Source organism: Magnolia sinica, chromosome 8 (assembly GCF_029962835.1).
Source record: "Magnolia sinica isolate HGM2019 chromosome 8, MsV1, whole genome shotgun sequence".
Classification (NCBI taxonomy): domain Eukaryota; kingdom Viridiplantae; phylum Streptophyta; class Magnoliopsida; order Magnoliales; family Magnoliaceae; genus Magnolia; species Magnolia sinica.
In genome coordinates this window covers 15,566,587-15,638,675 of record NC_080580.1, presented here as the reverse complement: position 1 = coordinate 15,638,675, position 72,089 = coordinate 15,566,587, and the positions used below count along the sequence as shown (strand labels likewise).

At 40.1% G+C, this 72,089-nt stretch overlaps 1 protein-coding gene across 3 annotated transcripts; it reads right to left on the bottom strand.

The window, feature by feature from the left end:
• Positions 1-30,460: 30,460 nt before the first annotated feature.
• On the bottom strand, positions 30,461-60,357 carry LOC131252970 (uncharacterized). 3 transcript variants are annotated; one of them, XM_058253778.1, is made up of 10 exons: positions 60,020-60,357; positions 58,052-58,157; positions 48,017-49,218; positions 45,049-45,258; positions 43,555-44,518; positions 39,027-39,557; positions 38,625-38,953; positions 35,107-35,205; positions 34,828-34,953; positions 30,461-32,924 (listed from the first exon to the last, which is right to left on the bottom strand). In XM_058253778.1, exons 1-10 carry the CDS (start codon positions 60,236-60,238, stop codon positions 31,146-31,148), a joined length of 5,565 nt encoding a protein of 1,854 aa, XP_058109761.1. In that variant the 5' UTR covers positions 60,239-60,357; the 3' UTR covers positions 30,461-31,145. The 3 variants fall into 3 exon arrangements, with proteins under 3 accessions (XP_058109761.1, XP_058109762.1, XP_058109763.1); XM_058253779.1 differs by having other exon boundaries at positions 43,555-44,476; XM_058253780.1 differs by lacking the exon at positions 58,052-58,157 and having other exon boundaries at positions 60,020-60,156.
• Between the last annotated feature and the right edge of the window lie 11,732 nt (positions 60,358-72,089).

Genomic DNA, 72,089 nt, shown 5'->3' with positions numbered 1-72,089 from the left:
TATACATACATTAATTGCTATGAGTTTACTACTCCCAAAAGTTTTAATATCATTATTAATATTCGAGTGGAGCCGACATGTCCCCATCTCACGTTCCATTGTGTAACGTGTGCAGGCAATCAAAGCCGTCCAATATAGGTGGGTCAAACCATTAAGGGAGCACCCCACCATGACGATCATACAATCTGAAATCAGGCTCATCCAATCATTAGGTGGGAGACAACATAGAAACAATCTTTGCTACCCAAAAACCTCCTAATTCATGTGTGGCCCACCAGTGATTGGGTCAGCTTCAAGTTTGATTCGTCTGCTCGCTGTGATATGTTGCACCTGTTGAATGGGTTGGATGTCACATATATGACACGTGATCTCTACAATGCTCAACTTCACCACCTTTTGGAAAAAAGATAGGCATTTTTGTCATTTTTCTCTAAGAAACTGCTAGTTCAATTATCAGAGGAATTGTTTAATAAAATTTAAAATTCTTAGGATTTGTTTGGGTTCATGAAAAGGAAAGAGAATAAAATAAAACACTATTTTCTATGAAACTAATTTCTTATTGTTTGTAAAGGTTGACTTGCAAAAATTAGCAGAAAAAGTTATTTCTTACTTTTTAGTTTTATTGGAAAATGAACAAACTTACTTTCTCACCTCCCCCAAAGGAAAACATTTTCTTATTATGGAAGAAAAATGAATTTTTCAAGGGTTAAAGCCGTATGTGCCACCGCCTATCTCCCAACGCCTCATATTTAACACGAGTAAATGTTTTATTATCCATGATCTTGTATCATACCATACACATGCCACTTTGTCATCATGTGTGCTACTATCCATCTTTACTTAAGTTTGTATATAAAAAGCGCCTCACATTTACCACATTTGCTAACTTTTACTTTTCCTCTACATACGCAACTCTCCATCTGCAATCATTCTTTAAGTGACACACATATAACAACATGCCACATGTGCCAATGTGCTTATGCATACATATGTCACCGTCTAACTTCCAGCTTCCACATGCCACACAAAGGTGTTTCTATGTTGCTTGTGTCACATTTATTACTGCACACCTTCAAGCATCTTTTATGTGTCGCATGTGACACCATTAAGCTTAAGCACCAACTCGTGTCATCGTCTATCTTCAAGCATCTATATGCACGTGTTAGTTTAGCACATGTTAATAACAGTCATGAAAATTTTCTCAAAAAAAATTTATTTTACAAAAAACAAAATTTGAAATTAGGACCAAAATTTATAGGAAAATCATATTTGAGAACAAATATTCAAGACCAAGTTTTCTTTTACACAATTTCTTGAAAATAAAGTTTCCCGAAAACCATGGACTGACCATTCAAGACCTAACCCCACCAAAAGGACATGCCAATTTCTAATCTCATCCAAGTGGCAATTCAGGAAGGGGAGCGGATTTGGTGCAACACACATTGTGGGTGTTTCTGTGAGGGTGGGGCCCACCTTGTTGTATGTGTTATATATCCACACCATTCATCAGCTTTTTCAGCTCATTTTAGTGCATGATGCAGAAAATGGAGTAGACCCAAATCTCAAGTGGACCACACAATAGGGATTGAATGCCCACCATTATAAACTTCTTGGAGGCCACAAAAGTTTTGGATCAATCTAATATTTTTGTTTTCCCTTCATCCAAGTCCGTGTGATCTTATCAATAGGTTGGATGGCTAATAAACTTTATGATGGGCCTTAGGAAGTTTTTAGTGGTGGGTGTTCAATGACCACTGTTTCCTATGGTGTGGTCCACTTGAGATTTGGATTTTCTTAATTTTTGAAACCATGCCCTAAAATGAGTTGGTGTGTATATATAGATTTTCTTAATTTTTGAAGCCATGCCCTAAAATGAGCTGGTGTGTGTGTGTGTGTGTGTGTCTATATATATATATATATATATGCGTTGGAGATCAGCTGGGCATCAATTCTCAGGAAACTCGTGTTAACTTGTGTGAGAACTCATCATATCTCGATGATGTCTTGAAAATCTAACAGTCCATTTGAAGGAGAACCTCATTGAAACCCTTACTGGATATCCCAAAATTTCTACTATTGAACCAAAACTTCGATGGGCCATAAAAATGCAAAATAGTTTCATCCTTGATTTGCATTTCTCTTACATATGGCCCACCAGAATCTTAGATCGGGTGAAAATTCCCACCGAGGTTTCATGGGATTCCACATTATGGAACGTTCGGATTCGACACCCATGACACGTGTGCAGGTGAGCATATGTAGTGGGACACACATAATGGATGTGTTGGATTTGTGAACCAGGTTCTATGCGGTCGAGCTCATGACAACTTCCCATGAGGTAGTATGGGCCCCACCATGATGTGTGACAAACATTAACATGTGATGGGTAGCCCCTATCAATTATATATGTGGATATGCCCAAAATCAGTATATGGAACTCTGGGCCATACCATCTAAAATCATGTGAAGACATTAGGCCTAAAACATATAAAAGCACTTGGTGGGGCCCACCTGAAATTTGGATGCATCTGAAACTTGGTCTGACCCTTCATCCAAGTGGGACACACATAATGGATGGGCTGGATTTGTGAACCACGTCTCGGTGGGCCCAACAAATGATTATGAATGTTTTAATGGAGGGTAGCCCCTATCAACTTCTGTATGTGGTGTGGCCCAACATGTTACAGATTGACTTGATTTTTAAGCCCTAGGCCTACCATAGAATGGTGCATCTAACTGATGGGGTAGATGTTCGACACGCATCATGGTTGGGCCCACACAACTCAACCTCATGGGAAGTTCCACGTGTGTGTGTGTGTGTATAGGGAAGGGGTTCTATGCGGGCGAGAGCTCATGGGAACTTCCCATGAGGTCATGCTATGTGGGCCCCACCGTGATGCGTATCAAAAATCAACACTGGGCATTTGATGGGTCCCCTTTAAATTATGGGATATCCCAAAAATCAGCCATATACGGAACTCAGGTGGGCCATACCATCTAAAATCATGTGAAGACATGCTTAAAACATATAAAAGCACTTGATGGGGCCCACCTAAAATTTGGATGCGTCTGAAACTTGGTCTGACCCTTCATCCAAGTGGGACACACATAATGGATGGGTTGGATTTGTGAACCACATCTTGGTGGGCCCAACAAATGATTATGAATGTTTTAATGGAGGGTAACCCCTCCTCAATTTTTGTATGTGGTGTGGCCCACACAAGTAACGGATTGACTTGATTTTTAAGCCCTAGGCCCACCATGGAATAGTGCATCTGATTGATGGGGTAGATGTTCGACACGCATCATGATGGGGCCCACACAGCTTGACCGCATGGAACCTTTTCATATATATATATATATATATATAGAAAGTTGGTCCCACGGTCACATTAAACATCCACGAACCTGTTACCCGGGTAACACCTATGCCGTTCCCTTCAGGAAGAAATGGCATGGACATCATGGATATGCAACACATGTATCAAGCTGGGACCCATGGTGACATAAACATCCACCAAAGTGTTATTCGGACCTAAGCATCTCCCTTCAAGAAGAAATGACATGAACATGGTGCAATGACTTTATAGACATGTTTGGATGCACCACAAAATCAAATTGTATTTGTTGAAGCAGGCTAGGATCCACTACAAAACTTTTTTTTTCCTTTTTTTTTGGGTTAGCTTGTTAGTACATAACCATGTCAGTACACACACTCCATGTTAGCTACTATAAAGCTTTATAAAGCTTTATAAGTTATTGACAGTTATGGAATAATTGCACAAATCAAGCTATTAACAGTTATGGAATAATTACACAAATCAAGCCCCATATCAAGCACAACAATGTACAGCTCATAGTACATTCCATATGTAGCACCATTTTAGTTGTACAAATATAGCACCGTGATTGTTCTGTATATACACACTCTCAATAGAAAATACAAAGCATTTCTACGTTTCTTATCATGGTATCAAAGCGTCTCGTTCTTCGGACTCTCTAATATTTCTGTTTCCATGGCTGAACCCAGCCAAACCCCATCCCAACTCATCAGTGATCTCACTTCACCATATTTCCTAACTACTACCGACAACCCTGGAGCAACCTTGGTTCCAGAACTTCTCCCTGGCGACAATTACCCCTCATGGCGACATTCCATACATATGGCTCTCAACGCCAAAAATAAACTTCTTTTCGTTGATGACATTCTTGTTAACCTCCCGATCTGCTCTCAAGAACCACTTGGCTACTACATTCAAGATCAAAGACATAGGGAATCTGAAGTATTTTCTTGGCATTGAAATAGCACGGTCACCTGCTGGAATTTTTTTCAACCAATGCAAATATATTCTGGACATTCTCTCTAATGCTGGTCAACTTGGTTCTCGCCCTACTTACTTTCCTATGGAGTAGCATCTTAAACTCAATGACACTGATGGTACCCCTCTTGTTAATTCAATCTCTTACTGCCGCTTGGTTGGTCGTCTCATCTACCTGATCATTTCACGTCCAGATATTACTTACACAGTCAATCTTTTAAGTCAGTTTATGCATGCTCCTCGTGAGCCCCATCAATAAGCTGTCCTCCGGTTACTTCGGTATTTGAAGACCACTCCCGGTTATGGCTTATTTTTCTCTTCAGCCTGCGGTTTCCAATTATCTGCCTATTGTGACTCTAACTGGGCCAGTTGCCCTAGACTCGCCAATCCACCACTAGCTTTATTGTCAAACTTGGCGATAGCCCCATCTCTTGGCGTACCAAGAAGCAATTCACTATCTCTCGCACTTCTGCTGAAGCTGAATATCATGCCATGGCCAACACCTCTTGTAAGATTAAATGGCTACACTTTATTCTTTGTGAACTCACAATCTCTCATTCTCACCCTGCACTATTTCACTGCGACAATCAAGCTGTCATTCACATTGCACGTAACCCAGTTTTCCATGAACGCACCAAACGCATAGAGATTGATTGTCACTTGATGCGTGAGCATATTCGTGCTGGTCTTCTTATTCCGGCTTATTCACCCACTTCCCAACAACAAGATAATCTCTTCACAAAACCTTTGGGTCGCGAATTATTTATCTTCTTCAGATCCAAGTTGGGCATTACAGATCTTCATGCTCCAACTTGAGGGGGAGTATTGACATTTATGGAATAATTGCACAAATCAAGCTATTGACAATTATGGAATAATTGCATAAATCAAGCCTCATATCAAACACAGCCGTGTACAGTACATAGTACATTCCATATGTAGCACCATTTTAGTTGTACAAATATAGCACCGTGATTGTTCTATATATACACACTATCAATAGAAAATACAAAGCGTTTCTACAGTTCTTATCATAGGTAAAGCTTAACCTACAAGCCATATGATGTGTGCACAACATCCAATCCATCAACAATTAATGTGCGCTCTTTCATGTTTTTATTCACACCCAAAATCAAGCTTATCTAAAACTCAAGTGAGCTACACCATAGGGAATGGTTGGAATGGGACAGTACTCACCATTAAAAACCTTCCAGACTTTGCAGAGGGGAGCACCGTGTTTTGCAATGCCATCCAATCCCTTCATAATATGAACTCAGGTGGCACACACCACATGATCTTAGAGGTTTTTGTGATGATTTTACTTGGTGTGGCCCACCTGAGTTTTGTATTAGCTTGATTTTTGTTCGCCAAGGAGAACATGAGAAGGTATACATCAAGGACAGATTGAATGTCATCAAACATCATGGTGGCCCCCACACACTGCATTGTACAGGATAAGCCTAATCTATTGTAAGTTTGCAATCCAATGAGTTCATAAAACATCATGTTTGGAAGCACTACATAATCAAATTGTAATAATTATCTTTTTAAGGATAGAGTGAAAATGACCCAATGGTCTTGCATGGATTGCTAAAAGAAGGTTGTTACACATGTTCCATTTCCTCTCTATTGAACTAAATTGCAATTTATTTCCCCATCGCATCCAAACGCAACCTTAGCTAGGTTCTAATTTCTATAAGCTTAATTAGAAAATCTTCTTATTCTTTTAATCATTTAAATTAAATTAATGGCGCGTCAATGATGGTAATCAACTCCCATATATGACTCAGAACACCCAATCACCAGCTGATATGTCAAAAGGAGCCAATGACAAACGTCCAACATAGACCGTTTATCATAGTCATGGTGAATTAAAAGGACCCCTTGTGTCTATCGACAATCGACAAGGAAAACCATACCATAACAATAGTTGTAGCTTAGCAACCACATTAAATAAAGAAAAATAGAAAACAAAAACGCGCCATACATGCATTTTATTTGTATGAGGAGAAGGCCACCTTGGCGCTAGCCATTGGCCGTTTTCCACACCATGTCATCCTTCGCCTTCCTCTCTTCCTCATCACACGATGCAGGTTAGCTTAAGTATTTTGATATGGATTAATCTTGATTTTGTCATGAAACAAACCTTTGGATCATCGCTTGTTATGGTTGATAACGACTTATATTAGTTGAATTAATTATTAGACTGACAAAATGTGGCATTCTCAGACAAATCATCGATTGGACCGCATTTAAAATATTATTTGGGAGAGCAATGATCACAATATCCAACCATATAGCCTGCTAAGCTTACCATGATTCGCAATTTTCCCACCACCATGTCAGATGTGATGGACATCTAAGTCATGCCAAAGGTGGGCCCCATCATGAAGATCACATGGTACAAAATTCGGGCCAATCCGCTCATCAGGTGGGGCACACCTTTCAAATCAATGGATTATCTAGTGTGTGTGTGGCCAATTCGATTATCAGATTGATGCATTACACATATTACATATGGGGAGAAAGATGATGTATGATGGTAACCTTAGCATATTGGATTCCCTAATTCGGTTTTATACGTACACACACAGACGCTGACACACAACTAGTTGGATTAGCTAATTCGGTTTTATATGCATAAAAACACAAGTTCACACACAACTAGAAGTGCCTACAATTAGTTGGCCTGTGGGAGTCACCATTATTTATATGACATCTTGCCCATCTAGTAAGTTTGTCCCACCATGAAACTGTGTCCCAAAAATCAGGCCCATCTAACTATTAGCTGAGGCACACCATGGGAAACAATAAACAACCACCCAAAAAAACCTCCACAATCACATGGAGTACATCTAATGGTTGGATTGACTTGATTTTAGAGCACCCTATTTTCATATTGAGACCACCTGTTTGAACATTTCTCATACATATGTATGTGTGGGTGCGTGGAAAGGGAGCGGATAAGGTATGACCCTTGACTGTGGGACCCACCTTGATGTATATATTGCATATGCATGTTGTCTATCCGTTTTGCCAGCTCATTCTAGGACATGGGCTAAAAAATGAAGTGCATACGAATCTCAAGTGCACCACATCACATGAAATAATGGTGATTGGCTATTAAAAACTTCTTCTAGACCACAGGTTTTGAATCAAGTTGATCTTTTGTTTTCCTTCATTCACATCTGTGTGACCTTATCAACAGATTAGATAGCAAATAAACATTGCAATAAGCCTTAGGAAGTTTTTAATAGCAAGCGTTTAATCACAATAGTTTCCTAGCTATGTTGTGATACACGTGATATTTTGCTTTATTTTTTGAGCTCATGTCTTAAAAATAAGTTGTAAAATAGTTAAATAGCATGGATATACACTAAATACATCAAGGTGAGCCCCACAATCAAAGTTGCACCATATTGGGTGAGCCGGGGCCATGCATAATCCACTCCCACGTGAGAAACGCCATGGTGGGTCCCACATGCAACTTATTTGGACCTACAACAAGTCATGTGTGAGCATTTTTCTATATTATATTATATTATATTATATTATATGATATGGTTAGATTTAATTTCATCGATGTGGTTGAGATGCAGGGGCACAAAGATTCAAGGAGATTCTATTCTATATATCCATGTTGGATTGCATGATGTTTTTTCCCTGTGAAAGCTTAATTTTAATTATATAATGTTTTTTTATTTCATTCATAAAAATAAAGTTTAAAAACATATTTTAAAAGCCAGATTGGTTGTAAAAGAATTTTAAATATTATATGTTAAAAAATACTTAAATTCGAGAAAATTTGCCTGAGTACGACCCTCCACGTGGGGCCATATGTTCATATAACATTTTATCCTAAAGGAGACCCTGGCTTGAGCAGGGGACCCTCCGATGCCAAAGTCAGGCCTGGATTCTGGGTCTAAGTATATTGATGAGTTTTTAGAGAGAATTCTTTTCGTACCTCCCAAGGTGACCGGGGGGCCCTCTTTTATAGCTGCTGGGGCATTTAATCGCACGAGGATTCTCTTCCTGATATTGTGCGCGGGATCTTCTTCAGGTATCACGGAGATAGGATCGTGCTCATCTCGAGCCTTCATCCGATCCCGTGAGCTTCGGCGTCGGCTTCGGGGTCGGAGATCTTATCCCAAGATATCCGGGATGAGGCTTGATCTTGCGATGATCGATCTGGTAAGGAGGTCCGCCCGACGCATGCCCGGAATGCTGTTGAGTCGTCCGAACCGACTCAACCTTTGTCTCGGTTTAGCGAATCACGCCTCGGATTTGGCACATCCTTTGGTGATCCGAGGCATTAAGTCCGAGTCTGCGGACTTGTACTTTTTGTCCCCAACAGTAAGCCCCCCCTACTCCGTGTGTTTCATATGACACTTAGGAGTAGTGAGTTTTGAGTCGGTTCACAACCCAGTCCGAGACAGTAGGTAGTCATTTAATGCGTTCCGCGTCGCCTTTGACGGGAGGCGGTTCGGTTCCTGACACCGCATGCGCCGTCAGCCGTCAAATCGCTCATTCTGCTAATGAGGGTTGGACACGTAGCAAGGGCATTATTGTCGTCAGTCGACGAGCGCCACGTGTCGAGCGGGGGAATCGATGCAGGCGTCGAATCATTTCCCCATTAATTACTTCCGCCGTATGGCAATCTTATAAATTGGTGGGGGTCCCGCATTTTGAACTTCTATTGCCATTCCTACTTTTCATTCCCTTTGGAGCCTTCTCAGTCTTTCATCTTCTTCCTTTCCTCTCTCTTAACCGTCAGCGCTTCCTTCCGCCATTTTCGTTTTCCTTTCTCCCTCCGGTGAGTTTCTCCTTCCTCTTTATTAGGTAATAATGGCGGATAGGGGTTCTCGAAGTCCCCAAGGGGGAGCTTCCGGAGACGAAGGCGAAGCGCAACGTTTTTGGAATGTTGCGGAATCGCCTTCCTTACTGACGGAGATAGCAGTGGATGCCAACGCTGCTTTTCTATCTGAGAGAGTCACTGAAGCTCCGGCGGAGCGCCCTGCTTCCGTTGTTCCTTCTCGTGGTGGGTCGTCTTTATTAACCCGCCCGGGAAGGCCTAACTTTCCAAGGGGCATGGAGGAAGATGAGGAAGAGAAAGATGAAACGTTGATTGCCGAGGGAACCTCTGATCCGGCTCCTGTCGATGAATCGGCGCACGCCGAGTCTGAAGGAGAAGGATCGGGGGAAGATTTAAGCGGTCCGGTTCCCTCGGTTTTAACTGAGGCGGACTTAGACAGAATCTGAATCGGGTATCACATCCTCGAGTCGGTCATCACCTATCTCCCCCGTCCGAATGACTTGCCGGATCACCCTCCTGCTGGGGCGGTCGCGATTTACCAAGCGTCAATGCAATGCGGCTTGCGTCTACCCCTTCAGGCCATCGTCCGGGGAGTTTTGTCTCGCATTCAGATTGTCCCGGGGCAGATAGTCCCAAATGGGTGGAGGAACTTGTTCGGGTGTGCGGTGTTGTGGGTGAAATGGAGCGACCACAGCTTACGATCGGCAATTTCTCCACTGTCAAGTGCGAGTGAATCCAGAACTACCACAGCTTCTACGTCTTGTTGCTTGGCGAGGCGGAGGCGGTTCCCTGATTACTGACCCTCCCACTTCCAACAAACATTGGAGAGAGCGTTGGTTTTGGGCATGTGGTCGCTGGAAGATGGATGAGTCCGGGTCTTGCGAGGCTCGTGTTCCTCGGACATTCCAGAGAGCAGGTGACTTGGGTCTTCTTTCTCTCTCCCTTTTTCATTTTTTGTAATATTCTGAGTCTGACGGGCTTGTGTCTGGCAGATATTCCGAAGAAGCGGCCGAAGCTCGGCTCCAGTGCCTCGACTCGGATCAAAGAGTTGAGGACGTTGGATCCGGCGGATAGGTCTTGGAAGGTGCTTTTACAGCCTGAACGCCTTCATCTTGCAGGTCTAGACTCGGAAGTCACAGGTAATTGAAAATATATCTCCTGAATTTTTCGAATTTCCCCTTTTTTTTTTTTTTTTTTTTTTTTTAGATCTGCCTGAAGCTCGACCCAGTCTCAGGATCGTTCCCGAACCTACTTCCTCGGAAATGACTGGAGCTCGTCCTCCCCTTAAGGCAGTCACAAAGTTGAAGGCTCCGCCGCGGTCAGTTCTTCTGTCGGAGCCTCGGCCGCCGAAGAGGCAAAGGGGGGTGCGGAAGGAGAAAGAGCCAGCGAGTTCTTCTGCCCCTTCCGTCGTCGTAATTCCCGACCCGGAAGAAAGGGCGGAAGGGACGGCGGTCGCTGCCTCGGAACCTCAGGCGGCACCCGACTCGGTACACGTTGAGACGGATGTTCCGAGACCGGAGGAAGAGACCAGGGCCGCGTCTTCCAGAGGGGAAGGTGAGACGAGGACCGCATCCTCCAGAGGGGAGGAGACGAACCAGGAAGGGCCGTCTGTCCTGCAGCAGGTGGTATCGGGGATGGTTCCCTGGGCCTTGGCCCACGGGGGCGAAAGAGAGTTCGCGAGGCTCTACAACGCTCCGTCATCGCAAACCGTGAGCCATGCAGCAAGGGTGCTTTTTGAACTCGCTCCCTGCTTGATTAAGGCCAGCAAGGAGCTATCTTCGACTCATCGGCTATAGACTCTCTTGTCGGAAGCCGAAGGGCGACGCGAGGAGGCCGAAATCCGAGTCGGTGTCCTGACAGGCGAGGCGGCCCTCGCCCGGAAGGCTGCCGAAGATGCTAGAGCGAAGGCGGCTTCCTCCAGAGGAGCCTTGGATGAAGCGCAAGCAGAGGTTGCTCGGGTACTGGCTCTTCTCTCCGAAGCTGAAGAAGAGAACCGGCGAGTTCTCGCAGTTCATGCTTCGTGCGCGGATGACTTAGCTCGGGCTAAGCTTGAGGCGGCGGAGCATATTCAGCTGGCCGACGAGAAGACTTGGGAGGCTGAGAAGGCCAGGGACCAAGCCGTCCAAGCTTTCCTTGAGTCGGCGGAGTTCGAGGACGAGAGGGACCGCTTGTTCCAAAGTGGATATCTGGAATGCGTCAAGGATATAAAGAAATCTTTTCCTGCCCTTGACCTTTCAGAAATCGAGGGCGGAGCAGCCTCGGAATCCGAGAACCCGGACGCCGCTGCTGAAGACACTGCTGCTGGGGACGAGGCCGGTGCATGAGGACAGTTACTAGGGCCATTCGATTTTTATTTTTTTTTTGCTTTGATGTATTCACACGTTGTATTTGTATGTATTTTGACAAATGAAAGAAAAATGCTTAGCTTTATTCATTTGACTTGGCTTTAATCCTTCTTAGTTCAGAATCTTTAAACATTGAGTACCGAGCTAAGGATAGTAGACCTTGAGGTGTTCAGCGTTCCAAGGGTGAGGCAATGGTTGTCCGTTTAGGTCTTCTAGCCGATACGTTCCTGGTCGGATGGTGCCCGAGACGATATAGGGTCCTTCCCAATTGGGTCCCAGCGTACCCGACCCAAATTCCTTGGTGTTGGAAAATACTTTCCGGAGAACCATATCTCCCATTCGAAACCTTCTAATCTTAATTCGGGTATTGTAGAACCGAGCCACTTGTCGTTGCCGTGCCTCCGTGCGCAGCCGCGCCACTTCCCTTTGTTCGTCCAGAAGGTCGAGTCCGAGTGCAAGGAGTTCTTCATTCTCTTCTGCATTGAATGAGGTGATTCGAGCCGAAGGTAATCCGATTTCAACGGGAGTGACGGCTTCCGAGCCATAAGCTAGTGAAAACGGAGTCTCTCCTGTGGCTGTTCGAGCTGTAGTTCGGTAAGCCCAAAGAATTTTCGGGAGCTCTTCGGCCCATGCTCCTTTGGCTCGGCCAAGCTTGGTCCGAAGATTTTGCTTGATAACCTTGTTAACCGCCTCAACTTGTCCGTTGGTTTGAGGATGATGAGGTGAAGAATAAACGTTTCTGATTCCGAGGTTGTCGCACATATCGCGAAAGCTCCTATTATCAAATTGCCTTCCATTGTCTGTAACAATGGTACGGGGTACTCCGAATCGGCAGATAATGTTTTTCCATACAAACTCGGTGATCTTCTGCTCGGTTATTTTAGCTAATGGTTCTGCCTCGGCCCACTTCGTGAAATAGTCCACTGCTACCACAGCAAACTTGGTCTGACCTTTTCCCATAGGGAGCGGTCCTATAATGTCGACGCCCCACTGTGCGAAAGGCTAGGGACCAGTCATCGGTGTCAGTGCCTCGGGTGCTTGCCTCGGAATTGACGCGAACCATTGACATTTATCGCATTTTTGAACGAGCTTGCGAGTGTCATGTTGGATAGTGGGCCAGTAGTATCCCTGTCGTAGGACCTTATGGGCGAGAGATCGCCCTCCAGAGTGGTTTCCGCAGATTCCTTCATGGATTTCCCGTAATACATAGTTTGCCTCGCTGGGTTTGAGGCACCGCAGCAACGGGGCGTAGTAACCTTTCTTATAGAGGGTTCCGTTGTGTATGGTGTAACGGGAGGCTCGGATCTTAATTCGTCGAGCCTCGGCGCGATCCTCAGGCAACTTTCCTTCGTCAAGGTATTGGCGGATTGGATCGATCCAGGATGGTCCCGAGTCGATTGTGTTGACGGCCTCGCCAATTGGTTCATTTACACTCGGCTTGTCAACGTATTCGATAGGGACGGACCTGGGTATATCATCTTCATCGGCGGAGGCGAGCTTTGCTAATAAGTCGGCTTTGCTGTTTTCTGTACGAGGGATCCGAGTGACACGACAGAGTTGAAATCCATTGACAAATTCTTTCGCTTTCTCCATGTATGCTCTTAATTGGTCTTTCCGTGTTTGGTATACACCGGTAACTTGATTAACAACCAACTGAGAGTCGCTGAAAACGCTTAGGTGGGTAACTCCCATACTAGCGGCGAGTCGGAGGCCGAGTAACAATGCTTCGTATTCTGCCGTATTGTTCGACGCCTGGAATCCGAGTCGTAAGGCATACCTGTATATAAGTATTATCGGGAGTTTCCAGCACAACCAGCCCCACCTGCCTTCGAGTTGGAAGAACCGTCGACATACAGAGTTTCCATGGAATAGGGCAAGGGGGAGCGATTGATGTCGGAGCCTGCACCGTCCTTCGGCGTATCATTTACTGAGAGTTCGGTTGAAGTCCTTCGGCGATAAAATCAACTACGGCTTGCCCTTTGATTGCTTGCCTTTGGTCGTATTGAATGTCAAATTCACTCAATTCAATGGCCCATTTCGTGAGTCGGCCGGAAGCTTCTGGTTTCTGCAATACCTGACGAAGCGGGAGATCGGTCATCACGATGATGGTATGGGCATGGAAATACGGCCTGAGTCGGCGAGAGGAAGTTATTAAAGCCAAGGCGACTTTTTCCAAGCTTGGGTATCTCGTTTCTGCTGGCAGTAACGCTTTGCTGACGTAATACACCGGCAGTTGCTTTCCTCCGAATTCTCGTATCAAAGCCGAGCTGACCGCTGCCTCGGATACTGCTAGGTAAAGGAGTAGGGACTCCCCTGACTCGGGTTTTGTTAAGAGAGGTGGAGAACCGAGATATGATTTTAACTGTTGGAACGCCGCTTCACATTCTTCCGTCCAACCCATCGTTTGCCTTCCTTTCAATTGTTTGAAGAAAGGGAGACATTTATCCGTGGCTCTGGACAGGAACCGATTAAGTGCTGCGACTCGCCCGGTCAACCTTTGGATGTCCTTAATGGTTTTGGGGGATTCCATATCAATCAAAGCCTTTATCTTCTCAGGGTTTGCCTCTATTCCTCGCTGACTGACCAAGAAACCGAGGAATTTTTCGGAGCCTACTCCAAAAGCACATTTACTCGGATTTAGCTTCATCCGGAACTTCCATAGGATTAGAAACATTTCTTCCAAATCATTCACATGATCTGTCGCGTGTATGCTTTTGACAAGCATGTCGTCGATGTATACTTCCATGGTTTGGCCTATAAGCCGAGCAAAGATTTTATTAACTAACCTTTGATAAGTTGCGCCAGCATTCTTCAAACCAAATGGCATCACTCGGTAACAATAAAGGCCTTTGTCGGTGACAAAGGTAGTTTTTGATTTATCTGTTTGATGCATTACAATTTGATTATACCCTGAATATGCATCCATGAAGCTAAGGAGCTCATGTCCGGCGGTACTGTCTACTAGCTGGTCTATCCTCGGAAGCGGAAAGCTATCCTTGGGGCAGGCTTTATTTAAGTCGGTATAGTCAATACAGACTCGCCACTTCCCGTTGGATTTCTTTACAAGCACGACATTCGCGACCCACTCTGGATAGTGTATTTCTTCTATGAAATTAGCCTGGAGGAGTTTGTTGACTTCTTTTTCGATGATGGGGTATCGTTCAGGGCCGAGCGATCGTCGCTTCTGTCGGATCGGTCGATACGACGGATCGACGTTGAGTCGGTGAGTCACCACAAAGGGGTCGATCCCGGGCATATCTTCATGACTCCAGGCAAATACGTCGGCGTACCTACGGAGTAGGGCTATTAGCTTTTCTTTCAAAAGGGAATGTAGAAACGAGCCAATTCGTACCGTCTTGGATCCATCCGTCTCGACTAAGGGGACCGAGACAAGATCTTCGACCGGCTGTCCTCGTTCATAATTCTCGCCCCGAGGGTCCAATGATTCGATCGTTAATATGTTGGTCGTACTCTTGTCGGCGGCTCCTTTTACAGCCATCATGTAGCATCGCCTCGCATCTTGCTGGTCTCCTTTGACAATACCGACTCCCGACTCGGTCGGGAATTTCATTGAAAGGTGGTATGTGGATACCACGGCCTGGAGGAGACTCAATGAAGGTCGGCCGAGTATTGCGTTGTATACTGAAGGTTGATCGACGACCAGGAAGTCAATCATCATCGTCGTCTGATGTGGGGCACTACCAGCAGTGAGTGGTAATGAGACAATCCCTTCGGGCAGTACTTGTCCTCCGGAAAAACCGATCAACGGGGTCTGGACTGGTCGTAACGTGGATCGTTCGATCCCCATTTTGTCGAACGCCCGAGTAAACAACACGTCTACAGATGACCCCGTATCGACGAGTATCCGAAACACCTTTCGGTTAGCGATGGTCAGGGTGACAATTAACGCATCATCGTGGGGGTGATGGATACCTCGGGCGTCTTCCTCAGTGAACGATATGCAATATCTTTCCCTTTTCTTCTCTTTTGGTGGCCGATCTATAATCATGAGCTCGGACTGAGGCTGACTAAGTTTTCTTGCATGATTCCTTCGTGCATTGTTTGAGTCGCCCCCACCTTGTGGACCGCCGATAATCGTCCGGATTTCTTCCATAGGCTGATTCTCGGTCGGGCGTGCCTCAGCTGCCCCAGCTTTAACCATATGTTCTCTGAGTCAGCCGTCTTTGATGAGTCGTTCGATCTCTTCTTTTAGGTGACGGCAATCACTTGTGCTATGCCCGTGATCACGGTGATAATGGCAGTATTTATCCTTGTCCCGCCGATTAGGATTACTCCTGAGCTTACTGGGCGGTTAACAAAGCCTTCGATTTTTATTTCCATCAATACCTCTTCCCGAGTCTTGTTCGGGAGTATATGTGGAAAATCTTCGATCCGGCCGTTTCCCGACCTTCGCTCATCACGCGCTTGATCATCCTTGCGTTTCCTTCCTCCCCGAGTCGGCTTCCTTTTTGGCCGACTCTTTGGCCAAAGTTTTAGTTTCACGCAGGATTCGCGCTTCCTCAGCATTCGCATACTTGTCCGACCGTGCCATAAATTCTGCCAGAGTATCGGGGGGAGTTTTGTCTAGAGATGCCAAGAATGGCTTATCTCTAACTCCTTGCATGAGCGCATTGAGGGCCGTTTCTTCTGAATGTTTTCGAACCTGAAGGGATTCGAAATTAAAACGCTTGATATAATCTTTCAGTAGCTCTCCCTGCTTTTGAACTACGTTGTTCAGATGTGCAGGGGGCTTCAATTTCTTCTTTCCGCCGATGAAGGTGGTGAGGAAGGCGTCGCTCAGCTCCGCATGAGCTGATGGACTTTGGTTTCAATTGTTTGAACCATAGTCGAGCTACATCGGTCAATGTAAGAGAAAAGGCCCAACACATTCTGCATCCGAGGCATCGTGGAGCTCCATGTAGGTTCGAAGCATTCAATATGCTCGGTCGGGTCGGTCTTAGGTGAAAGGAGTGATTTGAGGTAATCGAAACCTCTCGGGCAACCGGGCCTTCAATACCGAGTCCACAAAGGGGGACGCTTTCGCTTCGGACCCGGTTGAATATCCATTCCGGCCGTGCTTCATGTCCGCCATTTCTTTCGCCATCTCTTCTCGCACTTCTCTTTTAAAATTTTGAATATCGGCTTTCCAAGGTTCATTGCTCTCTGCCGTGCCTTCCATGAAAGGGCGGTTGCGCCTTCTTCGCTCTATCTCGTGTCAAAGATCGGTCGGGAGTAGGGAAGCGTTGGCCGACTGCGGAGATGGTTCTGATCCGCCTTGGGGTTGACTCGGCCGGAGAGACGTGGCGCGGAAGGTTGAGGATCAACCGCCGTAGGGTACGTGCGCTTGTGTGTCTCCCCTTGAGGATGCGGGAGCGGTTGCATTTGTTGCTGATACATTCGTTCCCATCTGCTTCATCACATTCATATCAGATCGGATTTCTTGAACCTCCTTATCCAACCGCCCATCGTCGCGACCTCGCTGATTGTGCTTGTTCTGGTGGCTCCTCGTTGGCGGTTGTTAGGTGGGTTATGGGCTGCGGTGGCCCTGTACTCGCAATCTCATTCAAATCTTCCTCTGGGACCGTCCTTCTAGTCATTACCATTGAAATCAATATAGAGATATGAGATGGCTTTTTTGTACGGTTCCCACAGACGGCGCCAAGCTGTTGATGTAAATATCTGGTTCATACTCTTTGACCTTCGTATACCTGCACAGAGAGAGAGGACAAAGGAGACCCTGGCTTGAGCAGGGGACTCTCCGATGCCAAAGTCAGGCCTGGATTCTGGGTCTAAGTATATTGATGAGTTTTTAGAGAGAATTCTTTTCGTACCTCCCAAGGTGACCGGGGGGCCCTCTTTTATAGCTGCTGGTGCATTTAATCGCACGAGGATTCTCTTCCTGATATTGTGCCCGGGATCTTCTCCAGGTATCACGGAGATAGGATCGTGCTCATCTCGAGCCTTCATCCGATCCCGTGAGCTTCGGAGTCGGCTTCGGGGTCGGAGATCTTATCCCAAGATATCCGGGATGAGGCTTGATCTTGCGATGATCGATCTGGTAAGGAGGTCCGCCCGACGCATGCCCGGAATGCTGTTGAGTCGTCCGAACCGACTCAACCTTTGTCTCGGTTTAGCGAATCACGCCTCGGATTTGGCACATCCTTTGGTGATCCGAGGCATTAAGTCCGAGTCTGCGGACTTGTACTTTTTGTCCCCAACAGTAAACATTTGCGGGCAAGCAGTGGGCCGTAGAGCGGTTTTTACACCCTGACGTGTTTCTACATCCATGGTTTCAAGATTCGGCAATTTTCAATTTTTAATCGTTAGTGCGGGTTTGACGGAGTCTGACTCGATTCTCCTTCCCTACTTCATTTCGAAATCGGATTGTGTACTGAACTACTCAGTACGCTCTTATCGTACTGAGTAAACTCAGTTGGGCCCACGGAAAATGCATGTAGTTTATCTACGCCGTCCATTAGTTTTTCTAGATCATTTTATGGGTTCAACCCAAAATTTATGCATATTCAAATCTCAAGTGGGCCATACCACTGGAAAAAGTGGAACTATTGATTTCAACCGTTGAAATTTTTCTCAGGCCCCAGTGAAGTTTATTTGTCATCCAACCTGTTCACAAGATCAGAAGGACATGGATGAAGGGAAAACACAAATATCAGCTTGATCTAAAACTTCTGTTGTCCCCAAGAATTTTTCAATGGTAGATGCTCAATTCACACAGTTTCTGGTGGTGTGGTCCATTTGAGGTTTGGGTATAATCCATTTTTGGCATAAAGACCTAAAAGTATGTGTTAAAAGAGATGGACGGAGTGTATATAATTCATGAATGACACAGGGGCCCACGGAGTTTACTCAGTACGCAATCCGCTTCCCTTCATTTCGGAGTGGAGCTGTTTCCTTACTGCGGGGACTATCTTTATGTATATGTTATATATCCATGCCGTCCATCCGTTTTGCCAGATAATTTTACGATACTGTGCTAAGGATGATGCATATCAAAATTTCAGGTGGACCACACCACAGAATACTATGGTGATTGAACACCCACCGTTAAAAACTTCCTAGGTCCCACCGTAAATGTTTATTTTTCATATATCCTGTTGATAAGGTCACGTAGGCCTTGTTTAGCGAAAAATAAAAATATCAGCTTGATCCAAAACTTCGGTGGCCCCAAAGAATTTTTTAATGATGGCTTCAATTCAATCCATACTGTGTAGTCCACTTGAGATTTGGGTATCCTTTATTTTTAAGACCATAATCTAAAATGTGCTGAAAAAACGGATTAACGGTGTGGATATACAACACATACATACAGTTGGGCCCCACGGTCAGGAAAACACCCACTTACTTGTTACCGGGTAACACCTAATCCACTCCCGCGTCATTCTCGGTGACATAGAGATGTAATGGAACGTTTGGAGCTGGTATCAGGGAATCCTATCCAGTGATCAGATCAGATGGGCCACGGTACAAGAATCCCCCGAGGATCCACGGCTCCTTAAAGTTATTAAAAGATGGCCCACAACCCATATTCGATGGATAATAGCAGATTAACCAAATGATTATGATCGTCCGATTGGTATATTTATCCCATGCCTCTGCATAGTGGGCCCCAGTTCTAGAATAGTTCATCTTCATTCCCTTGTCTTTAACTAAGCATGGGAGAGATATGCAGCTGCTAGCGCAAGTGAGCAAGATCGGATTCATTGGTGCACGCGCAAGATCAAGGACGGCTCATGAGGTAGTGTCCACCTTGAATTACCAGTGGCTCATGATCATCGGGTGGACCACACATGTAAGCCTAATATAGGCCGCTCATCTTTTTTATAGCTGTCCATTTTCTTGGACGGACCGGATTGCCCGCTAAAGCCTTTTGCAGAAACTCCATGTGTCGGGAAGTTAGGGGCCACCGTGATGTTTATGAGAAATTCATGCCATACATTAGTTTTAATGGATTATGTCATGACATGGGCTAAAAAATGAGGCATATCCAAAAACTCAAGTGAGCTGCACAACATGAAAATGTGGGTAGATAAATGTCGATTTTTTTAAATTTTCCTAGGCTCCACTGTGATATTTATATGTCATCCATACTATTCATAAGATCATTAATTCCTACTGGACGAATCCAAAACTTATGTGGCCCCACGAATCTTTCAACGATGGACATCAATCTTCACTGTTTCCTATTGTGCAGCTCACTTGAGTTTTGGATCCGTCTCATTTTTAGGACAATATGTTAACGTGGTATGCTAAAATGGATTGGCGGATAAATTTCTTACAAACATCATAGTAGCGTGAATTTCTTACAAACATCACAGTGGCCCCACTTAGCTTCCAGTGGCAGGAAGTTCCTGAAAAGGGTCATCCCATTTTCTCCTATGAATGGTGTCCACCCGATGAGAGGACTGACCTCATTTTTAGACCAAGCCTCATTCACGGTGGGGTCCACCAAATCAACGACCTGGATCTTGGCCCCTAACGCACTCTGCAGATGCGCAGGTCCCATTGGCTTGATTTTTGGACCATGACCCAGCGGACCAGGTAAGGGAGTGGTAGGGCTGTCAACGGATGGGCATGGGTTAGCTTCGGCCCGAAAGCCTGACGGTCAGGTCTACTCTAAATTTTGATTTTGCCATGCCCGAACCCGGCACATTGACAGCCCCGATCCTACAGGCCATTCCACTCATGTGAGTCACACCTGCCCTGAATGAAGTCAGTGGTTGGTACAATCCAACGGCCTATTTCAAACTGCGGGGTGGCCCACCTGATGAATGGACTGGGCAGATTTTTATACTAAGGAACAGTCGGACTGAGCGCCAATTGCGTACTGAGTAATGCAATAGGCTGTAGCAGCATACTGAATAAACTCTGTGGGGTCCAGCATACTGTACGTGTCCTATCCATGCCGTCCGTCCATTTTTTCAAATCATTTTAGGGAACGAACCCAAAATTGAAGCATATCGAAAACTCAAGTGGACCACACCATGGGAAACAGTGGAAATTGAACGCTCACCGTTGAAAACTTCTTAGTAGCCATAGAAGTTTTAGATAAAGCCAATATTTATGTTTTCCCTTCATTCATGTCTGTATGACTTTATGAACAGGTTGGATGAGAAATAAACATTACTGTGGAACCTAGAAAGGTTTCAACAGTGAAGGTCACTATCCCCACTGTTTCCTATGATGTGGTCCACTTGAACTTTGGATTTCCTTCAATTTTGGGATCACGCCTTAAAATGAGCTGATAAAATGGATAGACAGCGTGGATAAGACACATACATCACATGTGGGCCCCACTGAGTTTACTTAATATGCTGCTATGCTCAGAAACTTTCCCTAAGATTATACTATAATCTTTGCACATGAACCCCACTGGAGTGTGTGTATGACATTCAACCTGTACATCAAGATTACCCCATTATTAAAGTTGGACGTGATCTAACCATCTTGGGTCACGTGAATTTAAAAGTTTTTGGATGATTGTGCATTGTTTTCTATGGCAGGCCCTTCTTATCATGTACATGCCATCCAAACAGTGAATTACATGAACCCAACCACAATGATTAGAAGAGGATTCTCTGGTCTACACAATCACTAGGTGGGCCACACTATAGAAAACAATAGACAATAATCCAATAACTTCCAAATCCATAGGTGGCTCTTGTAATGGTTCCATAGGCCTGATTTTTGGAGCATCCAACTTTCATACGCTAGTTAGATGTAATATGCACCACTAATGGTCCCCAGGTGCAGCAGTTGCATAATTTTGTAGGGGAATATGAATTGCATACTAACACTGCTAGTAATGTTGACCTATAGACCCCACACGAAGTATGCATTTTATCCACACCAATCCCTCGATTTTGCCAACTCATTTTAGGGCATGAGCTCAAAAATAAGTCAGATCCAAATCTCAGGTGGACCACACAACAGGAAACAAGCTAATTGAAATCCCACAATTGCTTCTTAAGGGCACAAAAGTTTTGGATCAAGTTGATATTTATGTTTTCCCTTCATCCAGGTATGAATGACCTAATCAACAAGTTGGATGGCAAAACATTATAGTGGGCCTTGGGAATTTTTTAATTACCATGTTTCTAAGACCTTGATTGTTTGATTGATATGCTTTGTTTGAAATTTTGATGATGAAATTTTTATAAGTTGGGTGGGCTGTAGCAGATGAAATTTTTACAAGTAGGGTAGACTGCAGCAAGCAAAAAATTTCCAAAGCCCGCTCTGGCTTCTCATGTGTGCGCTCCACCTGCTCATCCGTGAGAGACCGCATTCTTCATGCATATGTCCAGGCTTTCCCCTTGATGTAGAGTGGGTCATGGACACTTTAATATCCAAGATGGATCAAGAAAGGCCTGATCGGAAGCAGAAGTTATCAAGACTGTCATAACCTTAAAACAGGCATATCTCGCAAACCAAAATGAGTTACTCGGCATACCATATATGATTTTGGAGTAGGATGAGTTACTTTAGCCAACCGGGTTATCCATGCCAAATTTGCGAGATTCCATAAGATCGAACGGTCGAAAATCAATTTTATTTCCATTTTTACTATTTATAGTAAGTTTTAGTGTGATTATTACTCTTCATCGGTTGGGATTTAGGAGTTGTGTCCAATATCAAAAGTGTTTAGAAGAATTAGGAGAACAACTTGGTTAAGCCATATAGTACCCTTACTATAAATAATAAATTTACATGAATTTTAGGGAGTTTTAGTTGTAGTTTAATTCCAAAGCGTGTATTCTTATCTAAAGGGTTGTAAATTCGTTTTTATTAATCAATTTATAAATTTTCATAAACATTATTTCTATTTTCTTACTTTTTGCTCGTGGATTCGAGAAGTCTTTGTAAGGAGTTCAGAAAAGCTCTATAGATTCAAAGTTCTTATATTTGAGGAAGACGGCGATCGACCTCATCATGCACGTTCATCCCTGCGTCACCCCGCATATGCAGCCATATTCCCATGAGTGTGTGTCTGCGCCCCGTGCATGTGTCCGTACCTCCGAGAGTATGTGAGCTACTACCTTATGTGTGTGACTCTACCCCTGCACCCACACAACCCAATAACCACTATTTTCCTGTGTGGTGGTCCACTTGATAAATTTGGATCTACCTCATTTTGGGCTAATACCCTAAAATAATTATCCAAAATGGATGCACGGTGAACATAAAATACACACATCATTTTGGGGCCACATAGCACCGTCCAGTAACGAGTTGCTACTGGCGATGTAAGTATGTAATCCGCATACTTTGTAGAGGAGCCTGGTCTCAACATCCTTTGGAGAATAATGTGAAATGTGTAGAGGAATCTAAAAGATCATCTGGTGGGTCTTGTTGTACACAGCCCAAAAATCAGGTGGGTCTAAAAAAAAAAGGATGGGTCTAACAAGCCTAAGAGATTGCTTAAAAGATAACCTGAAAATGGATGGTGATTATTCTTTTTCCTTGAATCTGGCTTTTACCATCACCCATATAGCGTAATTTTGGGTTATAGATCACACCTCGTGGGGGTGCCTGATGAACTTTCTGGATCTTGTCCATGCATACCAGCTTCCCATGGGAGAGCTCGTGGAAATGAGAGAGGTTTGCTACCGTTGGATCTAGGGTTGAACTTCAAAGATCTAAACTGTTTGTAACATGGGTCTTGCCCCAGATCAGGTTTGCCTTAAAATTAATGGGATGGAAATATTTCAAACCCTTTGATCATTTAACTCTTGTTTTTCACAGGATATTAGGCAACCAAATCTTACCTGGCTAGCTGATTCTTAATCATGGTCGCAAAATGTTGAATTTCATACTTGGGCAATGCCTACATTCATTGTACATTATACTCTTTCATTTGTATTTATGCACCATTGATGTAAGAGAACTTTTGTTGAAGAACCAATAAGAAATTATTTCTAAATTTTTTTCATTCTATCATGATATCAGAGCGACATTTGACCAAGACCATTGATTAAAGCGACCCTAGCTGTTGATCATAGCCGTCGCATGCATATCATCAGCATCGAGATTGCAAATAGTGTTAAATCCTAGCACCTCATCTGGCACAGCATCTCCTCTAATCGGATCCACCAACTCCGTCGCACACACCAGCATCTCTGTGTCCATCCGCCATCAACATCTCCCTGCAGCAAATGACCCAGTTCCAATGGATGACTCCACATTTGATTATAACTCTGACATAAGAGGCGACATAGATACATTCCTAGTATGTTGGACTAAAAAAGAAGGCTAAACGAAAGTGGAAGTTATCCCTCATATTCAGGCCCGGTCCTATGTAGGGCGCGATGTAATTTGGGTCTAGGCACATCTGATTTGAAGAAATTCAATCCGTATAGGGAGAAATTATCATTTGAAGTGTGAATCGTAAATCGACCGTAAATTTTAATCCGGGTGTCATTGTGGAACGCACGACCTATCAATTTTTACCATAGCGGGCCATCTGAGGTCAATAGACACACATATAGGGTTGCATCTGTCCATTTCATGAGAAAACATATAATTCCGATTCAAAATTGAGATTTTAGGAAAAAATTACTATATTTTAGCAATTCTGATTTTATTCCATATTTTCTTATATTTAGAGTTTTAGATTTCCATCTTTTTTGCAAATTTCTTTTAATCATGCTAAGACTTCTCCAATAAGGTTTATCTAGACCTTCTATTTTTGGCAAATTCGGCTTTAGATGAGTTTTTCTATTTTGGGTAACTTCTATTACTATTAGAATTTTGTTGTTTTGTGTGCCTATGGCATCCACATGATACATCTGTACAAATCGCGGGCTATACAGATGCAGACTGGACAGGAAATATTGATAATAGAAAATCTACCAGCGGTGGATATTTCTATGTCGGAAACTACTTAGTATCTTAGCTTAGCAAGAAACAAAATTTTGTATCTCTATCCACTGCAAAATTCAAATTAGGGTTTTATTTATTTTTGTTGGCTGTGTAATCGAAAGTTGATACACATTATACATTATTTAATAAAATATTTAACTTTTTTTCTTTTATTATTTCTTTTGGATTCAAGAATTAGCTTGTAGATTCAAGGTTTTGACTATTTAAGAAAGACGATAATCTTTTTCATTATCTCTTCACGTTCCTCCCTACGTCAGTTAGTATCAGAGCGAAGCTTTTCCTCGGTCTAATGGCTTCTAAACAAGGTTCGGGCAACAATCTCATGGATGGTGCTTCAAGAGATTATCCTTTGACAGTAGCAGTGTCTGTAGATTTTCAGTAGGAAAATCTGCGAGCCATGTAAGGACTATATGTGACGATTGACCATTTGATGAAACTTTAAGACAAACCCATATTTGTAATAATGAGAAACATGAGATCAGTGACAAAGCTCACATTTATCATATTCATAGTGAGGCATCGGTGACGAATCACAGGCCACCACCCAATTATGGTGAATTGCAAGCCACCACTCTAATCATGAGGAAGCTATTATACATGTCAAAAGAGGAGATGGATTTACAGCAACGCAATATTTTTCGAACAAAGTGCATCATGAACCAAAGGATCTGTGATCTTACCATAGATGGCGAGAGCAACGAGAATCTTGTGTCGAAGATTGGTGGAAAAGCTACAATTAAAGACCAAAAAGCACCTCTTTCCGTACAGATTTGATGGATGAGGTCAACAAAATAAAGATAACCGAGCAACGTTGTATTCCCTTCTCCATCAGTAAATATTATAAAGATGAAGTAATGTGTGACGTGGTTGATACAGAGGCCTGTCAGATGCTACCTGGTCGACTATGGCAGTATCATATTGATGCTACACATAAAGATCGGGATAATATTTTTATTTTTGTTAAAGATGGTAGAAAGATTATCCTCGCCCTTATGAGAATGGAGAACCAACACAAGACTTCTAAAATGGAGGAGCGATCTTCGTAACTGTACCAAATTTCATCAAAAAATTTAAGGAGACGAGAGAGATTAATGCATTAATTGAAAAGGGAAAAGGAGTAAAGTCCATGAATATTTCAAAGAAGTTGAAACCAGTGTTGTAAGAATTCAAGGCAATCATGCCTAATGAACTTCCCGATAGGTTACCCCCTGTGTATGATATACAATAATACATTAATATTATCCCAAGGCCAATTTTACCTAATTACACATATTATCAAATGAATTTGAAGGAATGCAAAATCTTATAGGAACAAGTGGAAGAACTTATCCATAAGGGTCCAATAGGGAAGAGCATGAGTCTGCGTGTTGTGCTAGCCTTGTTAACGCCCAAAGACTTACACGAGTTTAATGCTAAGGAAATTGCTGATAAACATCGGCGCCAAAAGGTGTTTGAAGTGGGTGATAATGTACCAGTTGAGGTACGCAGGGAGAGGCTAGGACATATAAAAAGCAAAGGAAAAGGAATATCAATGCTTAAGGTGTAGATCCTCTCAAGGAAATAAAGATGTCATGGAATTTTATTATGACAGACTTTTATGAATATTATGAGCTAAGTCCGTTGAATAACTCGAGGGCGAGTTCTTTCCAAATGGAGGGGACTGATGTAGGACATGGCATAGATACATTCCTAACATGGCTGGACCAAAAGAAGGCGAAATGGAAGTGGAAGTAATATTACATTATATCTGGGGCCAGTCGCGCATGATGTAACTGGGCCCCAAATGTGTTCAGTTCTAAGAAATTCAATCTAGATAGGGAAAATTTATTATTTGAAATGTGAACATAAATCAGCTATAACTTTTGATCCATGTATTATTATGTGACGCACAACCTAGCAATCTTTACCATCCAGGGTCAACCAACTCACATAGTGGTTTGCATCTGTCCGTTTCGTAAGAAAATGCTCGCTTCCGAATCAAAATGGGATTTTAGAAAGAAAAGAAAAAAAAAATTTACTATTTTTATTAATTCCATTTTTTATCGTATTTCCTTATTTTTAGAGTTTTAGATTTCCATCTTTTTTCCAAATTACTTATGATCATGCTAGGACTTTTCCAATAAGGTTTATCTAAACTTTCTATTTTTATCAAATTAAGCTTTAGGTAAGTTTTACTATTTTGGGTAACTTCTTTAGGGTTAGAATTTTGCTCTTTTTGGTAATTTCAAATTAGGATTTTATTTTTTTTATTAGTAGTGTAATCGATAGTTGATACAAATTATATACACATTATTCAATAAATATTTGAATTTCTTTCTCTTAATCTTTTTCATTATCTTTACACGCTCTTCCCCACATCAATCCACTCAAATAGTGGGTTGCATATGTTTGTTTCGCGAGAAAATACACGATTCCATTCAAAAATAGAAATTTAGAAGAAAAAAATTACTATTTTTATTAATTCCATTTTTTTGTCATATTTTCTTATTGTGTAGAGTTTTAGATTTTTCATTTTTTTTTACAAATTACTTGTAGTCATAGCAAGACTTCTCCAATAATGTTTATCTAAACTTTCTATTTTTGGCAAATTAAACTTTAGATAAATTTTACTATTTTGGATAAGTTTTATTAAGGTTAGAATTTTACTATTTTGGATAATTTCGAATTAGGGTGTTATTTTTTTATTAGTAGTATAATCAAGAGTTGATACAAATTATACGTTATTCAATAAATAGTTGAGTTTCTTTCTCTTATTATTTCTTGAGGATTTAAGGTTTTTTGACTACTTTAAGAAAGACCGTGATCTTTTTCATTATCTTTTCATGCTCTTCCTTACATCAGATTCCAATCATATGCACGGTATGAATGACCCCAAACCTAACATCCCATACGAGTTCTTCTTTTCGTCATTGTCAGTGGTCGCACCATCACCGCGACACTCCTCTGACGACCAACATTAGCACACCTCATCATTGCTAGCACTCGCACTGTTTCAAAAATAAACACAAAACTCTACAGCAGCACCCATCACCATAGGACCTCATAATTTATTTCAGTGTCCAGCATCCATTGTCATCTGCCATTTATTCTGTCACTCCTCTTATTATCATCCATCGTCATCCTCTCTCATCCAGTTTTGGTGCTTGCCATTCATTATGGCCTCCATCATCTAGTTTTAGCATTTGTCATATTCGACAAATCATTTCTCCCACTGCCGCTCGATCATATCATCTCATCTAATGCCCGCTGCACAATCCAGCAGGCCTTGCTAATGTTCACCGTTACTCACTTTGTCTCAAGCCATGTATAGTCATGTCTCGCTGGTCCAAAGAAGCCCATATTCTAGCAACATCATTTTGTTATTTTGTTAGCCCACTAAGAGATGGATTCATAAGGTGCTCAGATTTTTTCGTCGACCAGAAATGATAAGGGTGACGATCCCAACACCCATATTTCTTACACTATTCAAATAATATAGGAAGAAGACTCACCTCACAACCCTTGACAATAGATAAAATATCTCAGTGTGCTCAGGAGGAAGAGAAACTTAAGAGTTAGGCAAGATACAGATTGTTTCACTTGTGACATCTGGTCAAGGACGAAAAAAATAAGAAAAGAATGTATAATTCAGGAAAACGTTCTACAGGTCTTTAAGGTGGCAACTAGCAACAATCTGACTAAAAATCTAAGAGAAAACGAGGTCCTAGCGATGGCTGCTTCTTCGGTAAGAAGTCAAGCCATCAAAAGAAGGCTTGCACAGAGTTTAAATAATGGTTTATTAAAAAAAAAAAAAAAAAGGAGAAGAACCTACTTCTAGTCTTTTTTAATCCTATTTAGTTGATATGTCCACAAACTCCTAATGAATAGATTTTGGTACAATTGTTCACATATGCAATTTCATACAGTATATGATGTAAAGTCAACCACTAACTAATGTTGAAAGATCAGTATGTGTAAGGACGACATAAGAGCAGCCATGGAATTCATTGTAGTTTGTAAGCTTAAGTTATTGCTAGAACACCTTATAGATAGAGTAGATATTGTCCGTGTGCCCCCTTACTAGGCGCATTTTGATTTCTATTCCCCATTTAGACAGGTGTAGTTATGTGTTTAAATTTGGGAGTGAAAATTTAAATTTTTGTTGTGTGTTGTGATTGGTTTTGGCACTTTAGTTAATAATATTTATCAGTTAAATTTGAATATTTTACATGTCTGTAGAACTAACTCTTTGCATGAAAACACTAAAGGCATTAAGCCAAGTTTAAATTGAAAAATTCTTTTGGGGTTTGAGTCCTTACCTTAGTGGTAGACTTGAGGAGTTTCAACACGAGCTCTTGGGTTCGATACCCATAGGTGGTGAAATCCCACTACGGCGTTCGTGGGCGTGTGTGTCGGGTGCAGCAGAGCTTGGCCCGGCCCATTGATACCCCTAGATAGGGCCCTACCCATTATTAATTGGGCCAAAAGCTCAGGACCAGATCCAGCAGGCCAGCCTATATCGGACTGAGATCCAACAGGCCAGCCTAATCCATGCCTACATGTTGTTGAAACAGGACCACTGGATCTTTTTTCGCTCTTGCCCTCTAATAAGGGCGTGTTTGGATTAGTGATTCCGACAGTAATGTACCCTAAACTGTGATTTTTTTTTTAAAAAAGTAATGATTATCATTACTATGATCGTTTAAAGGAAAGCAAAATGGTGAGGGTATGCAATACTAGTTTCGTATCTCTCCGCTTTAATTTCACTGGCTAAATGCACTTGAACGTGATTCTGTTAATGTGTTATATCCACTGTCCATCCATTTTACAAAATCATTTTAGAACATGTCTCCAAAAATGAGCTTCATCCAACACCTCCATGATCCCGAGAAGTTTTCAATGGTAGGCATTTAATCCCCATGCTAGCTATGGTGTGGTCCATGTCTTCCTTGGACCTGCCTCATTTTTTGTCCCATTTCATTAAATAATCATGTATGAGGGATGGACGGTGTGGATATACCACATACATTATGATGGACCCACAAATGCTTGCCACATCAACACACTTTTGCCAATGGAGAGCAAGCAATATTCAATCAAAGTAAAAGGGTAATGATGTGAGTTTTACACTATATTACTCTAGTAATCCATTATCCAAACAGGCCCTATATGAACACAAATTCTATAGTCACAAAATCAAATATTTTTCAGTTTTGGTTCATGATGCATCTAAATTGGAACCCATAATTTTGGACAGTTCAAATTAAATTGCCCGCATGCTGCTACATATGCAATTTGTGATTAATAAGCGCCTGCTTATCATCCATCGCAAGCTGCCAAAGTATTGAAGTTTTGCTCTAGTTTTTCCAGTGGCACTCTTTCCCAGTCAATAATATCCCATTCCCAGCTAAAAGGGGATCGATTCCTATGATTCTTCACAATCACCGTTATTAATATGGTGGTGACTCATCATCGACCACATCCAGACCATCGAAATTATGAGTCACGTGGTACTCCATTTCGAATATTGTCATCATTGTCGCGTGGTACACACTTTCTGCCATCCAGACCCTTCCAAATTGTATTATGGATGGATCATAGCTCAAAACTCACACTAATTAAACAATCCTAACCCTACAATCAAAGGGATAGTCAAAAGTAATATAGCGAGTGCCCCAATCCCTGGGGCAAAATTCGATGCTTACTATCATCCGCTTGTGGTCGTTGGAATACACGCTCCATCTGCAATTCATTAGGAGATGTGGACGGTCAGGATTGACATACAACTATGCCATGTGTAAAATAGAAGCCTCCGCTGCCATTTTTTAAATGACAACGAACTATCATTGGAGTTTTTACCCCAACAAAGAAAGTGGATTTTCCTTGCTTCTACAATGCACACCTGGTGGGAAAATATAGGACTAGCCATCAACAATCAACATCTTAGCCGTCCAAATAACTTGATCTGATTTGGGTTATGGAAAGTGGCCCAATTTATCTGACCACATACAAAATCCAACCAATCACACCACCCACATAAAATTATTTCTATGGGTGTTGGCACACCAGATAACTTCCCTGCAAAGAAAGATAAATGAGATCTCACCCTTTTCTTTTTCTTTCTTTTTTTTTTTTTCTTTTTTTTGGAAAATGAAAACAGCAATTCATTAAGAATCTCACCATATTTCAGTAAGGTGGATGAAAAAATTAAAAATCTACAAAAGATTGTATGAACTGGACAAGATGTAAACCTTGAAATCAAAACTATCCTACTGTAAGCAGATTTCCATCAGTAATTACAGCAAGAACAGTTGAAAGCTTTTGCATCAAATCATGAACTGTAGATCTAATTTACAGGCAAAAAATCTCCTGTCGTGAATCCCCTAAATCACAAACAACAGATCGCGGGTGCACTCTTGGTTGTGAGAAAAGTGAGCTTATTGAATTATGCCCTGTATATCTTCTATCTGTATATGTCTGTATCTACATTTTGACAACACTAGTTTCTTGCAGCGACGGTCAGCGTCTAAGAGAACCCTGTATTCAAACAATAATCATGTGATCTTCTATCAAAAAAGAGATTCAAGTCAGTCTGGTAACTATCTCCATTGCTGCCTTTACAATGGAAGCTGCACTTCCAGTGGATGCAAAAGAAAGGGCTTGCACCAGGCACCATACCTGGTTTCTGCAATTATGCTTTAACATGCTCATACCAAAAACCCTAGGATCGCATCATTGAAACCTGTCAAAGTAATTCTATTTTCTTTTTCCTTTTTTTGCATTTTTTTAAGATCAGTTCAGTTTGATACCCCTTTCTCTTGCTGCATCTGCAACAGCATCCCCATTCCCGTTTTTCTTCGACAAGTTGAAATAGGATTTCCACAGCTTAACAGAGAACGGATACACTGACACAGCCTGCTGGTGAAACCTCTCGGATATGTTCTTCATTTCTATATTACCCAAAACATTGGCTGCTTCTATCCATGACTGCTCTGGCACTACCGGAAAAGCCTGAAAGATGGAATTTACCAATAGAGAGCTTGCCCAGAACATGGCACTAGCAGAGACAATGCCAACGATATTGGGATTTCGAGTCACCAACTTACATGCCGACATAGCTAATTGATAGTTAGCTGGGAGAATTTCCATTAGAGCCTCGACAAGATCGACCAGATCCTTAAGCTTTTCAAAATTTTCAGGCAGAAGTGGTGGGCCATACCATTCTCTAAGAATTGAATTCATTAGAGAACAATCCAATGAAACTGGACCCAACATGGCATTGATCAGCTTCCTTATCCTAGGCTTCTTGATGCTTGTGCCAAACTTTCTAGAAAGAGGCTCAGAGATGGGAAAAGTCCGAGTATCTGACAAGTAACTAAGCAGAAGGCTCGGTATTCCAGAGGCCAGAGAATCCAAGTCCGACCCATTGGAGAGAAGAAACGAAGCATGCTCTCTTACAAAATGCCTTAAATCCTCAGCACCAGCTAGCTTCAATGCTTTATCAATAGCTATGCAAGCTCTGGCTTGATCGTTCTGCAACAATCTATGAAGAGAGAGATTAAGCAATCCAAACAACTCATCCTTTGGGTTAGAAGGGGCGCAGCTACCTGAATTTGCAGAGGAAGGTATTTCAGATGAGCTGCGTAAGCTGCTCCCTCCAAGATCTAATTTCCCATTTTCAGCATCTTGAACTTTCCAACTGGATTCAAACCACCGACACATCAGCTCTTCCGCAAAACTAACACTACCATTCTCCAGAGCATATTCAGCATACTGGTTCCAGAGACACTGAATACCAGGGACTTCTCTTGGCCAGTTACGCAGAGCTTCTTCAAACCCATCATACCGTTCCTCCCCTGAACTGTCTTTGTGCCAGCGGGCCAATGTCAGAACAAGTTCTATGCAGGTTGGATACTGTTTCAAGTATTTGACCAACAAATCCTTAGCGCAGTCCAAGCCTTCAAGTGCTGCTACACACCTAGTGTGGTTAACAGCCAGTGAGTGCACAGATCTAAAAGCATCTCCCTGCAAGTGGACTCTTTCATCTGAATCACCATCAATACTCAAACTCATTGCATCTGCAGCCATCTTCATTAATTCTATGGCTCGATCCTTCTTGTCAGATGTTAATTGAATGGAAGGCCATTCTAATCCCAACGGCAATTCTTTCTCAGACTCAAACCTCTGCATGACTGTCTCAGGAAGTTTCTTATAGACCAACAAGTACACACAACAAACCCACAAGATACATTTGTCAGATATTGTCAAGCATCTGAGGATATCTGAGAGCCATGTGATGCTAGAGCTGTCGAAATCCATTGCAGTAGGAAGAACTCCACAGATTCTTGAGATTGCCTTTTCCACATCCCCAGACATGCACAAGAAATCAACCATCTGCAAGAACAGGTCCAAGATGCATGCACTGGAATATTTGCTCTCCTTGTTGGGAGTGTGCGCCAACCGGCACAGTGTCGACAACGCAGTATCATATGCATCCAACCGATCACCGAGATGCATGCGACTATTAATGTACATGAGCCAGAGCTCATAAGAACCTTCATTATGCCGGATCTGGGAGAGAGAGAACAGTGGCGTCGTATAACGGGCAATGAATATTACATTTCGACATGGACAAGACAACCTTCATTACCACATGATCAAACTGAAACAAGAGATTAGAAGCATGCTCTAAACATTAAGAGAAAATAGAACCAGAACAAAACAAACCAGGCAGCAACATGTCCCATCCAGGCATGTGGAAAACATTTAAGAGATGCCCACCATGTAGATGAACTAGCCCAAAAATTATGTCCAATAAACTCATCAGGTAAGCTAAACATTTTTGAAAACAATGTGCAGTTTAAAAAATTGCCTGCTCTCTACATTTACAGTTGCCCGATGAGCAAACGGGCTTCATTTCTGATCATGGTTATCTACACAATGTGGCCTGCTGATGCATGACTTGGATGTCACACATACTGACCAGGTTGTTGAGCACACGTGGACTTCGCAAATGCTTGTTTTTTTTCGGGCTTCTCTTGTGGCTTAAGTTCCAGCCCTGGTTCTCTTTACGCTCAAAGGTTTATCTTTTCATTAAATAATCAAAACTTAATTATGAACCGACTTTTGATCGAGAGAGGGAGAGAGAGAAGGGGGTGTGTGTGTGTGTGTGTGTGTAAGTTCAGAGCTCTGTTTGAGAATTTGAACTGATTTTCTAGCACCAGAAACCATTAGGAGGTGAAGGATTAGCATGGTACGGTTTTGGGGAAAAAGTAAAGGATGTAGGCATGAGAGACTTTGGGATGGAGAGCAGATTGAGATGATTATTTTAGATGCAATGAAGACCAGCAATGGATCGGATTTGGGGGGGGGGTGGGGGGAGTGTGGGGGAGTGTGATGATATTGACTAGGGTTCAAGGGCCAGAAAAGATTATGAGAGGAAGAGCTAAAAGGGATATGAAGGCTTGTTGACTAAATGAAGATAGGGCCTCAGAGATTGATTAGCAAAAAAGGACCCACAAAAGTGACCATGAAATAGTTGGGATGAGGTTGTGATGATGATGATGATCCCAGAATTTGGGACGCTATAATCATATATTACCTCAACCCTAGTTGGAATATTTGGAGCAATGGTGATGCAAACAGCATCTGGGCTCGTCACTAGATTGTGTAATGGATTTTTCATATGTACTCCTTAAGGAATTTTTTTCCAAAAAAAATAATAATAATAATAAATAAAATAAAATAATAATCCATGAAAGTTATACGAGTTGACAATTTGTGGTTCAATTGAATCAATTCACAAAATCAACCCCATATGATTTTACAATATGAATTGCTCCACGGGATTTAGCATCTGCTGTAGTGCAACCCAAAACATCAACAGTCAAGTCTTCAAATATTGGCATGAAAAGTTCTGGTTTCAGGTTATTAATGCAGCATACATTGCCTTTAAAGTATGGAGAAGCATATTAAACAGAACTGTAAGCCTGTAACACCTTGCACTGTAGTGTACCATACCACATCATGGTCAATGAAACCATCAACTGTCAATACACAAATATGTGTGTAAGCATATCAGTGGTCAGAACTATGTATATTCATACTACGAAATAGTTCCATCGATTAAACAACCTGTAAGTGGTGTTTCCATATTTAGAATTACTGAAATCAGGGTCCAGAAGCATGTTATGCAACTCCTGCGAAGCTCATTTAAATGCATGGTCAAGCTGCATACTTTTCAATGCATTTCAATGAGTACTTTTATTATGAATATTATTGCTGGAGGTGAGAGCAAATAAACGATCAAACTTCCATAAGAAAACAGTGCAATGATGAGCCAGCTCAGCCATTAAAATAATGATGGATTTACTAAAAACGTGCGGTCAAGAAGAAGGACGTTAGCGATCAGCAAATGGCAACTAATACCCTGGTCCCCCTTAAATCCAATAAAAAGAGTAAAATAGCAGCATACCGCAAGAGAAAACATGTCATCCTTCCCAATAGCCTTCTCTTTCCTGTAGTAAATATGCAGATAAACAATCCATAGGACTACAGAAGTAGGATCAACCTCAAGAGCTCGCGATAGTACCGCTAAAGCCTGCAAGAAGATGAGAAGTTACATAATAAATACTTTTTAAAAAAATTACTGATAATAGGGACAATTGTGAATGATCATGCACATAAAAAGAAACTGAAAAATAAGCATATGGAGTTGCAGTCAATGTTTTCCTGAGCGAACAGCAAAAATAACCTTTTTCTTCCCTTCTTGTTCATTGACAGTCCCATTAAAAAGATCAAGTGCCAGCTCTAATGATTGTTCAGAAGCAGCCAAACCTTGCACAGCTTGTTTCTATTGAGAGAGAGAGAGAGAGAGAGAGAGAGAGAGAGAGAGAGAGAGAGATGAGGAAGTTAGAGCAATACATAATATGGTCCAAAGAGCATTAGAAGACAATTACTCTACACCATAAAACAGCACTCTTGCCAAGAATGCCAATGTCTAAATATACTATGAAATAAAGAACTTTAAGAATCAAATTTTAAGAGACAAGAATGACAATAGCCATATAGAGCCCTATGTTGAGTCAGTCAGAACTTTAAGAATTCCCCCCCCCCCCCTGTCATCTACAAGCTAGAAATATGGATGGATGATTTCGATTCTAAAGGTTTTAAAACTAATAGGACTAAAATAGAGTATACGAATGCAGCTTTAGTAATAATAGGAGTGGCAGCAAGGAATTAGTTCAGATAGCTATCCAAGAAGTACCTTGGGTCAATAATTCAAGAAAGCAGAAAGATTAAGAAGGTTGATGCTCAGAGAATTTGAACTAGGCGGATGAAGTGGTGATGTGCCTCTGGAGTAGTATGTGATCCCCGCATACCAATGAAACTGAACAGAAATTCTATATGATAGTTATAAAACTAGTCATGCTTTATGGGACATAATTTTGGGCATTCAAGGAGCAACATGTTCATCGGATAAGATGAATGCATCGAGGGAATTTAGTAGAAGCACCAATAGGTAATAAGATGAGAGAAAGTAGACTTAGAGATGGTGTGGCCATGTGCAACGGAAATAGAGTTGCACTGGTTAAAAGGATAAGTTGGCTCTAGAAGGGCAAGGGGTAGGCCCAAAAGGACATGAGTGAGGTAGTAAGAAAAGACTTGATGACCTATAGTTTAACTGAGAATATGGTCCTTGATAGAGTGGAATGGCAAAACAGGATTCGTGTAGCTTACCCCAATTAGTTGGGATAAGGCTTTGATAATAATGATATACCAAAATGATTCACTGGTAATGGTACCACCATAATTATGGTGGTAACAGAAGAAAATGGGCCCCCACGTGATTTATGCATGACATTGTACCTGTCCATTAGATGCATCACACCATGTTTGGCCGATCCAAAACTCAGGTGGACCACACTAGCAGCAACATTTACAAGGGGATGCCCACCATTGATTTGCGCAGGGCCCCGCCTGAGTTTTAGAATGGCCTAATTTTATATGTATCCCATCATCTGAGGTGGACACATAAGATGAATGGATTGTTGACTAAAAAGTACCACAAAATGACCATTTTCGATATCCTGGGTTCATAATTGATGGAAGCGAAGAGATTGGGAAGGATGTTGCTCACAGAATTAGAGCTGGGTGGATGAAGTGGAGATGTGCCTCGAGAACTTTATATGATCGTAAATCACACTGAAGGGGAGATCTTGGGCATTCAAGGAATAAAATGTTCATGTTCATATGATGTGTAGCTGAAATGAGGATGTTGAGTGGATGAGTGGCAAGACAGAGAAGGTTATAATTAGACATGAAAACATTTGAGGAAATTCAAGAGCAGCACCAACAAGCAATGTTGTCATAATCGTTATCATATCGTAAATCGTAAAGGGGCATGAATTGTATCATATCATAAATCGGAAGATTTTTTCGAATTTTCATAAAACATGTCATAAAAATATAAAAATTGTATATAAATTAAAATAAATAAATAAACACATCAATCATCCATTTTGTCATGAATATGCAAAAAAAATAAATAAATAATCATTGATTCATTGTCAATGTGTTGTACTTTTTTTTCTTTTCTTTTTTTACACACGCACACACACTCACACTGGTGGAATTTCACCACCTATGGGTACTCAAACCCTTGACCGGGAGTTGAAACTCCTGAGAGTCTACCACCCGAGCAAGAGTAAGGACCCTCAATGTGTTGTACTTGTATCATCATGTCATAATCAAGTTCAAAAAATAACTCCTTTTCCCATCCCATGTACATGTAAGTTTTCTATAGTATTCAAAAAATAACATTTTTCCCCATTCCCATTTACATGTATAATGGTATAATGTATATGTATTCTCAATTCACTTGTTTCTATAATTCAAAAAGGAAATAACTGAAAAGCCCTAAGAGTATAATATATATGTATTCTCTAAGCAAACACAAAAGCCCTAAAAAAGAATTGCAAAAAAACTGGGAAAAAAACAAAAAACAAAATATTCTATTTTTCTTTTCCAAAAAACCCTTATTTTCACCAATGTATGAAAGAAATAAAATAGAAATGAATAACTGAATATTTTACATGCATTCTTACCTATTTTAACACACAAATCGAATGCAACAAGCAGCGTTCGATTCCGTTGAATGACAAAAAAGATGTTGATTTCTTTCTCTAGGTTTCCTATGAAATACAAAGGTCCAAAAGTCCACAAAATCTCTTAAAAGTTGCAAAATATATGTTATTCTAATGAGGGTGGGGCCCAAATACCTTTTAAAAGAGTCCTAAAAAATTGCAAACAAAAAAAAAAAGGTTAAAAAAAAAAAAAGATTTTCTACCAGTCGCTGCCGGTTTTCTATGCAGAAAATCGATACCATTCATGACATAATCGCGCAATTTGATAATCAAATTGTATGATTCATCCTGATTTGCAATTCAGCCATACGATTTGTATCATACGATGGTACGATATCATACAAATCGTACGATTTGAATCGCAAATCATACAATTTTGACAACATTGCTAACAGGTACTAAGATGAGGGGAAATAAATTTAGATGGTTAGGAGTGAGTGAGTTCAAGTTGAAGCTCTAAAAGGGCAAGGGTAAGCCTAAAAGGAAGTGGCTGGAAGGTGGTAAGAAGATATTTTGATCACCATGGTTTAACTGAGGATATGGCCCTTGGCAGAGTGGAAAGGCAGAATAGGATTTGTGCAGCCAACCCCAATTTAGTTAAGGCTTAGATGATGATGATACATGTATGTATATATGTGTTTGCACATGTGTATGTGTATGCATGCATCTGTGCAATGGGGAAGCTGCTAACATCCCCCAAAGTTTGTAATTGGCATGCGAGACGGCCTGGCAGCAATCCAAATCGTCCATTCATTGTGTGCGTGTGTGTGTGATGTCGACGTCAGCGACCTTCCCATAGCATGTATTTGAAGAAAATCGATCCCACAACCAATCGCATGATAAGAGATCTGCAACCACCCACAATTTCATTTTCTAGCACTTCTTGTTTACATCATCGTCGATAATCAAAACAAGAAATCAGTGCTCTATCTATTAAACGGCAGCCCCAAATCATTACAGCTGAGTCACGCACATTTTGTAAGCAAAAAAAGACAAACAACTGGAGCCCAAGTACAGAGCACTGCTAGTGATTCAAGAGACTGGCCGTTCACACAATCAAGACTATCAAATTACTTATGCAAATGGAGCGAGCCTAAGGAAATTGAATTAGAATGTAATGACAAACCGTTGTGTCATCTTGACTTCGAAAATACAAAGATAGCCTGTTCCAACTCCCATGGTCCTCAGCACAGCTATCACCAGCTTGCGAATATGGGACATCTGGAGGTGGGGTTCTCAGAACAGAGAAAGGAACCACAAATGAACTGCAGAAATCCCGTTGCCAGTATTGACAAATGCTATGAGGCAACACATATCCAGAAGACTGTTTATCAGCTTTTATAAGATTTGGACCAATTCGATATGTTGGCACTGGCACGATATAATGGTGGAGACCATGAGGAAGCTCCCGCGCATCAGTCAGATTTCCAAGAATCAATGGACTGTCCTGACCATCTGCAATTGTAGTTATTTAGAAGATTGTACAATATGAACTTCAGATTCTAAGACTCATAAGATTGAATCATACCAGAGATAGACGAATCATTAAGCTGCTTTAAATTTCTTTGGGTGTAGTCTTTGGCGTGCTGCCATGAACATTCATCATTGTTGCATTTTCCTCGGAGCTCAAACATGCAAAATGGCCAGAAGGGATCAATTGCAAGATCAGAAGTGCCCGAATCCAGCTTTCCAATTCTTGCATCTCTTATATGGTTTGCTGTTGCATCTGCTCTGAAAACAACTAGCTGGCTCTCAAAACAGTTTACTTCAATGGCCTCCTCATGTGAAATACCATAAGAGAGTTCTTGCTTAGTCTGATATCCTTTACATCTGCCTGGGAGCATAACCTTCATATGTTTAAATACAATCTTCAGAACTGAAGAAGGTAGGGAGAAAACAGAGGCACAGGTGGGCCTGCAAGATTCTTCTGGTGAGGAGCTGCTTTCCTCGGGATTGGTACTCCTGTTAGACCCATTATCAAAGTAGGGCTTATCGCAATGATTTTTATCATGTTTGCGGGAAGAAATCCAGCAGCTTTTACTTCCAGGCATTTCTGTACCTGAAAAATGCAGTAAATAATTATTTGTGAATCTGTAAAGGTTACAATGAAATAAAAGCACAAAAATAAGTCGACTCAAGCCATTAATGCTAAAATCCAATGGCAGAACATAATTTATTATTATGTGCAAAATAAGTAATCTTTGCACATCAAACCTAACAGTACTTCCCTTTCTAGTTTGCATGAACCTCAAACAGGCTATCCTATGCATTCAAAATACACATGGTTGTTTCCTTGTGAGTACTGTTCTTATCTCCACAGACATGAGAAAAATCAAAATCTATTTTAGAAAATGCTAGATTATGAAAATGAAGAAGTGCTACACAACATGTTTTCTTTTTTGAATGGTTATCAGACATTTAACTCAAAGAAAACAAAGCAGCCAACGAATATAACAGCTTTTATAATTTTCTTTTTGTAATCTTTGTCCTGATGTCTGTCAGGCTGTTCTTCAATAAAATTATTCATAGCCCTTCAAAAAAACAAAAACGACAGCAAAACCACAACTGTAACAGCAGAAAATACAATCGGATACAAAAAGCAGACAGCATAACATCCTAGAACACACTATAACCATTTAAATTCTTCTGTGAATAATTATAATATCAGCTCTAGCAGCAATGTTTTTCACCAGCTCATCCACCACATTGCTTGCCTCTCTAGGAACCCTTGGAAAAGATTTGAATCACAGAATAAAGGATGCTTCTCAAGAGTATCAGCCAGCCAACAAAGAGGTAGCCCATGATATAGCATTTGACGAGTTACCCTGAACCTCAATATTTACTGGGAGAAGATTGAATTCACAAACTGTTTTGACGGCCCTCAATAAAGCAGCAGCTTCAGGTTCACTGGAGTTTATAAAATCTACTGGTCCTGAACTCAATCATAACAGTGCTGCTGTGGTCAGCAACCACCCCACCAATCCCTGCAGTTCCCGAAGGACGACCCATCAAAATTCGCCTTGAAACAAACCACATGGTGTTAGAGGGTACAGAACAAGGTTTTGTGTATCAGTAACAGCTGAAATATTTTTATTTTTATTTTGACAACAAGGGATGTCCCAGCCCCCTTCTGAAGCGAGACTATTCCCTGCAGATGCACGCAATCATCCACAACCACGTGCATCGGGTAATGCCAAGGAGGGGAGTCTAACCCACGCCTGTAGGGAGCAAACCCTCAGTTTGGCCACTTGCCCAAACCACGTGCATCAGTAACAGCTGAATTTTTCTTTTGGCAAAAAAATAAAATCCCGAAAAATGTGGAAAACTTTTTAAAATTTGGGAGGATTCCTTTTTTTTCTTTTTCCTTTTTTTGACGTATTTGATGGTGTAACTGGCCATCATTTGGTAAGAACGTTGTCTGTCGAGCAGCATCAACTTGACCTGACACCAATGTTGTCAAATGGCATAAGTGATCTTGTGTGATCACATAAGTGATTGCACAACTTTTTTTTTTTGAAAAAAAAATAATAATAATAAATCAAAAAAATGGAAAGTATGCGATCACGTGATCGCATATGTGATCGCTTTATGCGATATGTGATCGCATAACATCCTTATGACATATGCGACCATCGCATATGCCATATGGATGGTTGCATATGCCATATGGATGGTTGCATATGCCATATGGATGGCATTATGCAATCGCTTTTGACAACATTGCCTGACACCAATGTTGTCAAATCGCATAAGCCGTCCGCCTGGGCTGATTGCTTATGCCATTGCATAATCACATAAGCGATCACTCAGGTTGATGGCTATGACATTGCATCACATAAGCGATCACTCAGGCTGATGGCTTGTTCTTTTCTTTTTCTTTTTTTTCTTTTTTTGAAAATTTTAAAAAAAAAAAAATCAAAAAAATGGTAAAGAATACACACACACACACACACACACACACACACACACACACACATATGTATATAGATATAGATATATATATATATATATATTCTAAAAAATTAAGAAAAACTATGTATAATTACTACAAGTGATTCGATTAGGTTTATTTACCTATTTCATTGTAGTTTGGCTATTAGGCCATCTATATGTTTGAGTTATATTATATTATATATAACAAAACAAATTTAAATAATCAATAAGTTACACCCAGAAAGAATTAATTATTGAAAACTACAAATATAGAAATGAAATTTTATTGATAACTTGAATCTTGATGAGTTGATGCATACAATACTAGTTACAATTTACAACTTATTACAATCTACAAGAAACTTTACCGTTGGCCATTATACCATGGCATACTGCCTGCATGGCATGTGCAACCATGAGCCATGGTATGCGATTATGCGATCGCGATCACATATGACAACAATGCTTGACACCTACTGAAAGCCAACCAAATAGGCCTTAATCGAACACAAATCAAGCATGATTTGGTGGATTAGGGCCTATTACATATAAAACAACAAAAATATAGAAAAAAAATTGATGGTTTACCCCTTCTGAAATTTCCCAATGGGCTGTTCAGCTTTGATGTTCATCAAATCCCACCCAAATCTAGTGTTTTGATCCTTAAAATAGGCCTAGATATAATTTAAAATTAGTTCATAAGCTTCATTCATGGTTGAAATGGAAAAACAACTGGAGAGAGAGAGAGAGAGAGAAATTTTGAAAATAAAATTTTCAAAATTGGGGTTACATGGCTATAGCACCCTGTAACGGTTGTATCGTATCAGCCGCATGACAGTGTCCTTACAAGGTGTATCAGGCTTTATCGGCCAATATGGACAGATAAAGACCTTTCTTTCATAACAAACTAGTTCTACCTCGTATCGCATAACGGGCATTAACAATATGGTTACAATATGGCCATAAAATGTCTTCCAAAACCATATGGGCAAGCCAAACAGATTTTGCCTTTGCCAATTTCAAGCTAAACATCAAAATGCCCACATCCCAATTTGAGTCCAGCTGACTGATTAACCCTTTCAAACTCAAATCAGCCTTCCACCACATTTGATCAACCAGTGGATTTTATCAAACAATGAACGAACCAAACATGATTTTCCACAAAAGATTCTGCTGTTCTGCCCAAGCCATATCGATCATAACCCCATGAACACCAACATGTCCAATAAAAGTCTGCCTGTTGGACCACAGGCCATTGCTGACCAGCTTCCTATGACATCCCGGACCACTTTTGGTAGCACCCAGGCTATCCAAAACTTGTGAAGCAAAGCTGCCCTATACCTTGGACACAACCTCAGAGTGAACAAACATATTATCGACACCCAATCTTGGAATATACACGCTACCCAGAATCATGAAGAGAGAAGCAAAACTATTGATCTCACTGCCTCAGAGGATTCTCCAAAAATGCGGTCTCAAACTATCCTATTGCCCACACGATGAAAGAATGAATAACCGAAGGCCTTTTTTCCTGCAATTCTAAATAAAACGGAAAACATATCACAAAGAGGCAACTGCAAGCACCACAAATCTTCCCAAAAGCATATCCTCAATCCATCCCCTGTGCTAAACCTGACATTTTCCCCACATAAAGACTTCAACCAAGAATGAAATCTTCATTCAAAGAGAATGGAGTAACAAAAACAATTGATACACAGAATATTGTGATTGGAATGAAAATCTTTAATTTAATTGTTTGCTTCCAAAGTTTCCAATAACACCCTAATTTAGCATCCAGTTATACAATATAAAGACAATGAGAAATAACAAGTCTATGCATCCAAATTTATGTTCAGTCAGAGCTTACAATTATATATTCATTTTTTTTTCATTTTCATTTTCATTTTCATTCTTTTTTTTTTTTTCTTTTTTTTGGGGGGGGGGGGGAATCCTTGAACACATAAAAAAGAACCCAGGAAGTTGAAAATTACCATCGAACAAGAACGATACCAACAATCTGGTATGCCCTTAAACTAAGATTTGAGATTATAGTACTAACAAGAAACTTGACAATCAAAACCAAATGCCAAATTGCAGGACACAGATCAAGTAAGAGAAATTACCTTCCATGTCAGCCATTTGGTTTTTCTCTTCCACCACAGGTTGCTGGTCAGAAATTGCAGATAGCTTCCCCATGCTCATATGTGTTTCCCTACTCTCAACATCATTGTCAGCTATTTTGTCCACATTATGCTCCCTGTTAAAAACCATGTCACTGTTCTTAGGCAAAGTTCTCATGCCTAACCGTGCAAACAGTTCAGACCTCAAGGAAGCTTCAACAAGTTCGGTATCCTGAACAGTCTCAACGTATGATTTTCCTTCTAATTCCTCGTTCATGGCCACTGCCCTTTCTTCAAGTTTTTCCACATTTTCTGCACAGGCTAGTATGGATTCAACAGCTTCATCTTCATCTGCAGACACATCAGGAAGATTGGAAGGAGAGAAGAATCCATCCATAGCACTACTGTCCTTATGAGGTAATTGCTCTGACGTACTGGCATCAGGTTCGCTACAAGGCTCAGACCCTAAAATGTGTCTGTATGTACGCTGGTAAGATTTATTATGGGGAGCACCATCAATAAGTTGCGTGTTAGATTCACGGATCTCCTGATCCATAACCTCAGGATCAGCAGGCAGCTGACAACTTAAATGAGGTAGCAGATTAACATTAGCTTTTGGTACATTTTTTATGGAATCTAGCCCAGTTTCCCCATGCCACCTAGAAGACCACAGAGAACCGGAATTCTCCATTGCAAGAGCTCGAAATTGGGCTGAAAACAACTCTCTTTTTTGATATAGGTAACTACATCTCTCATTAGAATCGACCAAAGCCCTCTGTGCACTTCGATAAGCTTTCAGTGCAGATCTTTCTTCAAGCTCACACCTACGCCTGAGCTCCTGTGCTTCCTCTAACTCCTTGTCCAACAACTCCTCCATCTTCGCCAGATTCTGTACATCCATGCTGTTCCGCCCCTCAGCATTCCACTGATTCAAATAATTCATGAGGCTTCCACTCTGTAGAGATGCCTTTCATGCAGCACAAATAATAACTTAGCCAGAAAACCCAACAGAATTATATATATATATATATATATATAGAGAGAGAGAGAGAGAGAGAGGCATGCTCACCCACACACCTACGCACGTGCGCACCTTTGCACACGTGTCATGGGTGTCGAATCCGAACGGTCCATAAGATGCGGAATCCCGTGAAACCTCATGGGGTGAATTTTCACCCTGATCTAAGATTCTGGTGGGCCATAGCAAGGAGAAATTCAAATCAAGGGAAGAAACTGTTTGCATTTTTCATGGCCCACCGAAGTTTTGGTTCAAAAAAAAAATTGGTACCATGGGGTTTCATGAGGTTCTACTTCATGTGGACTGTTCAGATTTTCGAGACTCATCAGATATGATGAGTTCTCAAAAAAGTTCGTATGTAGTCCGTACGAACTGGTTCGCAGGTGAGCGTTCTGCTATATATATATATATATATATGGAGAGAGAGAGAGAGAGAGAGGTAACAAAGCAATGATGACCTCGTAAACAAATGGACTTACATCAAAAGTAGCCAGTGTGGTCTCCTGAACATGATTTGAACACTCATCAAAAATATTAGAAGCTGTGTGCGGCTGTATCCCATTGTGAGATATGATTTCATTGTGCTCGCTGTTGTTCACTAAATTATGCTGAGATGATGCTTTGTCTGGGGAGAAACTAGATGCATGAGTTCCCCGAACTATACTGCGATGCTTTGACATTTCAGAGCACTGTCAATATCAGAAGGACAAAAGGATGAATAAAAAGTAATAAACAGTGTTGAACACCCAATACCATTTTCAACTGGTTATACTGTAGTTTTAAAAGCAGCGTTGCCTAGACACATAGCATTGGTGCCAAGGATCCAAGTGTCCAGCACAGTAAATTCCAAAAGTCAAGGCATGGGGGCCCTTCCATAGACAACCAAGTCTTAATAAAAATAAATATATCAACAAATAAAATATAATACTAACATTAACATCAAAAAATTTCTGTCAGAAGGAAAATGAACGGAAATTTAAAAAGAACGCGTACATGGTTCTAATAACAACCACTTACTGGTAGCATAAAATAAAAAAGTAATCAATTGACAAAATTTGAAAATCATATAACAATCATTACAGGACATTGTACCACAAACATCTCTTGTTCTCTTGAAACATAGTTTTCAGGCCCAGGCCCTTCAAAGAAACAGACATTAGTTTAATCTAATATCACCTAGACCCAACTTGTCCATAAAAAAACACCTGATCAGCATAAGGGGAGACCAATCTGATTGGGGGGGAAATGATCTTCAAAAGTACCACTAGCATGATTGACTAAAGTGACAGCTGCCTGACTGCACTCCCCTGAAAACGTGAGATACTTCAGCCTCCAAAAAATGCATGAGCTTTAGAATTTGTACCAACCAAATACCAAATGGACCAAGGAATTTCACGATCCTTTTGACACATCCACATGCATCTTTGAATCACTTTCAGTCACGCCTTATAGGCATTACACCAGAAAAATTCCAGACCATCCAATAGAGATGTAATCATGTAACTTTAGCTACTGAATTAGAGAAAATCTCACAATAATGAGAAGAGCAAAAACGCAATCACCATTGTGATCTCTAAGCATACCACCGCCTCCACTCAAACCCAGATTGCCTCTTGAACAACTGTTAAATTTAATCAAAAGCATCCTGGAGTGGCCTAATCCATTTTGTAAGGATAGAAAAAAGATGGCATTTTCTTAGTCCCCTTCTATTTCATACTCTGAAGAGGATGATACATAGGCATTGGAAATCACTAAGAGATTGCATGCACGTGGCATACTACGGCTGCAACTTGGGTTTGGGTCAACTCAAACCCAATTGACCCAACCCGAGTTCAGGTTGGGTTGGGTCAGGTTGAAAAGGTCCTCAGGTTGGGTTCAGGTTGGAAGAACAACCCGATTTGGAATTGGATTGGGTTTGGTTTGAGCAAATTTTTGGGTCGGGTTAGGTCGAGTTGGGAATAGTCGCATGTATTTTGGTCATGTTGGATCTAGTGTTGAGGAATTCAAGTTGGGTTCGAGTTGCCCACCTCTGGTTGGAATTTGGATCGGGTCGGGTCCTCTTGACGTCGGATCAGGCTCTGGTTGACCCTCAACCCGACCCAACCCACCTAAGCTGCACCCCTATGGCATACAGTTAACTCAATTTAAACTATCCAAACAATGGTTCCAAGTTTACATGCCTCATCAGTCATCACCAAAAAATCGGACTTATTTCATTATATAACTAACAGATTGCTGTGCATTTTAAAATGAAAAACATCCAATGGTCCCTTTTCAAAGAAAAAATGTTCACGAATCAGGGGTTAGGATTGTTCACTCAATCTATTTTTGGGACTATCTAATCAACAGTGATTTCCAACATTTAGTTTGGTTCGTTTGAGCAAATGTATTCCACGTGTGCAGGTTCTGATTGCCTATGTAGCAACCTTCATACTCCACAAGAATATCAAATAACACCTCTCTTTCAGATTTTATGCTCTTCTTCCCTCGACCAAACCCACAAACACACAAATTAATGAAATTTAAAAAGAAAAAAGAAGGATGGAAATGGTTGAAAACAGAGCGCCAGTGTTTTTTGACATGAAAAATTATCATTTATACGAGATATGAGCCATCCACAAAGAAGGAAGAGTCTAGATGATGCTTAGGTAGATTAGATCTAAGCTATTCATATCATGTTGTTATGTGTACGGTGTAAAAGATGCAAATAACTTTTTTCGTTATAACTGGATTTTTGGAGTTATGATTTGGCCGTGTTCTCTGACTCATTGGGTCAACCAAGTCAAGGGCGAGTCAGGCGAATCTCGGGCTGAATCTGGTACAAACCAAGTCCACAGGACAACTCATCCGAGAACCTAGTCAAGTCGAATTGACTCAGCCAAGTTTCAAGTCAAGTTATCGAGATCTTGAACTATCCATTCAACACAACCTTTGCAATGCAGGAGAGAAGACAGAAGAGAGGAGACTGAATATGCAACTGCCATTATGAGTGAAGATTACTCCAAATCCTGATTATCAAAACTAAGAAACAGCACAATGCAAAAAAAAAAAACAGAGAGAGAGAGAGAGATTTGAAAGCCTACATACCAACAAGTCCTGATTGGCCCATTCGACTCATGGATTCAAGTTAGTAATGTTATATAGATGACCTGGAACAAAAATCAGGGTGGTCCACTCATCACGAAGGCCACGCTTCTAATTTGGCATGGACCCTAGTAATTGTTTCTAGATCACCAATTCTTTTTGTACATGTGCAATCAACCTGATGAGTTGACCATGCTGTTTCCAGGACATCTACACAATAGGGCCCATATTATATCATCATTATGATGTTTCATATGCAGCCAAATGTGGAGGTGTGTAGGCTAGGGAAATCTCTCACTATAACCACTACAAAACTAAGTTAAAAATTGTCAGATAAGACAAAAGAACCATGGAAGCACTTACAAATTTCTTTGCGGGAGGCATCTCAAGCACTCCATCCTCTGCATTGGATGCCGACTGCACTAACGTTGAGCTTCTGTTTAACAACCTAGATGCATCCACCAACCCATGACTGTTGTCTTTCTGACTGCAATTTCCAGATATGCCGGCACCACATAAACTATTATTATGTTCTTTAGAAGGCACCCCAAAATTGGGTGTAGATAATGTGGTTCCAACAAAAGATATGGGAGAGTCTCCCTGCTTAGTTTCAACAAGATCACCAGATGAAAGAGGAACCCGTTCATCATATTTCCCTTGCCGTTTATTGACTCTTGGATGTGTTGTGCTCATAGGAATGTCTTTGGCACGCACATTTTCCATTACTTGCTCTTTCAATTCTGAAGTAAATTCCTTAGCATGTACTGGAGTTTGTAGTTGGCCATCCGAGTTGGGCGGGGTGTGAGAATGTTCGACGAGTTTCAAACAATTCTTCTCCTGCTCATCGATAGCTAATTCTACAGTATTAACAGAAGCTGGTCTGCACAACTTGTCTGCATCAGTTTCTGCATGCGTGCCATGATAGTCCGCATATGAACCTGAAACTTTTTCCTTGCGTTGAGGCATAGATTTGCGTTGAAGCTTTAGTTCATTTTCACGTAAAGCAATTTTCCGCCGCAGGATTTCCAGCTCACTATCTGTTGATTTTGCACCTTGGACACATCTAGGCTCCCGGCTAGTCGAAGCCTTATTGAGGGATTCATTCCTTTGAATGCGGGACTCCCGCTCAATTGACAAATAAGTTCCAGTACCCCTGAAATTGGGTCCATGGATTCTGGCAATAGATGAGATGACTGAGTGATTCAAGGAGACTTTCTTCAGCTTTTCTGTTTGGGTAGTTGGAGGCCGTTGCAAGTTTTTTGTTTTCAGTTGTGTTGAAGCTGCTGGTATTTTATCCGCATCCACTCTAGGTGTAGTACCTCTCCTTTCTGAGGCACTTTCTGATTTATGCTCTTCAGAGTCACTTCCGGAGTCATCGTCATCAGAAAACCTAATAACAAGGTTACGATCTGCCTCAGAACGCAATTGCCAGCCAGGAACCTGATGATTATTAGATCTAGAAACCATTGGATTCATCTCAAAGTGCTTGCTGTAGTTTCGTGCAGTAGATGTTGGATGATGAGAATCAACACGGCTTGCAAGACCATTTGCAGGAAGATGTTTTCCTGATAGCAAAAGGAAAAGGCTGTCAGGAGGTTTCACTATATCGACAACAACTTCAGGCATCACATCACATCTTGTCTAAAATCAGAATTGGAGCATGCAGTGGAGATCCTTCCATTGCTTGAATAACTTAGATCTTGCAAAGCTGCTAGAAGAAGTGTGAAATTGTGAAAGAAACCTCAAAGGCAAATTTTTTAAATTATGGAGTTAGACCTGCTTAAAAGTAGATTCCACTAAAGGTGAAAATGTTTGCATTTGCAAGGTACAGAATTTCTTTTAATGATAAAGATGTTATTAAAGTGAAACAAAACAACTTTTTTTCAGCAAAGGGCATGAAACAAAACAACTTGCAAGACAGAAACAAAAGGGATACATGATCAGGAATAATCACTCCAGTTACGAAGATGACATCTTTCCCCAACATTCTCCAATCAAAATTAATCAACACCCTACAAAAGTTTTTGATCCTCCATCCAGCTGATCCCTATCCTTCTGACCTTTTGAAAGGTTTCATTAGACATTTCAACATTGTTGCAAAACATCCTATTCTTGCATGATGCTGATGAGAGTTGACACTGTGTTTTACATAGCTATACTATGTAGCGTGTAGCTTACACTACGTAGCATAGCTTAGCCTTACCATTACATAGTTCATGAAAATAGCTTAAGTTGCATGTAGCCTACGCTACATGATTAATTTGCATACACTACATGCTACAGACTACACGACACGCTAGATAGCCCACATTATAAGTTATTTTTCACTATAACATTAAGATCAATTAATGTTTTTAATGATTTGTTACATTTCAATGAAAATCCGTTAATCTTTTCAATGCTTTTAGTAAAATAGTATATCAAACAGTTTTAAATCAGTTTTGTTGCTCTTTCTTCACTTTTATTGATCAGTACCTCTTGCTATTTCTTTACATTGTGTTTGGTTGCAGCAAATATCATAAAATTTTGTTAAATTTTATTATTGATCAATCAAATTTGGTGCAGAATATTGTGAAATTGGTGCAGCCAAGTGCAACCTTGATTAAAAATTTAGAAGTACGCTATATGCGATGAAGCTTACACCTCACGCTTCAGAGGGGTGAAGGCTACGCTACACACTATTCGCTATTTAAAACACTGGTTAACAGTGGCTTCGCCATAGAAGGCCACAATGAAAGAATTTGTAAGGGCAGCAAAATAAATTATTATAACCACGACCAGTCAAAAAACCCCATTTGCATGAATTAAAGATCATTTTGGATGCATGAATAAGTATCTTGAGAAAACATCTCTCAAATTTGCTACATGAGATGTACAAAAAGTCTGAAATAAACATCAATGCACTTACTCACCTACAACAGGTCAGTTAACAGCCGACCGAAATACTGCAGAACAAAAAAAGGATCTGTTGCACATAATTATTCACTCATGTGTCCACACCATTTGCTCATGCCTATGTTGTTGCTGTGACCAGGTCACTTCCCCTACAATGGGTACAAGAATCAACACCATCATCATCTAAGCCTTATCCCAATTAATTGGGATCGGCTACATGAATCATGCGCCAACATTCCACCCTCTCAAGGGCCAGACCTTCAATTAAACCATAGGTCATCAAGCCTTTTTCTTACTACTTCCATCCACGTCCTTTTGGGCCTTTCTCTTGGCCCTTATAGAGCCTTCAATTTGTACCAACTCACTCCTAACCGGTGCAGTTCTTAGTCTCTACTGCACATGAACAAACCATCTCAACATCATCAGTTCAGCCATGCGCATCCTATGAACATGTTGTCCCTCAACTGCCCAACATTCTAACCCATAAAGCATGGCTGGTCTTATAGCTATCCTTTAAAAAAAAAAAAAAATTCCCCTTTAGTTTAAGTGGTACACGACGATCACATAAAAGTCCAGAGGCACATTTCCATTTCTTCCTCCTATCTTGAATTCTATCGGGAACATCCTTCTCAATCTCTCCACTCTCATGGATTATTGACCCTAGGTATCGAAAGTGGTCCATTTTGGGAAACTTCTTGGTCAGAAATCTTAACTACTTCCTCGTTTTCACTCCTATAGTTTGCCGAAATTGCACTCCATATTTGAAGTTTGACTAATTTTAAATCATTTAGATTCTAAAGCATCCCTGCATAAATCTAGCTTTGCTTTCACACCCTCCCCTAATCTTGTCAATTAAAACTATGTCACATACAAACAACATACACCATGAGATCGTCATTGGGAAGTTCTTAGTGGAAGACAGCCTTCAAAACGAATGATGGGTTGTACGAGTGGTTGGTTGGTCATGCCCTTTGGCTTGACTAATGCACCCAGTACTTTTATGCGTATGATGACCCTGGTTTTGAGACCCTTCATTGGGAAGTTCTTAGTGGTTTATTTTGATGACATACTTATATATAGTACCACTAAAGAGCTGCATCTCGACCACTTGAGGCAGGTTTGTAGTGTCTTTGGGGCGGAGAGGTTATGTGCGAACCTTAAAAAATGTTCGTTCATGTCTGATAGGGTTGTCTTCTTAGGGTTCCCCGTGTCGTCTGTAGGGACGCGAGCAGATCCAAAAAAAGTCAAGGCCATAGTTGATTGGCCTTAACCGCGGAATATACATGATGTGAAAAGCTTTTGTGGCTTAGCCACATTTTATCGCCGGTTCATCCGAGGATTTAGCACTATTATGGCTCGGATTACTAATTGCATTAAAAGGGATGAGTTCATATGGTCTACTGCTGCAACTAAGGCATTCAAAGATATTAAGGGCAAGATGATAAAGACTCCTATCATGCATCTTCCAGATTTTTCTAAAGTTTTTAAAATAACGTGTGATGCTTCAGGCGTAGGTATATGAGTATTGAGCCAAGAGGGTCAACCAGTTGCTTTTTCAGTGAGAAACTGAATGAAGCGAAACAAAAGTATTCCACCTATGACAAAGAATTTTATGCGATAGTGTAATCACTACATCATTGGCGTCATTGTCTTCTACTGCAAGAATTTCTCTTGTTTTTTGATCACGATGCTTTGATATATTTGAATTCTCAAAAGAAGCTCAACCCAAGGCATGCCAAGTGGGTAGCATTTCTTCAGGAATATTCATTTGTCCTGGAACATAAAGCCGGGATCAAGAACAAACCAGCTAATGCCCTTAGTAGGAGAGTGGCATTGCTCAACTCATTGAGTGTAGAAGTTGTCGGGTTTGAGCAATTGAAAGACGAGTATCCCATGTGTCCAGATTTTGGAGAAACACACATGTCACTCTTAAGTGACCAGCATAGTTCGGGTGAGTTTGTACTCAAAGATGGCTTCCTTTTCAAAAGAGACCGACTTTATATTCCCCACCCTTCCCTCTGGGATTTCCTTATTTGGGAGCTTCATGCTAGAGGTATAGTTGGCCATTTTGATAGAGATAAGGCCATCGCCCTAGTGGAAGATCAATTTTATTGGCCAAGTCTCAAGCGACACGTAGCCAAAATTTTAAGGCAATGTCGAACATGTCAATTGGCAAAATAGAAGAAGCGAAATACTGGATTGTACACGCCATTATCAGTGCCCCATGCACTGTGGCAAGACATCAGTATGGATTTCGTGCTTGGGCTTCCCAAGACAATTAAAAAGCACGATTTCATTTTTGTGGTCTTGGACCATTTCTCAAAAATGGTCCACTTTCTCCCATGTTCAAAAACCTCAAATGCGTCCAACATAGCCAAGATTTTCTTTGAGGGGGTGGTTCGATTACATGGTTTCCCTAAGACCATAGTGTCTGACAGGGATGTCTAATATACTGGTTGTTTTTGGAAGACAGTATGGCACATGATGAGCACGAGACTCCAGTTCTCATCTATTTACCATCCTCAAACTAATGGCCAAACTAAGGTTGTGAATCGAAGTCTAAGAAATCTACTACGATGTTTAGTGGGTGAACACATTAAAACTTGGGACTTAGTCCTACCTGTCGCCGAGTTTGCATATAACAATTCAGTTAATAGGTCTATAAGTATGAGTCCATTCAAGATTGTTAGTGGTTACAAACCTAGATTGCCCATAGATTTGTTACCTATGTCAGTCACCCAGAGGCCCTCAGAGTCAGCTGATGCATTTTCCCATCACATTCATGAGTTGCGTACAGAGATTAGGAGGCAAATAAGTGCTAGTAATGAGCAATGCAAAATTCCAGCTAAATTACATCATAGAATTCAAGAGTTTAATGAGGGTGATTATATAATGGTTAGGATAAGGCTAGAACGGTTCCCACAAAGTATCGTTAAGAAGTAACAAGCACGCAGTGCTGGACCATTTAAGATTCTGAAAAAGATTGGATACAATGCATATGTGATAGATCTTCCACCTCGCATGGCGATTAGTTCAACATTCAATGTGGAGGATCTAATGCCTTGTTCAAGTCATCCTATAGACCTTAATTTTGTTCAAAACCATTGGCCAATTTCTAAACTTTTTTCCCAACCTACACCACCTATGCCTATTATACATGAGCAAAGAAAAGAAATTGAAGGAATTGTGGATGAGTAAATTGTTTTCATTCGAGACGGAGGATTTCAAAGGTACTTGATGAAGTGGAAGAACAGACCATCATCCGACTATACGTGGTTGACATAAGTGGAGTTGCAGAGGCTAGATCCATATTTGCTAAAAAGACACAAGAGTTTTATCTCGCCAGAGTCGAGCTCTTCTCAGCAAGGAGAGTTGATGCGGACACACCATTCAAAGTATATCAACGCAGGAGGCGTGCGTTACCCGTGTCAATGTGGTTAGATGACGGGTACAGATCGGGTCTCTAAAGGTTGAAGACCTTACACATATGTTCGTAACATATGTAAGTTGCTTGAATGAGATATTTAGACCGTACGACGATGGTGTGATCGGACCGTTGAATTGTCGTGGCCCACTTTCATTGCGCTATCATTAGGGCCCATTGGGCATCTTGGATTTGAGTTTATCTTATTAATATTTTATTTATTTGAGTTTTGAGAAAGCGTGCGCACAATTTTTTGTGCAAATTTCTTTTTTTGAAACTTTTTTTAATTGGGATATTTTGGTCATTTAGTGTAATTACGAATTTATAAGAGTGTTTTGCCATAAACCTAAGAGTGATATGTTATGTTTATAAAAAGAAAGTGAGTCTTGCTTCTTCAAGACCAGACGATCCCGTCTTCGACTTCTAGTGATTAGAAGAGGGCGTGAGGCCCAGGGAAGTGATTTCTCATCTTCTTCTTCTCTCTCCTTCTTTCTTTTCTCAAGGTATCCTCTTCTTTAAGCCATTTTTCTTCATTTTCTTCTAAATTCTCTAGATCTAGAAGCCGATCCATTTTCTTTTCAACCCAAATATTTAGATCTTGGAAGATTTTCATCCTCACATTTACATATTTTGACCTTCTTCAAATCTCATCACCTGAGGCCTTAGATTTGAAGAACCATCAATTTTTTTTTTGAATTTTTCAGATTTTCCAATCCAGAAAATTCTTATTTCCTAGATTAGAAAATCCAATTGAATCGTTAGACGGACCTATTATAAGACGAAAGTCCTATCTTTCGCCGTATTCGACTAAATTCATATTTTAAGGTTCAATACAACATGGTTGTGATGGATGGCCATGATCATTGTTGAATTCTCCCTATTTCCTTGTGTTTATGATGTATAAAGCTGATTTTTTTTTTATTTGTTGTTAAAGATTAAATCTGCCACTTTCAAATACCACATTCATTTAGGGTTAGATTAGGCCGTCCTGCATCAGCAAGTCCTTATAAAATTTTGCAAAGAATGGGCATTAATGCATATGTGGTGGACATCCGATCCAGCATAGGCATTTGTTCCACGTTCAACATAGAAGACTTAGTTTCTTGTTATGGACCTGTTACTGCACCCACTAGCCCTCATACAAACCTGAATATACCAAATTTGTCCCCTAGTCATTGGCATTTGCCTGACCCATTATTCCATTATTTACCTTCTCTACCATCCTAACCTACAAGAAGAGATAAGATTGAGGATGCATTGGATCACCACGTGGTTTCTAGGAGGCAAGGAGGATTCCAAAAAATCCTTGTTAAATGAAAGGACATATCGGCATCAAATAGCACATAGATCACAAAGGCAAGAGTTTCAGAGATTAGGTCATAACCTTCTCGAGCGGTTCCGTAGTTTTGCTTCGCCAAAGGCGAATCTTTCTCAGCCAGGGAGGATTGATGAGGACATCGAACTATCATATAGGGTCTACCAGAGGAGGGCCCAGACGACAGCCCCAATTCGTTATGGATGGACAGCATTTATATGGGGCCTAGCGGGCCATTATAAAGACCCCACATGCATGGACCATGCATCTCGAAGACCTCATACTGGGAAGATGCATGTGCGTTGCTATTATAAGAGAATTCGACCGTTGGATTGCGACCGTTGGCCCATTTGACCGTCAAATCATCATTTGTGGGCCATTGGACTGTTGTTCTACTTAGATTTTGGACTGCATGGGTCCCTAGTTGTAGTCGTTTTTATGTTTACTTAATGTTAGACGTGATTGATGGTTTGGAATGGGATTTGATGCTTTGGATTCATTATTTTTAAATTTGCACATTTTTTATTACTAAGGGCATTATTGTAAATTTTTCTTTTGGAGATTATAAATAAGAGGGGGGGATGGGACGTCCACACCCTAGCCCAAGAATATTGAAGAAAAAAACTCTTCTGTTCTCTTTTCTCCCCCTTGCATGAGATTCGCAGGTGAAGATCTAGACATCCAGGGATTGAAGAGGAGGTGCGATGCCTCGAGGGTGATAATGCAGGGGCATTTTCACACCAAGCTCGAGTGGGTGGCCTGTGAGATGCAAGGGCACACTTGGGGTGGGCAGCCCGTGTGACGCAGGTGGCTCGTGTGAGGCGGGTGGCTTGTGTGAGGCGAGTGGCTCATGTGAGGCGGTACTCATGTGACGTGGGGCCCATGAGGGGGTTCGGTCGAGGTCCTAACCCACGCGATGTGGGGCCTAGGCTATGAGATAAAGGGATTAATTCGTTATGCTTTATCAATTCGAGCTTTTAGAGCAAGTGGCTAATTGTCCTGCATCAAAGTGGTATCAGAGTGGGAGGTCTCGTGTTCGAGACTCCTCTTCAGAGGTGATTAATGCTGGGGCATTTTTACACCAGGCTCGAGTGGGGTGACCCCTAGGATACAGGGGCTAAGGTGTTCCATAACGGTAACGGTGGCCGTAACAGCCACTACTGTTACCTTTACGATACGTGGCATAATGGCTATTACGGCTCCGTAACGGCCGTTACGGTCTCTCTTTTTTATTTTTTTTATTTATTGAAAAAACCCTTAAAAAACCTGTATCTTCCCCGCAATGTCAATTAAAAAGTATGAAAAACATATATATGTCCCGTAATAGACCATTACGGGACTATTATGGCCTTTATAGAAGATGTAATATGTCATTAACGGAAATTACAGGTCATTTTCCATAACGGTTGTTACGACCATTACGACCCCGTAACATGTAACGGTTGCCACCGTTACCTTTACGTAACGGCCTTTACGGTACACCGTGACAGGGGCACACTCGGGGTAGGTGGCCCATGTGAGGTAGGTGGCTCGTGTGAGGTGGTACTCATGTAATGTGGGGACCACGAAGGGGGGGTTCGGCCAAGGTCCTAACCCATGCAATGTGGGGCCTGGGATATGAGATAAAAGGCTTATTTCTCCATGCTCTATCAGTTCGAGCTTTTAGATCAAGTGGCTAATTGTCCTGCATCAGGTGATCCTCATTTATCAATTCTTCTTTTTCAAAAGTAAGTCACAATCCTTCTCCCTCTTTTCCTATTCAAACCCTAAACCTCATCTCTTTTCTCTATTTCTTCATCCTTTCTTCTCCTCAATCCTCAAAACGCACATCCAAAACTCTAAGCCGTGCACCCTTTCCCGTGGTCGTACACATGTGCACACGCACGCACTGGCGTGCAAGGTTGCCCACGTGGACAGCCACTTCCCCTTTGTTTTTGCTTTGTTTCTCTTATTAAACCTAACCCTAATGCCCTAGAACATCCCTCTTTGAAACCCTAATCTTTCCCTAAATCCTAACCCTAGGTTTCCTATTTTCAACCCTTAGCCTCAAATTGTATCCAAGACTTGAAATCATCAATCTAGTTGAGTGTTGGGACTATCTTATACTAGAACGGGATTCCCACATCTCGTGGAACCAATCTTTCATAGTTTTATATTGATTATGAATGGTGGGATGATAATTGTGGTTAGAATTTAGCTAGTTAAATCTGATTTTTTTCTGATTTGTGGTATAGTAAGTGTTTTTTAATGCTTGATTTAATTGTAGTAATCTGGAAATTGATGTCATTTATCACTTTAGCTTAGACAACATTCATCCTGCATCATGACATCATCAAAAACAAAGCAAAAAAATGATGCATAAAAAGTGTTTTCATACTATAGATCTACATATCTCACAGATGCATTTCATTAAAAAGAACTAAGAATTTAACAGTATTTTCAGACCATTTTTTGGACATTTGCTGAAATTTTTATTTTTTTCAAAGTTTAGGAAAATGAATCGAATGTTAGATCTAGGCAAATCTAAGTTTTTTTAAACTTGAATCTATCATTGCTGCTGGATTTTAATTTATATTTGTATTTTTCAGGCCAGGCATTTTTTGAAAAAAAAAAAAACTTTTTTTACCAAAATTTCTTTGGGACAATGATAGATTTTTGTTGTTTAAACATATATCTAAGTTCTTACCATGATATCGTAGGTATGATTATCACATTCAAAATGATACAAAGAATGCTTTCAATCAAAACACACGAATAAACCTACCCCCGGCACTTGAACTTTGAAAATGTTTTTTCCTATGAGCAGCAGCCACATGATTGGGCTCAGCTGTAAGTAGAGAGGCAGAACCGGCTGACTGAACAGGCACTTCCTACAAAAATATCATTATCGATTGGGTTAAAAAAAAAAAATAGATCCAGTATCACATACGAGAAAACAAGGCCAATTGATACTTGATTGAATTGCAAATACTCTAATTTGATGGTGGAAATGACCAAACTTGGGCCAGCCCCACTCCATCGTAATGATGAGGTGTCCCCCAAAATAACAATTCCCAATCATTTCAAGCCAACTTGAATTGAAACACAAAGAACTGCAACAAGGGATTAGTTATCAATAATTGTTATAAATTAAAAGGACCACATCACCATTTTGGCCATTTCATGTCCATTTTTTTAATGAGTTATTGAACTTCAGTTCAACTGAGCGTCCAAATTATGTCTGTGAGAAAACCAAGATTCCATCTGAATCAAACGAATTAGAACAAGATATTGCAAAAGAAAAAAGTTCAGTCATAAAACTTGGCAGAATCACAAGAATGTCAATGGAAATATATAGTTTTTTTTTTTATGGTTAATAGAGATATACAATAAATATGTGTTTATAGAAATATGCAATAGATATATGCGAAAAGTTAAAATCATTCAAGCTGCACCTCACTCAAGTCAAGTGTGGCAATATATTCACCCCACACATCAGCATTTTGGCCATTCCCTTTTCTGTTTTTGATTGAGTTATTGACATTCAGTGTTACTGAGCGTCCAAATTATGTCCATGAGAAATGCAAGATTCCATCTGGACCAAATGAATTAGAATAAGATATAGAATCAGAAGAATGTTACTATACGTATATGTTATTTTATTTTGAACAGTTAATGGGGATGTACGATAAATGTGTCTATAGAAATATGCAATAAATATATGTGAAAGTTAAAATCATGCAAGCTGCACTTCACTCAAGTGCAGCAATATATTCACCCACACATCACCATTTCGCCCATTGTCTTCAAATTTTTGATTGAGTTGTTGAAATTCAGTTCTACCGAGTGTCCAAAATTATATCCAGGAGAAAAGCAAGATTCCATCTGAATCAAATGAATTAGATCACGATAGAGAATCAAAAGAGTGCTAATAGAATTATATAATTTTTGGAACAGTTAATAGAAAACATATAAAAATATATATATGTTAATAGAATTATGCAAGTTAAAATCATGCACGGTGCACCTCGCTCAATTGCGGCAATAATGCAAGATGCACCTCACTCAATTACGGCAATATGTCCACCTCACACATGGCATCAACACATGCCAATCCAGGTGGAGCATGGAATGAAAATCACGCCAGTGAGGCAACCCTAGCTGTCCTGTCAATGACAACCGAATAATCAGTTCAAAAAAAAAAAAAAAAAACACTCGGCTGCCCAAATTCAACTACCAAAATCAAATGCCAAGACTGCCGTATCAGTGTGATCTTCAGCATATGCTCCATCCACATCAGGGCCCACAATTTGAACAGTCCAATATTGGATATACAAACACCATGCATGTGGTGGATGTGCTGCTACACCTCACTGGATTACAACCAGCCATCTTACGGTCCAAATTCAACTGTCAAAGTCAAACGCCAAAAATCTTGAATCGGGGTGAATTTTAGACTATGACCCATCCAGAATGGGACCCACAATTCGGACGGTCAAAACATGGCATCCATGTACACTACACCTCAACGACCTGCATCAAGCCTAATAACACCCAAACCCTAATATACATGCCAACTAAGATTTCAAAGAAGTATATGTCTCTCAGAAAATTCCAGGAAGTACGAGAAAACAGTAAGATCAATGGAGTTAGAACAGCTGAAAGAACTGAAATCCGGGAAACGCAGGCGGAAAACTACGGCAATAAGGAACGGATTCCGCAACAACCGAAGAGGAATCAAACGGAATATTACCCGATTCTTTTCTGCTTCTACTTCTCGTTCTTCGTCGGCGCCGTCGTCTTCCCCGGAGGAGAGCTCTCCTTCTTCTCTGGCATGGAGAGATTGAGAAGAAGACGATTTCTCCCTCTTCTTGAGCTTTTCGTCAACGTCGTCGTTGGTTTTGGGAGTGCTGTTAGGTTTTGCAGAGATGGACATGGAGGCCATGGCCTTCGCTCTCAACTCTTCCTCCATCCCTCTCTCGCCCCCTCTCTAGGGTTTCTCTCTCTCTCTCTGACTTTCTCTCTCTCTCTTATTCTTCCCTAGGGCAGTAAAATGGCGGTTTGGCTCTGGCCAAATAGAAATTGCAAGGGGGAATAGTGAAAAACTTCGGTACTCCAGGGGACTTTGATATATCATACTAATCGATGGAGGGGAAGGATCAATGGACTCGGATTGCGTACTGTAGCACACAGCACCGGTTAGGTACGGTGTGCTACTGAAAGGAAACGCATTGGCTGCTCCCCCTGCCACCCGCCAATGACTGATGTTCGGTGCTCTGTTGCCATCATGATGTAAGTGTTTCATCCATGCTATCCATCTATTTTTCCAGATCATTTTATATTATGATATCAAAAATGAGATATATTTCAATCTCACCCGGACCACATTACAGGAAACTATGTTGAGTGAGCGTCAACCATTAAAAGCCTTTTGGGGGCATAAAAGTTTTGGACCAAGCTGATATATGCTTTTTCCTTTCATATGGGCCTGTATGACCTAATTAAAATATTTAAATGTCAAATAAACAGTACAGTATGCCTTAGGAGGATTTTAATGGTGGATATCCAATTGTTATTGTTTTCCCGTGGTGTGTTCCATATGAGATTTATATAAAGTCCTAAAATGATATGTAAAAATGGATGAACAAAATGGATGAAACACATACATCATGGTGGGGCCCACAAGCACAGACCATCAGCCGCGGGTGGTAGGGGGAGTAGCCCATCCGTTTCCTACTTAAAACGCTCTATGGGCCTATTATGATGTTTATATTTCATCAATGCTGTTCATTCAATTTTTCATTTCATTATAAATCATGAACCCGAAAGTAAGGCAGATCCGTAAATAATCTAGACCAAATGATAGGAAACAGTGGTGATTGGACAACCGCCATTAAAAAAATTTCATTGACTACTGTAATGTTTATTTTCCATCCACCTTGTTTGTTAGTTCATACAAACATGAATGAATAAGAGAAAACACGTAATCCAAAACTTTTGCAGCACTCAAAAAGTTTTCAATAATAAGTGTTCAATCACCACTATTTCCTGTAGGGTGGTACAACTGAGATTTGGATATGTCTCACTTTTGGTTTCTTGACCTAAAATTATATTTGAAAATGAATGGACGGTGTGGATAAAATAAATATGTCATTTTGAGGCCCACATAACCTTTCCAGTAGCACACAATATTCACATCGGTGCTGTGTGCTACACTACACAATCCGAGTCCACGGTACAGACGCTCGGACGTATGCTTCGTGCCGGGTGGGGTTTACGTGGAATCCAAACCGTAAATCGAATATTGTTACGTGCTCGTGTTAGTCGTATTGGGAAATGGATTGGCTACTCCCCTCCAAGCAGCCCGGTGGCTGATCACCATGATGTATGTGTTTCATCCATGCCGTTCATCCATTTTTAAGGATCATTTCAGGGCTTTCTCCAAAAAATTAGAGGGATATAAATCTCAAGTGGACCACACCATAGGAAAACAATAGTGATTGGATATCCACTATTAAAATCTTCTTAAGGCCCACTGTTCTGTTTATTTGACATCAAATCTGTTAATTAGGTCATAAAGACCCACATGAAGGGAAAAAACGAAGATCGGCTTGATCCAAAACTTCTATAGCCCCTGAAAAGTTTTTAACCTATAATGTGGTCCACTTGAGATTGGGATATATCTTATTTTTGGTATAATATTATAAAGTTATATAGAAAAATAGATAAACAGCATGGATGAAACACATACATCGTGGTGAGCCCCACGTAGCACTGACCATCAGCCATTGGAGGGGGAGTAGCCAATCCGTTTCCGTCGTACTGGCCCGTATTAATCGAGACCCAAAACTCAGGTAAAACACGCCACTAGGAGTAATGTACAATCCTGGCTAAGAACCATATATTCACGTGGTTTGGCCGAGCAATGTACAATCATGGCTAAGAACCATATATTCACGTGGTTTGGCCCACCTGAAATTTTGAATGGCCTGATTTTTCCTTTTATGCCTTAATCCTTATGGGGCCCGCCTGATGAATGGCTTGGATGGAATATACACAGAACTTTGGATGCGACCGTTCCATCTGGACATTTCCATAGTGGGAGTCTCCTTACCGACCCCAATATCACGCCTAGAAAAATGTACAACCCGCGTGAAACACCCCAGCTCGTGGGGTACACCATGTGCTGTACGTGGAAACTACTCCATTCATCAGGGCAGAAAAATTATTTGCAACGTAAATTCAAAAGATCTGCCAAAATAAACTTAGATGGGCCTAAACAACGTGAGATCTACTCTGTCCATCATGTCAGAAACGTTACTTGCAGTGTCAATTCAAAATGATCTTAAGACATATAGACCCAACGTACTACCCACCAATTTATTCGTCCAAAAAAAACCTTAATTGTAAAAATAGACCTTAGGTCATATGGATGAACCCAAGAAAACCAAAATACCCTGCTTTTTTCATGTGCTTGCCCTAACATACAGGGCATTTTGGTCAAAATACTAGCGTGGGAATCCTAAAAGTTCATTTTTTACAAAATAAGTTTCCGGGTGGAAAAAATAAAAAAGTCATCACATAGACTCATCTACATTTTTCAATTGCACCTATGATCACAAGGGTGGCCCACCTGAGTTTTCAGTCAAACTGATTTTTATATCTTTTCTTTGATCTTGTGATTTGAACTTGATTAGCGAGTTTGACGAAATGTAAGCACCAATGTCGCCCCACATACAAACCTATGGTTAGCATTCCATCTCCATTGTTCCTGTGGTGTGGCCTAGTTGTAGATCCGTCAGAGTCTTGACCCCAGCTCTTAGCGTTAAGCAGCGCACCTGATGGATGCAGTGGATGTGGCAGATAATGGATGGGCTGGATGACACTCAAAATATCACCAATGGGCAAATATAGCTCAAATATATGGCAATTAGAATAACATAGGATTGTCAGGCTACGACACCATGCTATTTTATTGGAATGGATTTCCTGCAGAAGCTTTGGCAGAAAGTTATGGGTGGGAGGGGAGGCCGGGTCATTGTCATGTTTTTTCAGAGATCCACTCTGATTTAAAACATGTGACTAAAAATGAGGTGTTTTCTCTTAACCGTGGAATTTTGAGATCTTTTTTCTATATTGCTTCAACGCAAATGTGAGTTTAAATAATCACTTTACAAGAACATACTAGGAAGCTTATTTAGGACTTCTCTATATATATATAATATATTACAATTAATGAAAACCCATATACAATAGGGTCATGGCTTTGATACCGTGTTAATCTCGAAATTTGGAAATCTTTTCTCTATATTGCTTCAAACCAAATGTGGGTTTAAATAACCACTCTACAAAAATATATCAGGAAATTTATTTAGACCTTCTCTATACGTAGTATATTATAACTAATAACAACCCATTTACGATATTCACACATATTCTCAGCTCAAGTGGGCTACAAAAAGGGAAACCATGAGGATTGGATTCTGACCATTAAAATTTTCGTGTGCGCGACGAAAGTTTTGTATCAATTTCGTATTTGTATTTTCCATTCATCTATGTGTATGTGACCTTATGAATAGGTTGGATGACAAATAAACATCACAATGCCCTTAAAAAGGTTTAAATAGTGATTTTAATCACCATTGTTGTTGCTTGCCATGGTGCAGCTCACTTTAGCATTGGACTGGCTAATTTTAACTCATGCTCTTAAAATGATACGAAAAAAAGGGAAGGAAAGTGTATATAAAACTACCTGCTACAAGCAGGAAAATCCTATTGTCTCACATCTTGATTGGTCTACTTCATCAATGATGCTATTAGCAATGCTACATTAAATGCAATGTGTGATGATGGGTCTAATTAGATTGCAGCAAGCAGATGATCCAGATTATTCACAGCACCCTTGCTTAATGCATCCGGGTTGGCAATCCACTTCCACCTTGTGTAGATTGATTCATGACTTAACATTGGGGCCCACTGTGATCTACATGATAATTTTATCCATATCATCAATCCATTTATCAGCTTATTTAGGCATGAGCCCCAAAAGAGGCAAATCTAAAACTAAGTGGACTATGTTGTATGACTAAGCGACAATCACATCAGTCTCAGATAAATCTGATATTTGTGTTACTTTCACTGGGGCTGGCAAAACTAATGAAAGCACAGAGGGTAATCTACACGGTCAGCTCACCAGTCAATCCGCGTCCTTCCTTTAAGTGGATATAATTCAAATTTTTACTGGGAAAAAATGCTATGTATATTGAGGATTGGTGGATTTACCATTGATGGTTACCAATGGATTGGCAGATAATCACCGTCCATCAATCATCAAAAGTTATTATTGTCCCATCAAATAGATTTTAATGGACGCGGCTTGCATCCAACCCCACCTGTCTCTAGTCATGAACGGGCAGTTCTGTGGGTAAGCCCACCTTAATGTATATGTTTACCTTCTAAGATCATTTTAAGGTCTGTGCACAAATGAGGCAGTTTTAACGTTAAGTGTGCCACACCAAAGATAATTTTTGCATTTAATACTTTGTACATTTAATGCAATCCAAGTTCAAAGCTTATCATTTGGTGTGGTCATATTAAGAATTGGATCTACCTCTCATACGTTAAAATGATCTAACAAAATGTATGAAAAGGATAAACAGATACATCCTGGTGGGCCCACCACAAAATTGCTCATTCATGGCTAGAGACGGCGGGGCAGGATGGAATCCATGTCCAATTTTTAATAACCTGGCCATTTACGTTAGGGATCGTGTTTTGGACGGCTTAATTTTGGTTGTGTTTCGCATGTGCACCCAGTTGATGGTGCATACCTACCAACTTTCAGACTCTGCCAGAGTATCGAATAACCCACGAGCAAAAGTCGGACGGCCGCCGGTGTTCAGAACCATAGGCAGCACATGGCAATTATACACGTAACCCATGTATGATACATTCCAAACCGTCAGATCCTTGGAAAATGCATAAGTATCGTATATCCAAAATTGGATTTCACGGGAATTTTATAATATTCTTTCTTTTGGATTGGACTACTGACTTTTTCTAATCCACGTGTCTATTTTCTAGCCATTGTTCGGACGTCCATTAAAATATTTTAGTTCAATATTCAGGTTATGGTTTTTATTATGGCTTCCTGAACGGTTTGGATTTGTTTAATTGCCGGCCAAAACGAGGTCTCATTTTTTTCCAACCAATTGATGGAAATGAGAATTATTTGATGCTCTTGCAGAGCATGGTAGATGATATGCATGAAAATTTATAAATTACTTAAACCTTCATGCGTGGTGTATCATAATTTAAAATAAATCATCCAAAATATGTGTGACAGCTTAGATGTATTATGAGTAGAAACTTATTCTTATCCAATTAACAAAACGTTAGATTGATGGACATTTATTGAAGGATTAGAAGGATTAATATCTAAATGTGAAAAATGCGAGCTTAATAATCTTAGAGGAGGGTGAATAGGACGATGTCAAATAAAAACTTAAAGTACTGAAATAATAATTAAATTAAAATAAATCAGAAATCTCAATAGCACTATTATTAAAAAATCGATTCAAATTTAGTTCACAAGACAACCTTCAGAAAAAATAATATTTTAGTGATTACTTGTCTCCAAGTGTAGAAGTTCGTAAGTAATATCCCGTGAATACAGGGTCGATCCCACAGGAAAATGAATTGCGAGAATGAAAAAATCAAATGCAAAACAAACTAAGTAATAAAAACTAAACTAATGATTTGATTTTGATAGTTTTGAATGGATGTAGTTCAACTAAATTAAAATAACACCCAAGCTTCAAAGTTCCATACATAGGTTAATATTCAAAAATCATGATGACTTGGATAACACAACTAGTATTCGAGCACTATGGTCGGCCTAATCGAAAAATAAAATAATTTAAACATTTTAAATAAATGATATAAAAAATTAGAAAATCATGAATTTGCACCATTGATATATATTCTCAAGTGCCAGTGATTTTAAAAATTCATATCTATAAGATAATGAATGTCAAAGAAATGTAACAGGTTGAAAACCTCTCTTATCTAGGAAATCTAATTGATTCAATGTAAGTCTATCCATCAATGTGGATCTCATGTGATGGAAACATATAGATCTCACGTGATGATTAAAAACTAAACTTAAACAACTGATAACATACATTCAGATTCTTCTCATCATTAAAACAATCAATCATCAAAACTATGAAAATATTAAACCAATGTGCTTCCCTTCTAGCTTGGATTAGATGGACCTTAGAAGAAGATAATTAAATTGCAAAATATAAAAACAACAGGAAATAAATAAATGCAAATAGAAAAGATCTAAAATAATAATTAAAAAAATAATTTATAAAACTTTAATAAAATTGAACTCTCTAAAAACTATAAATATTGCTCTTGAATGCTTTGAATGATGCTTAGTAATGCCCTGTGAAGCCCTATTTATAAGTGAGAAACTCCAACTTTTGCACCTAGTTGGAAAACTTTAGAAACTGCCTCAAATTTACGCAATTTGCTAAAATAAACTTCACTCCGCGCAATTTTCTAAAATAGACTTCGAAGTTTCAGAATACACTTTTTTCATGACAATTTCAGGATTCATTTTCTTCACTTCAAATCTTTGATTCTCTTCATTCCTCACTCGATTTTCTTGGATATTTGGCATGTGAATTCTTTAATCCTAGTCTTTTGAGATCTATCCCTTGCCTTGGTGATTCATGAGTATCAAATTCATGCTTTTGGCACCCTTTTCAATCCAAGCTATTAAATTCACCTTGCAATACAAACATGATTAAAATAGAATATTAAGTTGATTCATGTTCATAAAACCAATATATAAATGGGGAAAATTATACAATATTTGAGTCTCAACATTTAGGCAAGATAACCTCATTTTACGAATGTTTGTAATGATCAAGACTTCAAACCAATCAAGAGATAATAAAGCTGTCTATTACAAATATTCACCACTAGTATAGAAATAAAATTACAATTATTTTCCACGGATACAAAAATTTAACATTCACCACAATACCAGGAGTTATAGTGGTTCGGTGTGTACACTAACTGTTCTCAAACAGCCACACCTACTCCACTCCTAATATTCACAACCCACGTCATATTGGCTTTCACTATAAATAAGGTTTTCACGGGGTCACCTTAAAACCTGATACAGTTGTGATTTTAAAGGGCTTATCACAAACAAAAATCCCACACTGAGATTTTCTGGCTAACTTATTTAAGACCAACACATGAGATTTTCTAGTTATCTCAAAGAAACCAAAATACAAAGAATAGAAATGCACTTAGCTCCTCTTTGAAGATGTATCTCTTGATGTAGCCTGTACAACCACTTCTCTTAAAGTAGAATGTTCAATGTCCAGTCACATAAACAAGGGTTCTAAGTTATATATTGATTTTAAATTAATTCAAACTAAAGGCTACTTCTTTGAATTTCTCAACGTCTCAAAGAAGAACAATTTCTCTCTTTAAATAATAAGATTCATGAAAAGAGATCAAGGAATTAAAACAAAAAACTATTTAAATAAAATATTAAAATACCATGCAATAGCTTGAAGATAGTGGGGACTTCTCTCTCTTGGTGAAGGCTTTTACTAGCTTGGATGAGTAACTTCAGATTGAGAGAAGGCCTTTATTTATAGTTAGAAAAGTTGTTGCTTCGACTCATCTAAAGTATTCTTCGACTCGTATAAAATCAAATAAATTTTCAAATTTTGAGCGCGATCAGATAAAACGATTATTCGACTAGTCGAGGGCTCTATTCGACTGGTCGAAGACCTCTCTTCGACTGGTCGAGCAGTCTGCTCAACTGGTCGAGGAAGCAACGGAAAAATCCGTTTTTCTGCATTTTTAACTTAGACTAGTCGAAGATATCTTAGACTAGTCGAACCTAAGTCTAGACTAGTCGAAGATTAGTCTATATTAAGTATAAAAATGCATATATGATTATGTTTTGAAAGGACCTAAGCTTAAGGTCTTTATAGGGTCAATTATACCTGAAAAGACTGACATGAAGTAGTTTGAATTTTTTGAAGTTTGATCTTATAGTTGAATCTTCAATAGGACTCGAAGATGGAGCTTGATCTTTTACTTGAATTGAAGTATAATTTATCTTGAAAATGAACTTTCCGTCCTGATTTACTTCTTGACTTGCGCTTCAGAAAGGTCTTGATCTTAGTAAAAAGTATGTCTTAAAGTCATGTTATGAACTTTCCATCTTGATCACTTGAAGTCATTTCTTGAACTTTCCATCTTGATTCACATTATGTGAACCACATCATAAATTGTTTTGTCTCATCGAAATTTGACAAACAAGAGTGTGCTTTATACATTATAGCACCCACATTCTCACTTTTTGTCAATTTTGTGACAAAACACTTAACATAACAACATCTATACAAACAGCTTGATTTCCACGTTGTAGAAAATGCAACTCTATTGAATGAGCAAAATTTTAACTCTCTCCCCTTAATGTGAGATTATCCTTATGTTATGACAAATAATACAATTCCAATACAGAACTCCCAACAACCATCCATATATCAACAAACAATATAAAACATAACTTCATTGATTCTACTTATCAAATTAGAAATCTCTCCCCCTTTTTTATCATAAAATGACAAAGAGAATAATACTCATGTGATAAACCACAACAGAAATAATAAACCAATAAGAAGAAAATGCATAGAGAATGACAATTAAGAGTTAACATAAAGTCATCAACAATGATTGAAATAGGAGTTTAAGAGAGTTATCATCCAACACAAATAGTATAAATTTATACAGCTAAAAATAAAATAAATTAACATCAACCTAATTGGATCCAGAAGAAGATCATGGAGGAGGTATAGATGGGTCGATCTGGTGAAGTCCTCTAATAATGTGATGAAAGTATTTTCGCATATATTTCATGGAAGACTTATGACTTTCAACCAGATTGTCCTGTGATACCTTCAACTCAACAACCTTCTCTTCTAAAGACTTGAGCTGATCATCAACCCGAGATGGTTGATAGTCAGGATTAGCTTCATCATCTGATTCCAGCTCTGCAAAGATTCATTCATAGATGTGTCCTCAGGTAATGGTGCGTCTTCTTCTTATTCTTCATCCTCATCTCTTTGGCCGGGAAGGTATGTCAGGTTCATCTTATTAATATTTATATTATCAAATGGGAGAAAAGTCTCGGATGCCTCGGTCGATGGAATGACAATATTGTAATAGGTAGTAAGAGTTGTCATAAGATATGCAAAATGTATGGAGCCATGATCCAGATGAATATGAAATTGGATAATTAAGTAACATATCAACGAGGGAAGACAGATAGGAATGCCAGAAGCAACGGCGCGGAGTACACGAGTTATAAAGGGAGTAAGTTCAGACTTATTCCCGAAACGAGGATACACATTTGATGTAAAAATATGATGAAATACCCTAAATCTTGGAATCATCTGGGTGGCACGGAGGGCATTACTAAAACTCCAATCAGTATTAAATCTACATAACTTGCGGGTAATTTTCCTTCACTCAGATTCATTCATTCTATTAGTAAGGGAGGCAATGAGTATGCCTTCATCATTCACATTCACATCAAGCAATCCTGAGATTAGGTGCCTATCAACCGGAACTATCCATTCTCTAAAATTAATAGAGAATGTTAGATTATCAAGAGACAACTCCCCTATTGATGCATACATCCCTTGAGCTATAAAGCGGTATGTTGTTCCGCACCAACCAAAAATGTTATCCCAACCAATGGCAGAAAGAATAGGTAAGAGTTTGAATGGAGCAATGCGATCAATATTCACAGTCTTTTCTATAATAATATCTCTAGAGCGGAGATCCCTTACGTGCTCCGAATATTCTTTAGGAGTTCTCAGGGTTCTCACCCTAACTGGAGTCGTCCAGAAGGAGGAGCCACTAGGGCCCTTACGTGTAGCCTTCCTCTTGGACCGATACTTCATGTAGAGTTTGCAAAAGAATATATTTAATATGGGTTTGACTTAAATCAAATTTTTGCACAAAAACCCTCTATGGAAAGGATATAAATCTCAAATCAATCATACAATGAAGAATAATTAGCAACAAGGAACCCAAATCTATAAAGAAATCGAAAATAAACCACTTATAAACACTCAATGGAGATGGGTTCGGTGAGTCAAGCCAAGGCTAGTTAAGGAAGAAGGGTGAAATGAGGAAGAAAAAAAGATTTTTCCTCTTTTAAGAGGCCTACCCGCGCACTTCGACCGGTCGAGTATGGTCCTCGACCCGTCGAAGATCAACTGGTCGAGGAAGTGCTCGACTGGCCATGTGGCTAGAAAATTTCATATGTTTTTTTTAAAAAAAATTGAAATTTATATGTTTTGTAATTTAAAAAATTTATAAACATAGAAAATAAAAATGCATAAATAATATGATTTAATTAATTAAAAGTACATAAACCAATATCATGTTTTAATTTGGAATATCTATTCCTGTCAAGCGGTTTGGTCATAATGTCTACAAGTTGCTTTTTCATCTGAATGTATTATAATAAAATGCTTTTATCCTCAACTAATTCTCGAATGAAATGATATCGAATGTCGATATGTTTCATACGAAAATGTTGAATGAGATTTTTTAAAATATTAATAACACATGAATTATTACAATATAGTATCATTGTATCTTTCGTAATCTCATAATCAGCTAACATCTTTTTCATCTAGATCAACTGGATGCTAGTATTGCCAACTGCAATATATTCAGCTTCAACAGTTGAGGGAGATACAAAATTTTGTTTCTTATTGAGCCTGAAAACTAAACAATTCCCTACATAGAAACATCCATCACTGGTAGATTTTCTATTATCGATGTTTCCTACCCAGTCAGCATCGGTACATCCGGCAAGCTGTACATTTGTATCATGAGGATACTATAGATCGAAATTAATTGTACTTGCGACATATCGAATTATCCATTTAACAGTAATTAAATGAGATTCCTTAGGGTCAAACTGATATCTAGCACATATTCCAACGCTAAAAGCAATATCAGGTCTACTAGTAGTTAAGTATAGAAGACTACTAATCATGCTACGATATAAACGAGAGTCTATACTTTTACCTATTTCATCCTTAGAAAGTTTGAGAGTTGTACTCATAGGAGTATCAAACTTTTTTTCATTCTCAAACCTAAATTTCTTTACTAAATTCAAAGCATATTTGGTTTGAGAGATAAATATTTCATCTTCCTATTGTTTTACTTATAATCCAAGAAAGTAATTTAATTCTCCAACCATACTCATTTTAAACTTGGATTTCATCAGTTATGCAATCTTAATAGACAAGTTAGAGTATGTAGATCCGTAAATAATATTATCAACGTAGATCTATACGATCAATATATGTTCATTATATCTTTTGACAAATAAAGTTTTATCAACGCTTCCCATGATAAAGTTGTAACTAAGTAAAAATTTTGTCAAGTTTTCGTACCATACCTTAGGAGCTTGTTTTAGTACATAAAGTGTCTTTTTAAGATAATATACATGATCTGGGAGTTTAGGGTCCTCAAAACCCTTTAGTTGTTCAACATATACATCTTCATGTAAATCACCATTCAGAAGCGCACTTTTAACATCCATTTGATGTATATTGAATTTTTTATTGCAAGTAATTAAAATAAATAATCTAATGGATTCAAGGCGTGCAATTGGTGCAAAGGTTTCATCGTAGTCAATTCCTTCTATCTGAGTGTAGCCTTGTACAACCAGTCAGGCCTTATTTTTAATGATATTT

What these genes read in the sequence shown, in the direction of transcription:
- LOC131252970 (XM_058253778.1), bottom strand. Translation starts at nt 60,238, where the DNA reads ATGGAGGAAGAGTTGAGAGCGAAGGCCATGGCCTCCATGTCCATCTCT. An exon ending in TAGAAGCAGAAAAGAATCGG is followed by an intron (nt 58,158 to 60,019) that starts GTAATATTCCGT and finishes ATATTTTTGTAG; the next exon opens with GAAGTGCCTGTTCAGTCAGC. An exon ending in TAATGATTCGTCTATCTCTG is followed by an intron (nt 38,954 to 39,026) that starts GTATGATTCAAT and finishes CTACAATTGCAG; the next exon opens with ATGGTCAGGACAGTCCATTG.